Genomic DNA, 71797 nt, shown 5'->3' on the forward strand with positions numbered 1-71797 from the left:
TGGGGGTCTCAGGTGATCTTCAGTGTATGCTGGGATCCGAAGAAGTAGGCTCCAATGCCAGTGAAGGAATTGTGCTGCAAGGTGAGGGCAAGCAGGAGAAGAGCAAGAGCTTCCTTCTTGCCTTGTCCTTATATTGGCTTCCAGAAGAAGGTGAGGCCCAGGTTAAAGGCGTGTCTCAAAATCAAATGTGTGTCTCCCTGCCTCAAAGGTCTGGACTAGAAATGAAACCACCCACTTCAAACCAAGCAAAAATCTCTCTCCCAGGTGTGCCCTCCATTTCTAGATTGTAGTTCATTCCAGATGTAGACAAGTTGACAACCAAGAATAGCCGTCACAGTTGCTCTCCAAAATCTTGCCTCAAAAAGCTGATGCCTAGTGCCATTGATTTAGAGGTAGTAGGACTATTTGGTTTGGGAATCACCTAGTGGGAGGTGACTGGATCAAGACCAGCCTCCTGAAGGGATTGATGATGGTCTCAGGAAGGGATTAGTTCCCATGAAAAAATAAGTTTTAAGAAATTGTGGCCAGGTGGTGGTGGCACACGCCTTTAATCCCAGCACTCCGAAGGCAGAGCCAGGCAGATCTCTTGAGTTCAAGGCCAGCCTGGTCTACATAGCTAGTTCCAGGACAGCCAGAGCTACACGGAGAAACCCTGTCTCAAAAGACCAAAAATTAAAAAAAAATTGTGCATGGCCCTACTGTGGCCAGGGTCTATGTTGATGTCTGAGGCTCCTGTTACTATCAAAGGCTGTGCAAAACACCTGAGGTCTGTGGCCATATTGGTGTCTGAGGGCCACGCTACCACTGGAGCCTGATCTGAGAGGTCTGCATTGCCACCAGGGGCAATGGTGACATCCAGACCCGGCTGCTGTTGGGGACTGTGTCTGGGTCCATAGTCCTAACGAAGCTAGGGTCTGTGCTGGAGTCCGAGTCCTGTATTGCCACCAAAGGTCACCTAGAAGTCCAGGGTCGGAGCTGCAACCTGAGGCCTTGGTGGTGTCCTAGGGCCATGCTGCCACCAGAACCATCCCAGCTTGAGTGGCCAGTGCTTTCTTCCACCCAGAGCCAGGATGTCATTTGGGCCCAAGCCGCTGCCCAGGACAATGTCTGAGCCAGTGGTCAAGCTGCAGCTGTGGTCTGTGTTGATATCTGTGGCCCATGTCACCTCAGGGGGGCATAGGAACCATGCAAGATGAAATCAGAAGGCCATGCTGAGTGGCCCCAGCCTTTGATGGCCCAGGGAAAGCTGGAATGCCCTTTCTGGACACTGAAGCAAGAGAGCTGGCCCCTGTACTCAGGAGAGATGGCCCCATCCCTAACCACAGTCAAGGGTGAATTGACCCTGATGTCATGGATGTATGGGAGCTTGCTCTGCCCCCTCACCTGAGGCAGATGGCCCTGGTGGCCTGGACTGACCAGCTACCACCCAGGCCCACACTAATATCTACCCCATCTAGGACCTGCTGGAGCTTGTGAGGGCACTGGTCCTGTGGAACAAGATGCCCACAGGATCTTTAAGCTGTGGGATATCCCAGGAGTTTGATGGTGAGGATCCAGTGATGAAGGTGTACCAGAAACCAGAGATCTTGAACCAGACCAGGGACTGATTGCAATGAACATTGGCAAGTAAGGCTGATTGGACAAAAGGCTATATACTGTGTGACACACTGAGGCTCCCAAGGCCACCACGGCGAATGAAGAGGTGTTGGAGAGACAGGAATGATGGAGAAGCAAAGAGGTGTTTTTGTTTTGTTTTTATTTTTGTTTTGTTTTGTTCCTGTTTTTGTTTGTTTGCTTGCTTGCTTTGTTTTGGTTTGGTTTAATTTTTTAGATTTTCTTTTGTGTGTGGGGTGCTGCAGGGACAAAGGGAGAATATTGGGGGACTGGGAGGGGAGTGGAATTGGGGTGCATGATGTGAAACTCCCAAAGAATCAAGAAGTTAAATTTTCAAAAAAAGAAAAGAAATTGTGAGAGTGCTTTCCCTTCCCAGATCTCTTGCGTGCAGATTGTATGTTTTCTACGTGTAATGCTATCCATTCTGAGTCCGCAGCAGCATCTATGCTAGCACCAGGCTCTTTTTTGCATTTGTGTATTTCTCCACATCCATACACATATGTAACAATAAGAAAGAGAGCGTAGATTTGAGAGGGACTTGGGAAGAGGCATGGGGGGGGGGTTGGAGGAAGGAGAAGGGGGAGAAATGATGTAATTATATTTTTATTACATTTTCAAAAGAAAGTAAAAGTTGGAGGAAATTCAGGAGCAGGCAGTAGAAGACATGATGTGCTAAAAGATTTTAATGTACGCCTTCTGAGATGAAGGAAAGGAAGCAGATGGACATCATATTACCAGCTTAAGACAAAACAAGAGCAAATACCGAGCTGGAATTGCAACATTTGCCTGTCAGCATTTTCTGGGCAGCTTGTACTAGCCTTCAGGTTATCACCTCCATTCTTCCTGACTTCCAAGGTCTTGGCTTTTGAGAGAGACTCAAAGTTTGGAAATATCTCCCAAACAATCTTCCAAAAAAAAAATGGTAGCGAATTTTGTGAGTAACTATTTCACCATGCTTCCACCAAGCTTGGTAGTGAAACCTCAGATGTAAGGCGCAGGTGATTTCTTGAAGTTTTGATTCCAGAGGGTTTCGAGTCTATAGTGGTAAGGAGCATCGGCTGAGTGCTCACAAAAGGAGGAATTTGGGAATCATGAAGAAATACTGGACCAAAGCAAGACAGAAACTCAGCGGGGCAAACATCAAATCCCGTATCTCTATGTCTGATGTCAGCTCCTTAAGGTCTTTCAATTGTGATGGCTCCACCCTTTGTATGCAGCTGTCCTTGGCAAATATTCCATAGCTCTGGTGCCTCTAACATCTTGTGGTCTCCATCAAAATCAAGCTTCGCTTTCCCAGCTTCTAGCAATGGCCTCTCAGAGCCTTCAGGCCGGGACTGCTTTGCCACATATTACCTAGCCTCAATGGCTCTCCTTAACTGATGAGGAAGATTTCACAACCCCATTGCTCTTGGATCATTCATGATTCTAAAGCCAGAACCATACAGAGAATACTTCTAAGTTTGGCTGCCCACTTAAAAAGGAGTCTGATCCCCTTGAATCAGAGTTCTACCAGCTTTTGTTGGTTATTTATTGTTGCTCTTGTTTGTTTTGTTTTGAGGCAAGATCTCTCTACATAGTCCTGGCTGCCCTGGAATTCACTATGTATACTGTTATGCCCAGATTGTGACCCCCCAAAGAGACCACCGAAGACCTTGGATGTCCAGAATGCAACAGCAAGGTTTATTCTGCAGATACAAGTCTAGACAGGGAACTCATTCCTACACCCAATACAGTGAGGCAGGGAGGAGTACCTCTTTCTTGGGGAAGTTAGTTTTTATAGGCAAAACCCATAAAATTTCTTAGAGGAGAGGGGGTTAGTACGGGTCCTTCCTTGATTGGTCCAGTTTTTCCCGGGCCTAGACTTTATCTTATTCTAGCTTGTCTGTTTGCCTTGTCAGGAGTTTTACAACTTCTCTCCGGGGTCAGGTCATGTTATCTCTGGAGAGGGGCATCTCGTGGTTAATTGGTCACCATCAGACATCCTGACTCTGTTCTTTTGTTCCTGGGGCTGGCGCCATCATTTCTGGGGACTTGAAACTGGCCTGGGTCTATCTATATTGAGATATCTTTGTCTAAGGCCCCCTTTTTGAGACAATAGAGTGAGGGTCTTGTGCCTAGATCACATCCCCAAAGCTGCCACTGGAGACTTTAGGTACAGAATGCAAAAGTAAGGTGTTTTCTAAGTTTACAAGTCTCCAGGGAGGCTCTTCTAAATCTCTCACTCACAGCAGGGAGGTTGGAAGGAGCACTCCCCTTTCTTTGTGAGGCTAATTCTTAAAGGCACAGACCATATAATTTATTTTAACCCGCCTCCCTTTTTAGTCTTTTGGTCTAATATCCTGACTGTTTTCCAAAGTCCCTGTAGCAGATACAGCCGCCTGGGGAAAAGGGGTCAAAGTTCTTATCTACACTTAGGAATCCTGGTTTAAGCTTCTCTTTGTCTGTAGGGGATAGAGTGGGGGGTTTTACTGAGGTATCACATATACCTAGGCTGGCCTTGAACTCACAGAGATATAGCTGCCTCTGCCTCCTAAGTGTTGGGATTAAGGGCATGTGCCACTCTGCCTGGCTCAAAATGTGTAGCTCAGGCTGTCCTGGAACTCTTGATTCTCCTGCCTTCTACCAGTGTACTCCACCAAAACCAGCTTGTTGCTTTTAACAAACAAACAAACAAAAATTCTTAGGCATTTTCCTTTTATAAATTGAGGCTTAGCTGAGATCTTTTCCCAAGGGTACCCTTCTCTTTGTTCCAATGAAGATTTGGCTTTTCTTAATCTCCTTATCTCTTTCAGCACAAGCCTTGCTCCAACATTAAATTTCCTGGTGCTCTTTTTCTCTTCAGACTATACATTTTGCATTTCTAATGTGCCCCACTTGCTCTTTTTCATTGTAGACCTGCATAAGAGGGACTACAAATAACCATGCAACAGAATCAATAGCAGGCTGCCTTTAAATCTCCTCCACTGAGGGGGCTCCGCAGGTATCCAGGTAGGGAAGCAATTATGGAGAGATGAAAAACTCATTAAATTTGAAGGCAGTACAATTTGGAAAAAAGTTTCCTGGTGTAATACAACCTCTGGTGCACGAGGAAGCATAATCACATCGCAACTCAACTCAGGGTACATGACATTTCCTCCAAGAAGATGGATTCTAGAGATAGGCTACCTGTACTAGCTTAAGGGCCTAGGGAAGGCTCTGATCTGGTCTTGGTCATACAGATAGCACAGAGGTCATTTGGACTATTATCCACCTCTTGTTCTGGCTGTGGGAGCTTTGTGGGAGCTTGTAGGAGCTTGTGGGAGCCTCTGGCTATACGGATAATTTAAGGGTCATTTAGACTATTAAGTATCTCTAGTCCTGGTTGTGGGAGCTTGATATGGCTTGGCCCAACAGATAAGGGAGATCACTAGGCTATTAATCACATCCCATTCCAAGCTTTCTGGATGGAAGAAAAGGTTTTTTACATTTTTTTTCCATTGGAAAGACAATCCTGCATGCTTAACATTGCTGGTTTCCCCGGATATCTGTGGGCACAAGGATCTTCGTGCTGTGCTCCCAATATCCCGCCAAAGAAATTAGTCTGTTACTTCTCAATTTAACCTCAGACAAATTATTTTTCTTTCTTTCTTTTTTTGGCATCAGGCTTTTGGACCTCCAAAACCATGAGTAAAACTACCTGGGCTCACAAAGTCAGTCTACCACATGTCTGGCCTCCAGGATGTTGCTCTACTTTTCTGAGCCTCGGTTACTTTATCTCCACAGAGGGATGCTGCAAGGCCCCTTTTGGAAGCCTCCTGACTATTGTACTGTCTAGTCTATGTGAGGGGTTTGGAGCAGTGTCTGACGAAACTAAGTTCTGAAAACTGTTAAGCATTAGTCTTCACCTTCTTTGTGTACTAACATGTGCTGATTATTTTAAACCCTTTTAAAAACTTGGTATTAGTATATTTTAATTGTACAGATAAATTGTAACGTTTTCACGCGTACATAGAAGATGCTTTGGTCATATTCACTCTCTCAACTACTCTATCATCTGCCTGTCCACGTTTATCAGATCAGCTTCCTTTCTGCTCTGTAAGTCCCAATCATTGTACTTTTGTGACTTTTTCCCTAGACTCTACATATGTGAAAGAAAACACATGAAGCTGGTCTCTCTGAGCCTGCTTTACTTAATTCTGCTTACAGCCCAGACTAGCCTGGAACTATATCCTCCTGCCTCTGACTCCAGGGTGTGTGACCAAGTGTGTGTGTGTCACCGTGACCATCTGGCTTATTTCATTTAGCATGATCTCCAGTTCTATCTATTTTCCTGAAAATGACACAATCTTATTATTTATTTATTTATTTATTTATTTATTTATTTATTTATTTATTTATTTTTTCGTTTTTCGAGACAGGGTTTCTCTGTGTAGCTTTGCGCCTTTCCTGGGACTCACTTGGTAGCCCAGGCTGGCCTCGAACTCACAGAGATCCACCTGGCTCTGCCTCCCGAGTGCTGGGATTAAAGGCGTGCGCCACAACCGCCCGGCCACAATCTTATTCTTTATGGCTAAATAACGCCTTTGTTGTTCATGTACTATACATTTTCTTTATTCGCTCATCCACTGATGGGTAGGTACCCAGGCCGGTTCTATAGCTTGGCTTTTGTGAATAGCGCTGTGGTGAGCAGGGCTGGGTGTTCAGGTCTATCTATTGTACGCTCTTCTCAGTTGTTTGGAGAATATACCTAGGAATAGTAGAGCTGGAACATGAGATAGTCCTGCTTTCAGTCTTTGGAGGAAAATCCACACTGGTTTCCACAGCTGCCGTTCTATTTTATATTCCCGGCATCAGTGCATAAGGGTTTTTCCTGCCACATTCATTCTCAGCAGCGTTTGAGCCCGTCTCATTTTCTTGATAATAGCCATTCTGATTCAGGAGGAATGGAATCACAATAGAGTCTTGACTGGCATTTCCCTAATGGCTAAAGACATACAGGGTTCTGGTGTTGTTTGTCTCCATGTTTCGACTCTGTATGACTTCCTACACACGTGTATTAGTGGAAGGAAGCAAACAGCTAAATATAATTTTTAATCTAGTCAGCCGGTCTTTGCTTTTTAATTGGAGAATTTGCTTCATCTCCTTGTTTTCCTAACGATTTTCTTTCCTAGTTCTCATTTGCTGACCTACTTTTGCCATGAAATGTATTACCCTCCTCTGCTTGTGTTTGTCTTCTAGTTCCTCGGGTGCAGGATTCCTTTAAGTGTCTCCTACAGTGCTGATTTAGCGGTCATGAATTCTGTAAGTTGAAGCTTATCTTGGGAAGGTCTAGTGGTTCTTGATTCTGAATGCTAACCTTGCTGGCTATAGTAAACTGATTAGCAGGTATTTTATGTGAGAGTTTGAATTATATTACACATGCTCCCTTGGTCTTTGGTGTTGCTATTGAGACATATGTGGTTGTTTTGTTTTGGGTTTTCAATACAGAGTTTCTCTGTGTAGCCCTGGCTGACCTGGAACTGTAGACCATGTAGACCTCTGTAGACCATGCTGGCCTCGAACTCACAGAGATCTACCTGCCTCTGCCTCCTGACTACTGGGATTGAAAGCATGAACCACCACCACCCTGCATCATGTGTGGTTATTTTAATGAACTGTTCTTTTCACGGTAAGTTGGTAATTCTGAGTTTTTACTGTTCTCTTTACTTCGTTCTTAGCATTTGCACTACGAACATGGATATCATCTCACACTTGTAACCCTTGCACTTGGGAGGCTGAGGCAGGAGGATACATGTGAGTTCCAGACCAGCCTTGGCTATAGAGTGGGATCTTGTTTCAAAAACACACAAAAATAAGCTATAGAATGACATAGGGAAAAGTCTTTTTCATTTTGTTTATTGAATTTTAAAAGCATCTTTTTGTTTTTTTTTTTGTTTTTGTTTTTGTTTCTTTTTTGTTTGTTTGTTTTTTGAGACTGGGTTTCTCTGTGTAGCTTTGGAGCCTTTCCTGGAACTCACTCTGTAGCCCAGACTGTTAAAAGCATCTTGTATTCAGATATCTGTGCCCATGAATTTCCCAACAGAAGTTCTCTGTTATTTAACTGTTTAGGTTTTCTGTGACTTTGATCTATACCCCCAGGACCTTCTATACCTGAACACTTAATTTTGGTCTTTTTTTCTAAGAATAACAACTAATGTTTATTGAACATTTAATATTGAAAGACATTCTTACAAGCACCTTTCCCTATTTTTAAGTATAGTATATTTATTAATTCTTTGAGAATTTCATATAATGTTTGTTGGCCACAGTCATCTTCCACTCCTACCCCAGTGCCTCTCAGGTCCATGCTCAGTTCCTTACCCACTCCCAACTTTGCATCTTTAAAAAAAGAAAGAAAGAAAACCCACCCTGTCTGATCTGTGCTACTAGATACTCCCAGGTTTGGCAACCTTCCACTGGAACATTGGTGACCTACCAGGGTTGTACCCTTAAACTAGCTCCTCTCCCTCTCCTAGAAGGCATCAATTGTGAATAGCTCCTCAGTTATGGGTCGGGGCTCATGAGCCACTCCCTTCCAAGGTTTTGTCTTTAAAAACCCCCGATTCTTTTATTTTTAATTATGGGGACAGAGGTGAAGGGTAATATACCCATGAGTGAAGATACCCACAGAAGCCAAAAGAGGACCTTGGATTCTGTGGCTCTAGAATTACAGGCAGTTGTGGGATGCTCTTTATGAGTGCTGGAAACAAGACTTGGGTCCTCTGCAAGAGCAGTATGTACTCTTAACTACTGAACCCTCTCCCCTGCTCCTTAACTTCGGTCTTTTTAGTCATGGCCAGAACTCTTGAATAGCTTGTCAATGAGAAAGAAATTGTGTGTGTGTGTGTGTGTGTGTGTGTGTATGTGTGTGTGTGTGTGTGTGTGTGTGTGTGTGTGTGTGTGTGTGTTTCAACACAGGGTTTCTCTGTGTAGCCTTGGCTGTTCTGGAACTCCCTCTGTAGACCAGGCTGGCCTCGAACTCACAGAGATCTGCCTGCCTCTGCCTCCCGAGCGCTGGGACTAAAGGCGTGCACCACCACCGCCAGGCTGAGAAAGAAAATCCTGATGAGAAAATACTGTCTCCATTGTAGTGTTTGTGTAACACTGGGTACTCACTGCCCCTGACACTCTTCATTTCTGTCTGTGTCTCCTTGGGCTGTGTACCCCTTGCAGAGAGGAGAGAGCAATTGGCAGGAGGAGTGTGTGGGGATGAAAGCTCATTCAAACGGTTTTGGGTTTCCTGCTTGTTAGTACAAGGCAGCATGGAATCAAAGTTCCCCCGGCTGCAAGTTAACTGCAACCAGATTAGCTCCCTGATGCCACAGAGTTTGTCTGACAGCCGTGCTGCACATCTGGATCTCGGGCATCCCTACCCAAGCCCGCATTGAGGGTGAGGTAACAAAGTGGTCTAGGCATAGACACAGCAGGCCCTGCACTTCCACCACCTGTCACTAGAGACTTCCGAACCCAAGTAATGGCACAGGATTGCACATGCGTATTCAGTCTCCTGCGAGCACCGCTAGTGTGGAGGGAACTGAGTTCCATTCCTGTCTGTGCTTCTGACCCAAACCCCACAGCATATAATTTTCAGGGAACGTGCTTCAGTGGAATACTCTTAGGTCCATATTGAACCACAGCTATATGCAGTTGAGTACAGTCTGGCAAAGCTTGCTGGGAGTCCCACGGACACGAAAAATGCAAGGAATTCATGCTTCCCAACGCAGAGTTTGAGTACAACCTTTCCAGAATGCCCCTCCTCATGGCATCACAGCTCAGAGTTGAGAAGCACAGAGCGCTTCTCAGGCACTGGCCTGCTCTGAAGGTCCAGGGTCAGCCAAGCTCCCACTGCCTCTGTGTTCTACATTCGTATCTGGGTTGGTTTGGCTTTCCACGTCACGCTCTCCCCTTTCTTAGCCCACTCATTTGCCAGACTTCCACACCACTGCGGGCTCCATGGTCTCTCTTGGTCTCTAGTCCTATCACCAGTCTCCAGGTCCCTCCAAATCGGTCCATCCACCACTGATGTTCAGTGCAGTCTCTCAGTCACCTACCTCACTGAGGTTTTCTTTGCCTCTTTTGATGCTGAGCCATGAAGAAACTGAGAAGTTCTGCTTGCATCTAATCCACTGTTTTGGCTCCATCTAAACCCGTTTTAATGAGTATTTACCTGCTGTTTTTGTAACTCTTCCTGTTGGGGTTCTTGTTCTTACTGCTAACACACACCCTTGAGGAGTCTTTCATTAAGATTCAATGGATAGAAAATTCCTAAGCCCTTATATTTATTTGTCAGGTGTTCATTCCAAAGCCATGCATGAACCCTATGTCAACAGAAAGTTTCTCTTGGGGATTGAGTCTTGATGGTGAGTCTGTTTCAAGCCATGGTTTGGACATGAGAATTAACTATTCTGAGTCACAAGTGAGCAAGTCAAGATATCCTGGTTCCCGTTCACGGCAGACATTAAGGTACCTTGGTGCCTCAGAAGTCCATATAAATCACACAGTTCCAGCCCCCCAGGCCCCTCACCTCCCTCCCCCTGCACAGGGTGTCTGTTTGTTGCTGGCTGGCTTTCCTGGCCTCCCGGACCTGCTTTCAGGCCTAGCTTCCAAGGGATGCTTGCTTTCGGCTCCACTCATCACCCTCTATGCCCGCTGTTTTTTCTGTTTCGCCTTTGAGAGCAGCTAGTGTTTCCAAACGATGACATGCATTCTCGCCATGTGTTAGAGGAGAGGGTGGAGGACGGAATGAGCTAGACTGGTCTATGGAGCACATTCAAGCTGACATCCTGGCTCGAAATTATTTCCCATTAATCAACGATGGAAAAGAACACCCCATTTCCTCTTTTTAAAAGCTTACTGCTTCTGTTTGAAAAGAGAATTACAAGTGGCCACTAGACATATGAACACATACTGCCCTTACATGTATTCAAAGGAATCTAAAACGAACGCTTGTAATGAGCCATGTTAATGTATCGAACTGAAAAAGTTCTAAACCTAATGAACGCCTTATAGACAATAGATCAAGTTCTCTGTCCACAGAGACTAAGAGAGAAGACTTCACTTTGGCCGTGAATGGGGAGGAGATTATAGTTTTAGAAAAGTAATGGGTTCGTTTTGATATACTGGTCTTGGAGAGAGAACTACACCCAGCTCAGGCAATGAAAGGCTGTAGCTTCTTAAAAAGCTGTTGTGACCCAGAATGAGGACCCTTTCCTCAAAAAAGACTCATCCCTGGCTGAGCTGAGGAAAGTAACCTGGTATCTAAACAAAGGCCCCAAACCATGCCTACCCTTCCGTCCATATCTAAAAGCGCGTATTTAGAAACAGATCATGAGTATGCCACATGTCAGTCCTCAATGACAGTTGCCATTTCATCGCCTATAAAACTGTATAACAACAAACAAATAAAAAAACGATACCCCTCCCCCAAATGTCAGAAAACAGAAAAACTGTGAACAGCAACCAAGGGGATGACAAAACACCAGGAAATGTAAAATGCCTTTATGTAAGGGGCCGAGACACCTTTGAATGCAGAAAAAAATCAATAATATGGAATGATAAACAGGAAGTGGGAGGGACGAGGAACATTATTTGACACAGTTCAATTTTACATTCTACTCCCCCCACCCCATTCATCCAAGACTCAGCAGCCTTTGTAGTAGGGTATCAGGGACGGGAGACTTTGCTTGCTCTTCATCCTTCTAGCTTTCTCCAGAAGCTCTGTTTATCCTAGAACTGCCTGGTAACTGCCAACTTGCTCTCCCCTGACTCGGTCACCTAGATTAGAAGTTTCTGGAGGTGGTATGGAGAGAAGGTGGCCCATCTCTGCATGGCTCCAGCTGCTCCCCATAGGGAGCTCCTTTTGGAGCAGGCCTGTTCCCCAAAGCCCAGGTTTTCTTATCTGAGTCCTGGACCCCACACAGAATGGACTTCTTGCCTTTGCTATTCCACCATTTTCCAGCCTACCTTTCTATTGCTACACAAGGACAGGGGTCCAGGCAATGTGCTTCTGCATCATGGTCTATTTTAGATCCTGCCTCTTTTATTGGACACAGGACAAGGAGGTGGGACTATGGGTGGTGGGACTACGCTGAGATTCAGAATGCAGAGCATGTGGTAGTGCAATCACCCTGCAAGATCTCCTTGGATGTCAGTTCTCATCACCTGCTTCCTTTTCCTACTAGCAACTAGGCTGCCCCCATGACAATTGGCAAACAGCCTTTACACCACTGAATGCCCACAAGCACGGGAGGGTCACTTAACAAACCAATGCACATTGTGTGTGGTGCACTGGGCTGGACCACTGTGCCAGGGACCAGACGGAAGCAGCTCTGGCGCAGGGCTTTCCAGCCACCACCTATCACCATGGCATGCCAAGTCTGCCTGCATCCTCTGTAGCAGTGGGGGGCCTGCTCTCATTACCATGCCCAGGGTCCTGGCTCTGGGTTGGGTATTTCACTTCTTAGTTTGCTGAACCATGTGACCTGAGAGTGCAACCTAATGAGATGAAAACGAAGCGGGACTCAGATCTGTGCTTATACGGGCAGATGCCACGTGGACTCACACCCAGTGCTGGCATTATGGTCTTCTGACCCCTGGGGACCCTTGGAGACATACACGAAATGAATAGAACCTGAGCCCCTAAACCCGGCCTGTACTCCTCAGCTGGAGCATGCCTTTTTAGTGTGTGGTGGACGTTTCTCCCACGATGCTCCAGTGTCTTCCTGCACAGGCCTCTGGCCTCTTCCAGAGGGACACCAGCCTTGAGCTTATCCTCCACTCTCCTATATTCCTTTCTCACCCTTCCCTCGAGCCTTACCCTCCCCTCTATCTTCTGTCTTCCCTAAATTCTCTTTCTGGGGGTGGGGTTCAAGACAGGATTTCCCTGTGTAGACCTGGAACTCACTCTGTCTTTCAGGTTGGCCTCGAACTCAGAGATCTCCTTGCCTCTCTGCCTTCTGAGTGTCATGATAAAAGGTGTGCCACCACTGGGCGGCTCATCTAGTTGTTGTTTTTTTGTTTGTTTTTTCAAGACAGGGTTTCTCTGTGTAGTTTGGTGCCTGTCCTGGATCTCACTCTGTAGCCCAGGTTGGCCTCGAACTCAGAGATTCATCTGCTCTGCCTCCAGAGTGTTGAGATTTAAGGTGTGTGCCACCACTTCTGTCTAGCTCACCTAGGTTTTTGGTTGCCAACCACCTTCTCACCTCAACCTTATCAGTTCCTTGTTTCTCTGGGGGAGCCCAGGGGAGGGCTACTCTGAGTGGACAGACTTTGGATCCTAAGGCCAAGAGAAAATAGGCAAAACATTGCCTAATGGGTAGTTTACCTTTTCAGGAATCTCTGACCTGCAGAAGACCACAGTTACACTTCCCTTTACCCTTGAAGTTCAACTTCAGTTAAGCATCTTTTGACACCAGTCTTTAGAAGCCAAGAGAAGACCTATGCTTCTTGACCAACTGCAACATTCCGGGCCAGCTCGACTGTTCCCCCTTGGTGCAGGGGGAGCAGAGGGTGGTGGTCCTGTCCAGGACAGTCTAGAAGGAGGCTCTGAAGCTGCACTTTCCCTGCTCAGCTCTGGATGACCCTCTGGGCTTGCTGTCCCATACCCCGCCCGCTTCCCCACCCAGGTACGGTATGGCACCCAAGAAAAACAGGAGGCGTGCAGAAAAACAGGAGGCGTGCAGGCGGTATTTGGTGTACTGAACCCAAGGGTTTTCTTCTCACTTTGGGAGACAACAACAAGTGACAGCATCGGAACTCCATCTCTGACCAGACAACACTGGCAATGCAGAGTTCATCACACAAGGAAAAGCACGCTCATCCAAGTCTCTGAACTGATTGATGCTCCGCTGCCTGCAATGCAGACTGCAAGGAAATAAAGTGCATCACCACCCCATCACACAGCGAGGGCACCAGGGAGGAACAGAAGTAGCCCGCGGAGGGGGGGGGCGCAGAAGCTCAGACTACTCAGGGCCACAATGGGACACGAACACAAAGCTGAGTCCTCCTTCTATCCCCGTCTCCTGACTGACGCCACTGGGCCCAGAATCCAGTCCAATGCCAGTGCCTCTGACTTCACACCACAGTCCATGCCTGAACATGAGCAGGGAGGGGCTTCCCTGGACTGGGAGGTCTAAGAAGGCAGGGCCTCAGACTCCATACCCATTTCTCCAAGTAGTCCATGATCCCTCCTGTACACAGGAAACAGGAGATTCCCAGGAGCTCTTGTCGCTACCCAACAGCTCCATCTCCATCACACATGTTTACACACAGGCGTGCACACATGCATTCAAACATACATATACGGACTACTCAGCAAGACTTGGCAGAAGGAAGCCATCGGGTCCTGGGCTATGGCAAACAGCAGAGAGCATGTGGCAGCCACCTTTCAGCTTGTGTCCTTCAGCTGAGACAGATCTTCATTTGGGTCTCTGTCCCTGGGGCTGGCTGGCATGCTGAAGGTTTCTGCATCAGGAATGGAATGCATGGACCTTGAGACACCAGCATAGAAAAGCTGGGGGAGTGTTGGATAAGTAGTAAAAGTATCCCTTGGGCTGTCCTTGGGCATTTGGAGACTCTAGCCTACGCAGGGCCTCCTGGACAGACTATCCTCAGCCTATCTGGAGGAGATTTTTCCCATGTGATGCTAGGAATGGGGTTGCAAGCCTGGGAACAGAGGAACAGGGCCATACAGACCATGGGTTTCAGCCCGTAGTTCCTCAACCTCTCATGATCCACATTTGCAGTCCACTAGCACACACCTGCTCAGGAGCCCCTTGGTCAAGCACCAGAGAGGTAGGGAGGACTAGACATTTCAGGAAGTTCTCGAACCTTCCTCTCTGTTCATGAACTCTACTACTGGCCTGTCTTTTGGACCACTCCAAGGAAAGGTAGATGCCCAGCTTCCCCACCCCATGGTCTCTCTTTCTCCCTAGGTCCCCTGGCAGCTCTCTACTCCCTCCCAACCCCAAAGAAGACTGCAGAGGAGGTGGGGGAATGGAGGTCCAGGGCAGGCTGAGCTCCCCACTATTCTGTGTATAACAAGGGCAAATCCCACACCTTTCATTGAGCCCCACTGAGTTCATGAGGTGGGAGAAGACATCTCCCTCACAGTGTTGCTAGGAGATATCAGTGCCCAAGGTACACTGGCATCTTTTCTACGGAAGGGCCAGAAGACCCGAGCCACGACACCCCTCTAGGCCTCTACCAGAAGGGCCTTTCCTCTTCCAGGTAGGCTCTTCACTCAGCTGCTCCCCGGGCTGCTACAGGAACAGCAGCAGGCATCTCTATGTAGGGATCCATCTTGAAATGATCTCAGAAGTGGTGAGCCATCACCTAGAAGAGCAAGGCCTGAAATAAAAAAGAGGGAGACTTCAGAGCTGGCCTCCTGTGCACTCTCCTTCTCTACCTTATTCTGACAGCAGCTGCCTGCTCCTGGAGTCCTTCCCCTTCCCCAGATCCTGTGGTACACAGCTGCCAGGCTGCCCATGGCTGGTAGATGGGCTTCTGGGTCTGGAGAGTGTCATCGCAGGGGCTGCAGGGAGCCGGGCAGACAGGGAGGAATAGTTCCTGTTCTTTCCTGTCTGCAGATGCAGAGCCTGAGGATGCCCCCAGACCGGGTTAGGGGAGCAGGAGGGAGGGCAGGAGGAGCAGGCAGAGGCCAGACCCTGCACAATCCCCAACAGTGCAGGAGCAGTTTGGAGGAGGGCTGTGCAGAGCTGCAGAGACTCTCCTTGGGTCTCCATGCAAAGAAGGGGACAGACCTGAGGTTTGGTTCAGAAAAGAACTGTCCTTTTTATCTGACCACCCAACAGGTAAGGATCAAAGGTCCCTCATGGGACCTTCCTGGTGGCTCACTCGCCTAATCCTGTCCCATTCAGGGTTCAGGTTACATCTCAGGAGGCTTTTACAAAAAAAAGGGTCTTGAGACCTGGAAGGTGGGTGGGAGGGGCTTCCTGTCTGTGTGTTGGTGATAAGTTGGCCCTCCAAGATGCCATGGCCGCCCAATACCCAATCATGGCACCACCAGCAGGGAACACGGGAGAGCCTCGCCTACCTTTTCAGTTTCCAAGCTTGGCTAAGCAGCATGTGTGCCATGGTGTATTCCCTCTTCCCACAAACAAGTCATACCCACCAGCCTCCATTCCAACCTGTCTGCACCTACCTTCCCGCACAGGGCCTGGTAAGTCCTGCTGTAGCATCCCCTCTTTCGAGTGTTGCCCCTTTCTGGCCAATGGGAGGCAACAGGTTTGCCAGACTCTGGTGATTCTCTGGATGCAGTGGAAAAGGACTCGGCTGTGAAGGTTTTTTGCGCTATGGGATATGGTACCTTGGGTCCTCCGCGGAGGAGGCCTAAAATGGAGGGGCCCGGGCCGTCCCGCCTGTGCCCCCCGCCGCGGTCTCTGGGCTCTGCGCGGCCCCACGGTCCTTCCCGCGGCCGCCTGGCGCGGGTGGCGCCTTCCGCCCGAGGGGCCGCCGTGGTGCCGGGCGATGGCTCACTCGATCCGCACCTGCAGGCGGACATTGAGCATCACCGAGGCCACCATGTAGAAGTAAGGGAAGTTCACGCGCAGCCGCCAGGCCAGGTCGAAGAAGGTGAGCAGCGTGCGCGTGAGCCCCTTGCAGAAGGCGCTGTAGGAGCCGCGTGTCGCCGCCCAACGCGACAGTCGCATTGCCAGGCCTGATAGGGCCGCAGCCGCCGCTGCAGCAGACAGGGCTGTAGTCACCGCCATCGGCCTGGCTCACTGGCTCACCCGCTGCAAAGCCAGCTAAGTGCGCTGCGCCACGCCGCTCCACGCTGCCCGGCAGCCCCGCCCTCGGGCTCCCGGGTCCCTGCAGCCTCTAGTGCTCCACCCACCACCCCACCACCCCACCGCCTCAGTTGCTCTCCGCCCTCCCGCCAGACCTGCGACTGCTCAGCTCCGCCCCCTCACTACAGGCTCTGGGCAGAAGCCCTACCCACCCCCACCCCCACCCCCGCCCCGAGTTCAGCAGGTATCTTTGTCTCATCCTGAGTCCTGCTGCTGGAGAGTGGCCGCAGTGCTTGGGCCAGGCTTGCTTTGTCTCACTGCCACAGTCCCACGGATGGGAGCCCTCTCTCCACGAAGTCTCGCACCTCTCAAGTGCCTGTCCCACCTGTTCAGCCTGTTAGTCTTCCCAGAGTGCACAAACACTGAGTGGCATGAATGATGTGCTGCTAGGATTCGTTCTTGGGGAATACTCTAGAATGGAGGGGTTTGAAGGCTAGCTCGTGTGGACCACTTTTGCTAATTCTATAGGAAACTATATCCAGAAGTTCTCTCCTATGCACGCTAACACCCTTCTTCCACTGTCTCCCAGGAAGCCAGGCCAAAGGACTCATTGTACTTCTCATTATTTGCATACTGTACTTAACTATCCCACGCAGTGCCATCAAATCAGTGGTGCATGAATTTTGTTCCTTTTCTGTTGTATTTGATGGTCGCCCTTTCATGTTAACATCTAATCTTTATATCAACAGGTTAAATCAAATCCAAACCAAAGCCAGATCATCTCTGGCGATGGAGGGCAGTGTTCAGTCACTATGCAATGGTGAGGGAAAACAGTCAAGATTCCGCATTGCAGCTCAGCTACTGTGATCAGTGGAGTAGGTGCAGTAAGTGCATATTCGTCTTAGGATATTTTCAACTTCAAATTGATTTATCCAGATGTAACCTCAATGTAAATCAAAGATCATCTGTATATATTAATATGGAGTAGAGTGATCCCTCCATCTTCAATTTTTATTTTACAGCACATCTTTAGTTATTCTAGGGGCTGTGCATATCCACATAATTTAGGAATCAAATTGTCAGTACAAAAGGCATTGCTTGAAATTGTGTTAAATAGACCAATTTTGAGGGAGAACTGACACCATTTCTATGCTGGTTGTTTTAAGTCATGAACAAAGTCTGTCTTCGTTCATCAAAATGTTTTTTATTTCTTTTATTGAAATTTGTATGGTTTGGCATTGAGATCCTTTATACATTTTTATAGGTTATCTAAAGAACCATTTTCTTTGAAAGCATTATAAATGATTTTGGACTTCTGATCTCAGCTTCCATACGCTTATTCATTATTAGTATATAGAAATGTATCTTTGTGTGTATGTATATGTGTATGCATGTGTATGTATTCCTGTGTGGATACACATGCATGTGTAGGTGTTCATGCATTTTTGTGTGTAGAGGTGGGAGGACAACCTGAGGAACACATCCACTTTAGTTTTTGGATTGTCTCTTAATGGCTAAGAGCCCTCCAAGTAGACCAGAAGGGCTGATGAGCCCCAGGACTCTGCCTGTCTCTACCTTCCCAAGATCTGGGATTCAAAACATGTGCCACTGCCAGGTATGACCACACATGACTTTGATTTCAAGCACTCAAGAGGCAGAGGCAGACAGACCTCTGCAAGTCTGGGTCTAGCCTGGTCTACATAACAAGTCGCAGGCCAGTCAGGCCTACATGGTAAGACTATGTACGAAAAAAATAAACCCCAACAAACAAACCCAAAATAAGCAAACCAACAGCCTCCCCTGTGCCTCCATACCTGGCTTTTTACATGTGTTCTGGGCATGTAAACTTCGTGCTCTACTTTCTGAGCCATCCTCCTACCCTTGAAATAAAAACTTCTGTACATTCATCTGTGTCCAATGAAGAAGTTAAACTCTTAGCTTGTTTCTAGGGATCTTTTTTGTTAATACCGTGAAACTTTGTAACTAGAATATAATATTGTATACAAATTGGTGCAGTTCTTTATTTGTTCTTTCCAGTCTTTATATCCATTCCTTGTTTGATTGCAATGGATAGGATTCACAGTGCTAGGCTGAATGATAAGTTAGCTACCCTCATGGCTGTGTATTGCCAAATGCATTTTCTAAATCACTGATGCTGATTATCTTTTAAAAGTATTATTATAATGCTGGGCACGGTGGCACACACTTTTAATCCCAGCACTTGGAAGGCAGAGGCAAGCAGATCTCTGGGTTTGAGGCCAGCCTGGTTTACAAAGAGAGTTCCAAGCCCCCAACTGGATCAGGCCCTCTGAATAGGTGAGACAGTTGATTGGCTTGATCTGTTTGGGAGGCATCTAGGCAGTGGTACCAGGTCCTGTGCTCATTGCATGAGTTAGCTATTTGAAACCTGGGATTTATGCAGGGATGCTTGGCTCAATCTGGGAGGAGGGGACTGGACCTGCCTGGACTGAGTCTACCAGGTCGATCTCAGTCGGGGGAGGCTTTGCCCTGGAGGAATGGTGGGAATGGGATGGTGGGCTGGGGGGAAGGGGAGGGGGCAGGAAGGGGGAGAACAAGGGAATCTGTGACTGTTATGTAGAACTGAATGGTATTGCAAAATAAAATAAAAGGAAAACAAAAAAAAAAAACCCAAAAAACCAAAGAGAGTTCCAAGATTGCCAAAGCTGTTGCACAGAGAAATCCTGTCTCAAAAAAATCAAAAAAAGTATTATTATAAACTTTCATATATCTAACTATTTGATTCAGTCTTAATCTGTAGCCATACTTGTCTGGAACTCACTATGTAGCCTAGGCTGGCCTTACTTTTGTGTTAGTAATTATTTTTGTATGAACAATGGCTCTTATGTCAAACAAAAAAATGTATGCATGTACATGCATAATTGCAAGGGCACATACCTGTGTGTGTGTGTGTGTGTGTGTGTGTGTGTGTGTGTGTGTACGCAGATGCATATGCTTGTACATGCAGAGGCCAAAAGTTGTCTGTTTTAGCACTAGAGTTACTTATGGGTGTGGTGGTATTGTGTTCCCCAAAATATTGTGTACCTTAATAAACTTATCTGGGGTCAGAGAACAGAAAAGCCACTAGTTAGGCAGTGATAGCACACACCTTTAATCCTAGCATTCCAGAGACAGAAATCCCTCTGGATCTCTGTGAGTTCAAGGCCACATTGGAAACAGCCAAGCATGGTGACACACACCTTTAATCCCAGAAAGCCAGCCTTTAATCCCAGAGAGTGGTGGTAGAAAGCAGAAAGATATATAAGGCGTGAGGACCAGAAACTAGCAGCATTTGCCTGGTTAAGCATGTGGCTGGTTAAGCTTCAGGCTTTCGAGCAGCGGTTCAGCTGAGATTCATTCTGGATGAGGACACAGAAGCTTCCAGTCTGAGGAAACAGGACCAGCTGAGAAGTTGGCCAGGTGAGGTTAGCTGTGGCTTGTTCTGTCTTTCTGATCTACCAGCATTGACTCCAATAACTGGCCTTGGGTTTGATTTTATTAATAAGAACTTTTAAGATTCCTGCTACATATAGGTGTTTGCTAGATACCTGGCTTATTATGTAGTCTTGGAATCCAAACTCCATTTTTCATTATTGATGTCTTCATGATTGTACATCAAGTGCTCTTAACTGCTAAGCCAGCTCTCCAGTCCCTAGTGAAAGAATTCTTTCAAGTAGTATTTGATTATGAACTTCAACTTAACCCCAACTGTTCACTCATTACAGTTTTAGACTTTTCAGTCTACAACGTTAGATTGGGATACTAGTGCCTAGGCATGAAAATATAAAATGCCAGAATATACATGAATTTGTGTCATGGTTATAGTTTAAAAAAATTCAAACAAGCCATAATTTTTAGAGTAAGTAAGCAGAAAAAGTAGGCATGATAGTGCATGCTTACCATTCCAGAACTTGGGAGGTTGAGGCAGAATGAAGCCCAGCATGGCCTGCATGGTGAGTTCAAATCCAGCCTGGAGCACATACCAAGAACTTGCCTAACTATCTGAGATTTAGCTTACTAATAAAGATAGTTATTAAGTTCTTCAAGGCTAGTTTCTTTTGAGTATTAGAAATCAACTCTTGAGGTATGCTGTTAGTTAACTGAAATAGAAATGTTTTAGGTATATTGTTCTTCCTGATAGATCGGTACCTTTATTACAAAACTTCCTTCCTAGAACCCTACTGAGATAAAGTTTTATACTGGGTGACTGCAAGTTGGGTCAAATACAACCCTCCTTATAAGTGGGGTCTTCCAGGAAGCCACTGAACAGACCAGATAATAATTACCTGAGAGACTTAAGCTTTACATATGTTCCTCGTCCATTTGACAGTTCTGGTGACAGCCAGGCTAATGCTTTCACCTGGAATATGGGCTGTCAGTTCCGCTGACTATGCTGGAAGTAGAGAATGGGAGCTAGAAGTAAGACAAGTATAAATGCCACAAATTCTGCCTGTTGTCTCAGATTCTCCCATTTAGTTCCGGACACACATAAGCATTTGACTTATTTTTATGGCTCACTGATTGCAATGAGTTGCCAGTCATTTTACTGATATTTTGGAGAAGAGAATTATTTGTGGTTTTTTTACTCTGCCATTTTTAACTTGTCAGGTTTTGATGAAAAAAATGAACAATTAAAATAATGCTGTAGTAATTTTAGATATCAATCCCTCCTGGACTCATTGTCCTTGTTGCTTAATTATTTCTAGAGTTAATTGGCTAGGCTTATTTTTATCAACATTGTTTCCCTTGTAATGTGAGGAATTTTGAGCAACAATGAGTAACTACTTTGTTAGAACAATTTAGTAATTATTATATGATATTGGAAATTATATGTATATTATATGTATATTACTATATACGATTGGGTATTGGATATATACGATATTGGAAAAGTAGCATACAAGTGACATTATGCAGACCAAGATTTTATATATATACACATGCATGCAACAACAATGAAAAAGAAGTCATGAATTTGAAAGAGAGCAAGGAGGAGTTAAGGAGGATGCAAGGGAAGAGAGAAGTGATGTAATTATGTTATTTCAAAAAGAAAAGAAAAACATATATATATAGTTCCTGACATTAGTATAGCAGTTCCAGCTTTCTTTTGGGTACTATTTTGCACATTTTAATGAAATTTCTTATTTTATTTTTGAATAGAATGTAATCATTATATATTGTAAGGAATACATGGGATAGTTCAATCTTTTCCCACACTTTTTAAATTTAGTTTTTTGAGAATTTCGTACATGATTACTCACTACTGTATTTGTATTATTTCCATTTCTTTTCCTCCCACAATTCCCTCTCAAGTTCATGATCTTTTCTGTAATTAATATTGGTGTGTGTGTGTGTGTGTGTGTGTGTGTGTGTGTGTGTGTGTGTATTTAAAACCTATTGTTCCAGCTGGGAGCCCCTCAGTCTTTGGTTCATAGTTCATGTGTTTCCATTCATTTGGCTATTTTTTTTTCAATAATTGAGTAAAACTGAAATTTATTATATGCCACAGTCGTCCTACGGACCTCCATGCTATATGTATATATAGCCTCTATGGTTCTATGGGTTGTGGTCTGATTGTTCATTTTATATCTAGAATCCACCAATGAAAAAAAAAATAAATAAAACCTATTGTTTTACACACTATTACTTTCTGAGTTATTTTGTATTTAAATCTCAGGTGTGTCTTTTGTTGACATTATTCAGCTGAATTCCACTAAGGGGAGCTAGAGAGATGGCTCAGCAGTTAAAAGACTGTCTGCTCTTCCAGAGGACACAGGTTCAATTCCCAGCACCCATTTGGCAGCTCACAACTGTCTGTAACTCCAGTTTTATGGCCTCTGTGGCCACTGCACACATGTGGTACAGGCAAAAAACCTACACACACACACACACACACACACACACACACACACACACACACACACACACCATTCTTTAAAAAAATCAATTCAGTCAGTGTTTACATGTTCATTAAATATTTAGCCCATTCAAATTTAGTGCTAGAGTCTGGGGAAAGGCTCAATGGTTAAAAGCCCTTCAAGAGGGCCCAGGTTTGAGTTCCAGTATCCACAGGGTGACTCACAGGTGATCTGGTGCCCTCCTTGGGCAACAGGCATGCACTTGGTACTCAGAATATACACGGGCAAAGTAGTCATTCACATCAAATAAAAAAATAAATTAATGTGACTACTAATAAGATAGGATGTAAAATGTTCATTTTGTTTCCTGTATTTTATGTCTTCTGTGTTTTATATCCTAAATATTTGATTTTCTTTTATTTTAAATGGATGTTTTTCTGGCACACAATTTCACTTTATTTTGTGTGTATGTGTGAGCATGCACATGTGACTACAGAACAAACTTGAATGTTATTCCTCAGGAGACATCCACCTTATTTATTTACGTGTGTGTGTGTGTGTGTGTGTGTGTGTGTGTGTGTGTGTGTGTGTTGTGTGTGTGTGTGTATATATGGGTGAGTGTGCTTGCCTGTATATGTGTATGTGGAGGCCATAGATTGACATGGGCTATCTTCCTCTATTTCCTTCCCTCTAATTTTTTTTTTAGAAAAGGTCTCATGAAATCTAGAGCTCGCTGTTTCTTGGCTAGATCGGCTATGGGCTAAGGGCCCTTCCAGGATCCACTTGTCTCCACCCACCCCGACCCTACCCACCGGTGCCTGGTTACACTTTTGCTACCACATCCAGCATTTTACATGGGTGTTGGGGGATATGAACTCACGTCCTCACGCTTGTACAGCACTTTACTCACTCAGCCATCTCCTCAGCCCACACCTTATGTTCTGGAAACTGAGTCACTTCACTTGTAGAAGCTCACTGAATAGGCTAGGCTGGCTTGCCAGTCAGCACTGGCACCCGAGTCAGGCTTTTTACAGTGGGTTCCAGGGATTCATTGTCTCATGCCTGTGCAGCAAACACTTTAGTAAATGAGCTATTTCCCTGGTCCCATGGTATTTTCTTGTGTTTTTAATTATTTTTTTTAGATAGGGTCTCACTATACAGTGCACACACACATGTGCGCATGCACACACATGCACACACCCCTACCTATTGAGTCCATTTAGTGTTGCTTGTATGTACATGTGTTTAGGGTTGACTACTTTGGGGTTGATCACCTATTAAGAGAGCTCGTCCCTGAAGAAAAGTGTTTATTTCTCCCAGCAGCCATTGATCGCCTGTAGCTCTCATCTAAGAGTAAGACCCTGTAAAGTTCCGGCCATCTGTGTTGCTGTGTCAACTGGTGTCATTATGCAGGTCTTTGTTTAGGCAACCATACTGTTGAGATTCCATACTGGTCCAGCCTCCCTGGCAATTCTGGAAGATGCTAGCAGCAGGTGCCCTGGTCCTCTCTAGCTCTCACAATCTTTCCACCCCCTCTTCTGAGATGTCCCCTGAGCCTTAGGCTTAGTGGTTGCATTGGAGATGTACTAACTGGGTTTGGGCTCCCCATGATTGTCTCTTAGTCTCTGAATTTTGACGGGATGTAGGTTTTTAAAAACTGTAGTTTTAGGTCAGTATCTCAATGTGTACCCTGGTGATTACAATTAATGTCTCAATTTAAAGCAATTTGGTTTAATTTATATTCTAATTTCAGGAGTATAATAAATTTTTTATTTTTTTATTTTTTTATTTTTTTGATTTTTCGAGACAGGGTTTCTCTGTGTAGCTTTGTGCCTTTCCTGGAACTCAATTGGTAGCCCAGGCTGGCCTCGAACTCACAGAGATTCGCCTGCCTCTGCCTCCCGAATGCTGGGATTAAAGGCGTGCGCCACCACCGCCCGGCTAATTTTTTATTATTTTATAGCCCCCTGAGAAACTATATGTGCCTTCTTCATAATGGTGATCTTCAAATAGTAAGATTTGTAACTTGGGATCCAAAAGTGTTTCTAGTGAACGAGCAGGTAAAGCTATACTGTCTCTTATGGCCCCATCTCAGAACTCAGCATCACATCAGTCCATTCCTTTTGTACCAATCTCAAACATACCCAAATTCAAAGGAAAGGGACATAAACCATACGTGTTGATGGAAACACAGCTAATAGTTTTCAGAAATGCTTCATAACTGTCACAACAGGTTAAGAAATCAAGCCTTGGAGCCTTTGCCAAGGTCATTTGTTTGGCAAAAATAGAACTTCTCAGTACTAATCACACCACTTCTTTGTTTGAAAAGTGAAGGAATTGGGATAAGAAGTACAGACTTCCTTTTCTTTTCCCCTGGCACATGCACAAGTGCGTGCGTGCGTGCGTGTGTATGTGTTGTGTGTAGCACCATGTAACTAGCGTCTTAAGATGAGAGACTCCGACTTTCCCGGGATGGGTTGTCTCTGGAGACAGTGCAAGTGTTTCCTTTCACTCCAAATCAAGATGAGGAGGCTTGAGTTCTTCTACTTTTACAGTTATACAGGGAAGAAATCTAATGGGGGAAATATATAACTAAAGAAATATTTAGAATATTTTTTTTTGTTTTTTTGAGATTGGGTTTCTCTGTGTATCCTTGGCTGTCCTGGAACTCACTCTGTAGACCAGGTTAGCCTCGAACTCCGAGATCCACCTGCCTCTGCCTCCCGAGTGCTGGGATTAAAGGGGTGTGCCACCAATGCCTGGCTATAGAATGTATTTTAAAAATAAATGTAAATAGCTTTCTTCTAGGGCCAACAGGTATGTTTTGACTATAAAAAAGAGCTTCAAATCTTGAAGCAATCTCCAGTAACTCATACATTCATATTATTGTATTAGGACATACAGAAGTCATATGGCTCAGGGTTGAGGAGCTGCTTCTCTTTCCAAGGACCCAGGTTTGGTCCCCAGCACCCATACAGCAGTTCACAATCGCCTGTAACACCAGTTCCAGGAGATCCAATGCTCTCTCCTGACATCTACGATTTCATGAACAAACATGGTATACATATACACTTAGGCACGCACATAAAATAAACATTCTTTGAAGAAATGTACTAAATATACATATTTTAAAATATATTGTACTATTGTAATGTCTTAGTATAGTTAGGGAACGTGAATTTAGTTTTGTCTAGATCTTTGAGAAGACCTGCCTAACGATGTAAGCTGGAAAAGACTTGATAAAAGCTAACCTATATTGCTGGGTGGAGAAAGGAATCCAGTCCCTTACGGAAACTGCAGTGGCTAAGTGCCTGAATTGGGGAACTGAGAAAACAGATGATCAAGGCTGAAAGGCCAAGAGTTGAATTCCCTTCCCATCCCATTCCATGTGCTACAGATGACTATGGAAGCATTATTTGTTAGCATTTTAAGTCCAGGCCAGGAGGCAAGCACTGACAGAGGGTAAGGGATGCAGCTTGAGCAGTTTCTGGGAAGAACCCAACACTGCTTTCCTTCAATGCTATGGGGACTGCCGGTGTAAGGGGCAGTGTGTAATGCCTCTCCCCGGGCCACATTACAGTGAGGCAGCAGGGACTGATTTTCCTATTTGTAGTCCTTGGGTGAACAAACCCGGCAAGCAATGAAACAAGCCTGCTGATTAGGAGGATAGGGGTGTGGAAAACCTTAAAGGGACTCCTGTGGGTTCTGTCTGCTCCCAGGAGAGGCAAGGATGGGATCTTGGGGGGTGGGTGGTGGGTGAATGTTCTGAGCCTGCCTAGTTTGTTTGATCTGTGTTTATTCAGACTACAATTTATTCAAATTGTAACATATGATTTCACAGGACATTAAAAAAATTAACCCAAGGAAGGTGGTGTGCAGGGAGACAGAATTGCTCCTGTTCCTTCACAAGAATGATGAAAATGATATTAAGGCAGTGGAAAGGCCAGGACTCTAAGTATTGTGTCCACAAATGAAACCCTTATCTTGTATAGTTTTAGGATGCTTAACAAATTTTACAAATTCAAGTCTTTTAAAAATGAGGTTTAAAAGCAGCAATGGAATGAAACCAGTTTTCAGCTGCTGTACAGCAAAACCCAAACCGAAAATGGTAATACTGTACAGCTCCTGGGCTAAAGGGGGAATTATATTGAAAACTATAACAATTTGATAATCAAGAAAATTATATATAAAAATTATAGAATGTGAGCAAAGCCATACTTAAGAGAAAATCCACAATCTCAAATGTTTTATTATTACATAAAAAGAAAGTACAATATGTTTGATATTTATTAATGCTGATACTGTATAGGACCTGAACAAAATATATTTTATTTAGTCTTCATAGTAATTACGAGGTGAGTCCTGTTTATTACCCTTAATGATAGGAGGTAGGTCCTGTATGTGCCCCAATTAGGCACATGCATGCAATGTACTAACACTATAACCTGTTTCCAAGAAATGCTTCACATGTTTCTGTATCTAATGCCATGAATGGTTATTAATGGTTATTATTGTATACAGGGCACGGAAGTAACAAAGGGTGAATACAGGATGTCTTCCACCCTGTACAAATCTGCTCAGGATAGAGACGAGGGAAGAGACATAATTCATATTATGACTGCCACTAATCTGGCCAGCGAACCACAGCACTAGGGTGCAATCAGAAAAGTGATTCCAACTTGGGATGGGCATAGAGAAGTGTATTGGGGTGATTGTTGCCCCTGCTTAGGGAAGTAGCTCTAAGTTGTTCAAATGATTATTTAATTCAAGAGAATCAAAAAGAGCATATATACATTTCCACTTTATTAAAATAGTGTATAAATACAGAGCAGTTGGGCACATCCATTCTAAGGCACTGTTCTGGTTTGAATGCAATTCCACAAGAGAGAAAGAGAAGCCATTACATTCTGTATTTTTAATCTCTACATTCAGACTCCTCCTATGTTACTGGGGTCTAATTTTAATCCCAGAATTATTAGCAGCATCATACAGGGACCTGGATGCCAAGAATTAAAGACACATCCTGGCTCTGGCACTTTATATGATTTGGCACTTAATTACAAGCTCTCTTGTATTGTTCTCCATTTGTTTCCCAACTCTTGTTTAACTAGAGATATTTGAAACTCTTTATGAGCCTTACACATGAATTATGTTTTGTTACTAGCTTCCATTAAGACTAGAACAGGACAAGTTAGGCACATAATACATACCCGCCAAATACTTCTATGTTACTTCAAAGAACTTGAATGCAATGAAGAGACCCACTTTCCTTAGTTCTACTTTAAAGATGACTGTGTATCTTCACGAAGGGAATATAATTGAATGTCCCATTGCTTGTGTCTAATAACAAGGACTAAGCTCAAGGAGTATTTTCACATATCAACAGCTTTCATTGACTTCCTCCCTTACTATGAGATTGAGTTGTTACTATGAATACATGAGAACATTTATATAAGTAGCAATTCTGTATGTATATGTATGTGTGTGTGTGTGTGTGTGTGTGATTATAAGTAAAATTCAAAAAGGTTAAGAATCACTAGGTAATTCATAACTTATGTGAATTAGTGACCTTCACCTCTTAAAATGATGTGTATGTAAGTATAATTAAAATTCAGAGGCTGCAAATCACTAAGTAACCCACAAATTATGCGAATTAGTGATCTTAATGTCCTTGAATGATGTGTGTATAATACAAAAGATGTATATTTTCAAATCATTTTTTCATAAAATTCTTGAAACTGGAAATAACTAGGTTTAGAGCTACAGGACCACACTGATAGCTAACAGACATACTGGTTTAAGGCAGTGGGTCCCAAGGGATACTTGCAGAGTATCACTGCAAGTTATTACTATGTGGACAAGAAAAAGGTTCTGGGGTCAAGGAAGTTTGGAAAGCACTGCGCTACAAGAGGCGCCTTAGCCTCCTTTCCTAAACTAGGACCTTTCCAAGAGTCTCCTATGCTCATGAGCATAATGAATCTAGGAAGGACACACAGCTAGAAGCAATTCCCAAAATTTTTGCAGAACATCTTGCAGAACAAAGTATACTACGACACATACTTAGAAAACACTGAATTAGAGAATGGATACACTTTCAAAAGCACTGAAATAAACATGAGAGAATACCAATGACTGAAAATCCACGGATACTTGTTCTTCAGTCCATCTAAATAAAGTTAGATTCTACTTGTACAACTTCAACTGCAAGTTATTTCTGCTAGAGCTCGCAGACAGTTAGAAGCATAGTACTCCACTGTAACCACCATCACTCACAGACGGCCAACTAAGCAGGGCAGCGAACGTCACAAAAGTCCAAACACAACATCACAACTCTAAGCATAAAAATGTAAATGGAAACAAGCCTGTTCCTTAGGCCAATGACATCCTCTTTCTCCTAATCCTCCTGAAACGTTTGTATTGTTTGTCAAAATTCACTGCCTCATTTCTTGCCACATGAAGCATGTATATCTAAATGGCTGCTTTCACATAGTCGCCTTTAATAATTATAGGGGAGAACAAGTGTGGTAGTGTAGAGCAGACACTGTTAATGCTCCATTATATTGGTCCTACCTATAAACGACTGCCACCGTTTATATGCTTTGTGCTTATGCTTATCATATGGTTGCCTTGGAACCAATAATTTCCATTGCAATTAAACAACAGAAAAAGACAGAAGGTATTAAATTCAGAAAAACTGTTAAGGATAGGTAGACACTCTAGAACTCCTATACCTTGAAAGATGGTTTTTAAAAATAGCACCCCTCAAAGCTGTACTTGTAAGACAGCCAGCTACTGCAGACTCCCATGTTACCCTGTCATAGGACCTGCTCCCCTTAACAGTTCTTAAAGAAGTCCTCTGAAGTGTGTGACCTGGTGCATGATAAGGCCTGCTCTCTGCCTGAAGCTTTTAGAACAGTGAGTACACTTGTATGGCTTTTCCCCTGTGTGGATTCTTAAATGAATTACAAGGCTTGGTCTCTGTCTAAAGCTTTTCCCACAATAACTACATTTGAAAGGTCTCTCTTCTGTGTGTGTTCTCTGGTGCAAAGTAAGTGCTGTCAGGCGACTGAAACTTTTCCCACAATTATGACATCTATGAGGTTTTTCACCTGTATGGGTTTTCAGATGTCTTTTAAGACTGGATCCATGACAAAAGCTTTTTCCACACTCAAGACATTTATATGTTTCTTCTTCAGAATGGGTTCTCTGGTGCCCAATCAGGTGTGAGCGCCGAGTGAATCGCTTTTTACACACACTACATTCATAGGGCCTCTCTCCTGTGTGGAGTCGCTGATGTCTATAGAGGTCAGAGCTACGCAGGAACCTTTTTCCGCATTCAGGGCATTTGTGAGGCTCCTCTCCTGAATGAATTCTCTGGTGCCCAGTGAGTTGTGACTTCCGAGCAAAACATTTTCCACACTGAGGACAGCGGTGAGGTTTCTCTCCAGGACTCTTTTTCTTTGGAGGCTTCGGGTTGAGAGGTTCTTCCAAGTTGGAGCTCTCAGGTGTTTCTCCTAGAATGGGGTTCTGAGGATCTACAAGTTTTGTTAAATCTGTCTGTAACTCCTCTGGGGGTGGCTCCCACTGATTTTCTAATTGTACATAGTCCTTTTGCAGAATGGGACCATGGAGAGCATTCCCTTCTAAAGTCACAACAAATGGGTACATATTTTCCATTTTTTTCTCTTTTGAAGTATCTTCTTCATTTTCTATTCCCATCTCAAAACCTGAGAAGAAATAGAAACTGAAGGTTTCATTGTGTTCGGCAAAAGGAAAAAGTGAAGGAAAGTCAATAGTGAACGTAGAAATGCCTAGACACACTCCAAGTTCTTTACCCTGATTACTGCTGATTGCCTTCTTCCCGAGACTGTAAAGGAACCATTACTTACCAATCTTGGAATCAAGCAATTGTTTCATTTCTTTGGGATCCTCTAATTCTTTTACCCATGGCTCTTCTCTATGATCCAGGGGGAAGTTCATGTCAAGCTTTGGCAACTGATAACCTGGTCATAGAAGGAAAAAGGGAGAAGCATGACAGCGTGGTTCATCAAAGGTTTTTCTGGAATATAGGCTGAGTGCAAGGATACATGGTGTCTTAATACCCATTTTCTCCCCAATTACTGTTCCTTCATCTGGAGCCACTTATAAGAGTCTTTTTTAAAGATAAGAACAAAATAACAATTGAGAAGGCCATTCTTTTGTGCTTCAGGTGAATGAATCGTGCTCTAAAAGCAATGTATTATGTTAGTTCTGTATTTATTTCGATAATACATTTATTTATGCTAGAGCTAAAATATGGAGTAAATCTTTATAAAATGTTGGTATAGTGAAAACTGGGAATTACTGCATTTGAGTGCTTAAAGAAGAGCAGTCTAAACATACGTGTCAGAGAAGAGCAGTCTAAACATACGTGTCAGAGAAGGGCAGTCTAAACATACATGTCAAAGAACAGTGGTCTAAACACACATGTCAGAGAAGAGTGGTGTAAACTTAGGTGTTAGGAAATTGTTTACTGGATAAGTTCACTTGATACCTTCACAGAAACATTTCCATTTTATTGAACTTAATTGGAAGCAGCAAAAAGTAGTTGTAACGTGTCAGCAGGAGTCTAGAAAGGGCATTTAAAAAACGAATAACCCAAATGAACTGCTAGGTAGTGTTCCTGTCGAACATCTTAAGTACTACTTGCTCTCCCGACACATTCAGCCTTCACCGGCACCCTATTTTTCCTGCCTCTTTTTCTTCCTCCTCACTGCTGACCACATTTACTGCTCTCCAGTAACATCTGCTATGGAAATGATCTAACAATAGTAGGAAACAAGCTAACAAATGGGCTGATGGTTAAGTGTTAGAACTATTAAAATGGCACATACAAGTAAATACTAATCTACAGGAAAGTTTGTATTTTAGATTATGACATGAGAAATGGATAGAAATTCCTTGTTTGTTTTATCAAGAAAAGACCATATGTTTCAATTTCAAGACTAAGAAATGAATGAGAGAACTCAGATGGATTTCTGTGCTGGGTATGATGGTGCATGCTATAATTCTAGGCTGAGATAGAAGAATTGCAAGTTCCAGGCCAACCTTGGCTACAACGTGTGACTCTGCCTCAAAAAGAAGAAAAATATACTTCAAAATTCACTATTTGGTTTTTGTTTGGATTTCAAAGTTGAGATGAGAAGAGGGGACCATATGAGATAGATAAAAATGCTGAGGGTCACAGCTTGAAGGAAAGCTGCTGTGAGAAAATAAAGGGCACAAACTAAAACTTGGAAGAGATCACAAGCTGATATATAAATTACTGATTCAGAGAACACTCCAAGATGGCAGATTATACCCACCTAACAACTGCCCAGTTCTCCTGGGGACAGGATTGAAACAGCCAGAGAGGAGCTAACTAGCCTTGGAGGCAGCTGGTGTTAGCTGTGAAAAGACAGCGAAATGAGAAAACGCAGATCCTTCTGGAGAGCAGAACGGAGGACAAGAAAGAAAGAGCACCCCACACATGGTAATAGCACAGCGGAGAGCGCAGGCGGGGACAAAGGAAGGAGAGACTCAGAGAACGAAATCTCCACCAGCATGCAAAAGTACAGCCTGGACATGCAGCACGGAATTCGCATAGCACCCCGGCACTGGCGGAAGTTTTCCCTACTTCCCACAATATAATGGTGTATATTAAGAAAGCCGTCTTAAGGTCTTATCCTGAACTGCTTCAGGATTCAAAGATACCTACATTTTTGTTTATCTCCAGAAACCCACAGTAAAACCCACAAACTTATCTAGAAAATGTTGGACTAGACAGCCAATCATCCGGCTACTGGAAAAGAGTTAACCAAACCCACTGAAAGCTCTATGCTATGTCCTTTCTCACTACTCGGAAAATATAGCACTGGAAATCTTAACCAGAGTAACAAGGCAAGAGAAAGAAATAAAAGTGAAACAAACAGAAAAGGAAGAAGCCAAATTATCCCTATTTGCAGATACATTCTTATATTTAAGACCCTAAAGATACAAGAATGTAAGACCTGATACAATTTCAGCAAACTGGCAAGATACAAAGCAACAGAGATGATCCAGTAGCTTAAAAAAAAAAAAAAAACAGTACTGACCTTGAGAAGGAAATCAGAAAACCAATGTCATCTAATATACCATCAAAAATGACTAGGAATAGGGGCTGGAGCAATGGCTTAAGCAGTACTTCTCTGCACTTAACATCAGAAGAAGGCATCAGCCGTTTGTAACAGCAGTTCTGGGGGACCTGATGCCTTCTTCTGGCCTCTGCAGGCACTTGTATTCTTGTACCCCAGTGCACACACAACTAAAATAAATTTCTTTTTTGCTTTTTTTTGAGACAGGGTTTCTCTGTGTAGTTTTGTAGACCAGGCTGGCCTTGAACTCTGGCTCTGCCTCCCGAGTGCTGGCATTAAATGCATGTGTGGAGATGGCTTAGCCATTAAAGGCTAGGCTCACAACCAAAATAAAATATTTTTAAGTACCTAGGAATAAACCTAATCAATAAAGCAAAATTCCTCTATAATGAAAAGTACAAAACATGTATGAAAGAAATTGAGGAATATACTAGAAGATTGAGAAAATTCCCATGCTCATAAATTAGCAGAATTAAAATTGTAAAATTGGTACTGTTACCCAAAGTGGTCTGCTGGCTAAGTGCAATCTTCAAAATTCAAATTACATTCTTCACTGAACTGGAAATCAACCCTAAAGTTCATATAGAAGCACAGAAGATAGAAACAGTGAAAGCAATCCTGAATAATAAAAAGAAGAATGCTGGAGCTTTCATAATACCTGCCACCAACAGAACCATAGCGACAAAGCTGCCTAAAATATATCTTGGAGGAAAAAAAATAGTCTCTTCAACAAATGGTACCTGGAAAACAGAATATCCACACATAAATGCTACTTCTTCATTTTGTTAGTTTTTCGAGACAGGGTTTCTCTGTTTAACAGCTCTGGCTGTCCTGGAACTCACTCTGTAGACCAGGCTGGCCTCGAACTCACAAAGATCCACCTACCTCTGCCTCCCAAGTGCTAGGATTAAAGGCATGCACTACCACCACCCAGCTTACACACATAAATAATTAAGACTTTATTCCTATCTCTAATCCTATTAAAATTAATTTAAAGTGGATCAAAGAAGCCAGGCAGTGGTGTCATATGCATTTAATCACAGAGTTCCAGGGTAGCTAGGACTACACAAAGAAACACTGTCTCAACAAAAAGAAAGAAAAGATTGAAGACCTTAATGTTAGATCTGATACTTTTAAACTACTAGAAGAAAACATGGTAAACATGTCCTGGTACAGTTATCAGTAAACCTTTCTGAAAAGAACTCCAATATCTTGGAAAATAATAGTAAGAATTGGCCAGTGGTAACCTATTGATTCCCAGAACCCACATGGCAGCTCACAACTGTCTGTAACTCCAGTTCTAGGAGATCCAACACCCTCACACAGACATATAGGCAGGCAAAACACTAATGCACATAAAATAAAAATAAATAAATAATTAAAAAAGAATCTTCAGATGACAAATTGGCTGTTATTTGTTGGCACATTTCTCTCCCTTGAAAGTAAGGTCTTTCCACAGTTAACCAGCAGAACTGGGCCCCAGGCCAGGAGATGCTGACGCCAGAGGGAGGTCACAAAGCTTGGCATTACAATCTGCTCCGTAAGGCAGAAGCCTGGATCTACTTTGGTTGCTGTTATCAACCTTAGGCAAGAAACATGAGTTCTAGGAACCTTACTATGCTTCCTTTAGACTCCACAGTCTCATGTGGGGTAAGAAAGTGAGTGTGTGAAATGTGGGGGATGACATCTGTGCCACCACAGCATCACCTCCTTGGATGAGCTCTAACAGTCTGGTGAAAAAAACCTTGTGAACAGTAATGGAAACAATTAACAGGGTAGTGAAATAGCTTAGAGAATGTGGAAAAATAAATCTTTGCTATTCATCTGCGAGGGTCACTATCCAGCATATATAGAAAGAACGAGAGAAAGAAAGAAAGAAAGAAAGAAAGAAAGAAAGAAAGAAAGAAAGAAAGAAAGAAAGAAAGAAAGAGCCAAAGAATAAGTAATGCAATCAGTAAATGGACAAGTGAACTGAACAGATATTTTCAAAAGTATGACCAAGCAAGGGTGGTGGCTCATGACTGTAATTGCAGCACCTGGGAGTCTGAGGCAGGAAGACTGCCATCTGTTAGAAGCCAATATGTGCTACATAGTGAGTTCCAGTCAGCCTGGACTACATTCTACATTCCAGTGTGTGCATATTTTCTGGTCAAATGAATAGCTTATATTTTTTAAGGAAATGACATTTTAGATAATATACTGTAATAACTTTAACTCAAATGTGTAGCTGTTATATAACAGTTTCTGCTATAATTGGCCATTTCATTCTGCAGGGAAGCCTTTAAGACAGAAGGCAAACAACTCAAGACAGCTCTAGGAAGTCCCTGAAACTGACCAGATTCACTAGGCGCCTTCTTCCCAGGAGTAAACAAGCCAAGCTACAAAGACGATTCTCAGACAAGCCAAGTTGCAAAGAAGACTTTGAGAGGAGACCAGCTGCCAGGAAGAAGCAGAAGGCAGTAGAGCTGCTTGGAAGAGGTTTAGACCAGCTGAGTCGCCAGGGAAGGAGACTCTCCAACCTGTTGAGCTGCCTGCAGGCTGAGCAGTGAGCTCCAGGTTTCCAGCTGTGTGAGCTGTCACCTGTCCTGGGGTGGACTTTGGTGATGCAGCTTGTCTTTGAGTCTTTTCTGTTCCTGTAAGTAACCCCTATAATAATTATTGGATCAGCAAGTTGCACTTTATGGTATCTGTAGTTTAGTCTGTCATGGGCTCCCTGTCTGAGGTGAGTAGATATGTGTGTAGCACCTCCCCAGGAAAAGTCTTGTCACACAACAAAGTCATTATTGTTATTTCTTTGTTAAATTAATGACTGGGTAATTTTGCTGATTTCTTCCCCCTTGTAAGCTAAGTATTATAAAGCAGTTAATCTGACAGAACTTCTTCATGGTCACGCTAAAATAACAGGTATTTCTGTAGGGCACCAGAGGAAATACTAAAAAAAAAAAAAAAAAAAAAAAAAGACCCATCAATTATAAGTGAACTATTTCGGTAGAGATTCAATTTGATTAGATTAAAGTTAGTAGAGGGGCCAGTCTAAGGGCTCAGCAGGCAAAGACTCCTGCTGCCAAGCTTGCTGACTTAAATTCAATTCCTGGAATACATGTGGTAGGCCCAGGAATTTACACACACACACACACACACACACACACACACACACACACAGAGTAAATGAATGTAATAAAAGTTTAAAGTTAGTAGCAATTTACTAAGACATAAAACTCCAAATTAGTTAGAGATTTAATGATACCAATTTAGTTTGAGATGAAATTGAGTTCTCGTTAGGAGCCAGGGAGGCTGAAATGCAGTGGGGTGACATAGTTAAAGTGTTAGAGAAAAATGGAAACTGTTAACTAAGAATCCTACATTCGAGCTTCAGAGATGGCTCAGAGGTTAAGAGCACTGGCTGCTCTTCCAGAGGACCCAGGTTCAATTCCCAGCACCTACAACTGTCTGTAATCCTAGTTCCAGGGGATCTGACACCCTCACACAGACAGAAACGTAGACAAACTATCAATGCACAGAAAACAGAATTCGTTGCTAGCTGACTTGCCTGAAAACAGTTATGTAATGTTGAAAATAGTAAGTGTAGTCCTGGATCTGAAAGTGAGCGACTCTGAGATAGTAACTTGAAGCTACATGAAAAAATAGCACAAATGAAAGTAGTATATAATTATAAATCAAAAGGTCTGCTTCTTTTGCCTCAAAACATTTAAGAAAACAAGTCCTATGTCATGTAGAAAGGCAATGTATATGTCAATAACAGCACAGATGAGGCAGGTGAGAGAAAAATCTGTACATGGTTAAGACAGGACTAGAGTTGCCTGCTCAAATCTACCTAAAGAAATGAAGAAAACCATAAATGATAAATAATGTTAAAAAACAAAAGCTGTAATGTATTTGCTTTCTTTTATCCTTTTGGTTCTTTTAAAATCCTTAAAACTATGTGTAGTAATAATTATAGCATTGTATTATGGGGCTTCTACCAGGGTTGATATAATAATATGATTATAATACAGAAGTGAAGAATACAGACCTATATAGGGCTAATGTTTCTGTATTTTAATGACATTGTTAATATCACTCTGAACTGATGATATGTTAGAGCATTAATGGTAAACCATAATCATCTACTTAAGAATTAACTTAGAAATTGTGAAAATTCATTAAAGCAAGTAGTAAAATGATACACTATAAATATTCACTTCACAGAAAAGAAAGTAGTGTGTGAGAGAAGAGCAAAAGAGTTCTGAGACATATAGAAGACGAAGTAAATGGCACATGTAATTCTAACCATATCCGAATCAGGCTAAATCTGAGTGGACTAAACAGTTCAATGGGAAGAAAGTAAAGCTCAGACTGGAGTTTTGTGGTCCTATTTGTTTGGTTTTCATTTGTTTTTTGAAAAAGGGTCTCACTATGTAGACCTGGCTGGCCTAGAACTTTCTCTGTAGACCAGGCTGGCCTTTAACTCACAGAGATCTGCCTGCCTCTGCCTCCAAGATGGAAAAGGGTATATTGTATAAATATTATTCATAAGACAGCTAGACAACTCAGATATTAAAACCAAAAGTTGCTATTTATAAAGGGTCTCATTTTATAGTGAGTAAAAGAACAATTTATTAATAAGATATATCCAAAAATATTGCTATTCAAATTAATAAAAACCACTCAAAGTAGGAACAGAAATATTATCTCCTCAACTTGATCTATGCTATCTATGAAAGACCCACAGATAATATCAAAGTAATGATGAAAGAGCAAATAAAATTCTCCTGAGACATGGAACAAGACAAGGGTGTACTTTCACTACCTCTATTTAATACTGCTCTAAAGGGAAACTACACAGTCAAAAGATAACTATTACCGTTCATAGGTGACATAATTTTATATATATATGAAACCCTAAAGAGTCTATCATGATAAACACGGTAAGTATGTTTGTAGGCTACATGGTCAATACACAAAAATCAACAGTATTTTAATATATACTTTCTTTTTTTTGATTTTTCAAGACAGGGTTTCTCTGTGTAGCTTTGCGCCTTTCCTGGGACTCACTTGGTAGCCCAGGCTGGCCTCGAACTCACAGAGATCTGCCTGGCTCTGCCTCCCGAGTGCTGGGATTAAAGGCATACGCCACCACCGCCCGGCAATTAATATATACTTTCAAAGGACAATCCAAAATGTACTGAATAAGATAATTCCATTCATGATAACATTAATAAGACTAAAATAATTTAAAAACAAATTTAATAAGCTCAGTGTAAAATTTATACTTTGAAAACTATAAAACACTGTTGAAAACACCGGAGAAAGTCCAAGTAAACAGAAACACATTTCAGGTTCGGGCATCACAAAATGCAGTATCATTAATATAGCAGTACTCTCCAACCTGTCTTCAGACTTAACACAATCTTCCTTAGTGAGCCAACTGACTCTAAAACTTAGTAAAAACAACAATAATCAACGCAATGTAAATGTGGTCCTTTCTTAAGAATAGATGTCCAACAATATCAGTCCATAAGGACTGATAGGAAAGTCCCAAGGACATTCAATGAAAACGAACAGGCTTTTTACTTTTAGGCTTCCCATGAAAACACATGGTGACATCTAGATAACTACACACAAGTAAATGGTGCCCACCCTCACTACTAAATCATTGCTGAAAATGGATCCAATTTTTAGATGCAAGAAAAAATGGGTAAATGGCTGTTTTAAAATAAGCCCTTGAATTATTTTACAGTCTTCATCAAGCGAGAGTTTCTCTTTCCCCTTTAAGTGTGGGTTGGATCTGTGACTTTGTTCTAATGAGAATATTGCAGAAGTGATAGTGTGTGACTGGGTTACCAACAACGTCGTGGCACATGTATTGCTTTCTTTTCGATCAGCTGCTATGAGAGGAGCCTGCTGCCTGTCCTGAGGACATGCATATGGAGAAGTCCCCTTCCCTTAGCAAGGAAGCGAGGGCTCTGCTAGTTTTCAGAGACTGAGCCAGAAAAAACACTGGAAACTTGCTGGAAATTCCTGGCTCATAGAAATTGTGTGTGTGTGTGTGTGTTTAAAGCACCCCCTCTTTTCACTTTCTCCTTTAAGCTGCTGAACTTCAGAGGTGATTTCTAATTGCGGAATACGGTGCAAAAGAAATGATATAGTGGAGTGTGATATAAAGGATAAAAATTGGAGGTTAAGAAAGGTACTTCAATAGTGTTCTCATCCAGTGTTCAGTGAAGCATTTTACTAAGCTCCACTTAGCAAAGATCGTGTCACAACGGCTGCTCTAGGAGGTGTCATTACTATACTGGCCATTAGATATGACTTATATTAGCATTTACTCTAACAGGAAATTCTGAAGAAGTTCACGTTACAATAACCTTCTCAGCTAGGAGATGGCTCATCAGGTAAGACTGTTTGCCCACAAGTAGGAAGATCTAAGTTTGACACTAGGAGCTCACATGGTAGGAGAAAATTGACTCCCGCAAATTCTCTTCTGATATTCACACATGAATGTACATGAACACATACGCACATACAAAATAAATAAATACAAATTAAAAAATCTTCTCAGGCTAGAGAGATGGCTCAGCGGTTAAGAGCATGCACAGCTCTTGCAGAGGACCTGGGTTCAGTTCCCAGCACCCACCTGAGGGGTCTACAACTATTATAACTACAGCTTCAGGGAAACCAATACTCTCCTTCGGCCTCCATGGGAACTTGCACTCACATGCACATATCCACACACAAACGCAATACACATATTTAAAAAAAAATTAATCCGGGTGGTGGTGGCGGTGGTTACACATGCCTTTAATCCCAACACTTGGGAGTCAGAGGCAGGTGAATCTCTGTGAGTTCGAGGCCAGCCTGGTCTACAGAGTGAGTTCCAGGACAACCAAGGTTACATAGAGAAACCCTGTCTCAAAAAACAAAACAAAATAAAACAAAAGAAAAAAAATCTTCTGATGTTTACAGATGACATGTATTTACATTTTACTTTAAATGTTCATCTCTCTTATCATTTAGCACACCAAAAGGGTGTGTTCTTTGACATCTTGCATGTACTCAAAGTGAAATCTCATTAACCGAGTCAAAAAATCCAGAGCTTAGGCAATTGAAAATGTGTTCTAGTTCTGAGGCACTAAATTGGACTCCACATTTTCTAAGTTCGAATTTATATGACACAGTTTAAGCTTTCAGGCCTAGCATCCCCTTACCCTTTTTCTTTCTGATTGAAGAAAGTCTACAATCTCCCAAAGTTCTAGGGTGTCAGGCATAAAGTTAAGTGAGGGAACTGTTTTTTCATTTTGTTGGTTTTTTGAGACAGGGTTTCTCTGTGTAGTTTTGGTGCTTGTCCTGGATCTCACTCTGTAGACCAGGCTGGCCTCGAACTCACAGAGATCTACCTGGCTCTGCCTCCCGAGTGCTGGCGGGAACTGTTTATTTTTTTTAATATTTAGTTTATGTGTATGTGTGTACACCTGAGTGTATGAATGTGTACCACGTGTGTGCAAGAACCTGTGGAGGCTAGAAGAGGGTGCTGGGTCCCATGGAACTAGAGTTTCACAGAGGTGTGAGCCATTACGTGGGTGCTGGGAATCAAACCTGGGTTTTCTGCAAGAACAGTAAGCGATTAAGCACTCAGCCATCTCTCCAGCCCCAAATGAAGGGATTTTTTTCTTTTTTTCTTTTGGTTTCTTGAGACAGGGTTTCTCTGTGTAACAGTCCTGGCTGCCCTAGACCTCAATTTATAGACCAGGCTGGCCTTGAACTCAGAGTGATCCACCTGCCTCTGCCTCTCAAGTTCTGGGAGTGAAGGCGTGCGCCGCCGCTGCCACCCGGCAATGAGGGAATTCTTAAAGCTTTTGTCTTTGTTAGATCTATTTGCAGTTTCCATTTAAGTTCTTTTCTTAATTTTGCAATTAGCAAATGTGGTAGTAGTTAAATCACTATAATTAAATGATTAATCTGCATATACATATTACATATATCCTCCCAAACTTCAGTTTTTACTGACAGGGGATATGGTCCAGACTTTCAGATAAACTCAATGGATTTCGTGTATGACTTTTACATTTTCCCCCCATTAACCATTATCTTATGATTTTTCACTCAATCTCCAATATGATATCATGCAAAATATTGAGATGCTTTCATTTTTTAAAAAAATAAAATTTTAACTAACTTTTAAATAAATAATGTGACAGTAAGTCTTGCATCATTTTGCATCATTTTAAATAGGATAATTTCTTCCAATTTTTACTTTTTACTTGATTCATTATTATGTCTCTTTTTAAAAATACACTGAATGTCTGAATGTCAATATGCTTTAGAAAGTATGAAAATGAATATGAATAGTAAGATTAATACTACTGCTCTATGATTATGTACCTGCAATATTGAGACAAGAAAGAAATCACATGCAAAAACAGAATGAATATACAGATTTATAATTGAGTAGGATGGCTAAGTTCTAAAATTAATTGTGAACATACATGAAAAAAAATGGAAACTTCTGGGTTTTCTTTACTTTGGTTTTTTTGAGACAGGGTTTCTCTGTGTAACAACCCTGGCTGTCCTGGAACTCACTCTGTAGACCAGGCTGACCTCAAACTCAGGGATCTGCCTGCTTCTGCCTCCTGAGTGCTGGGATTAAAGGTGTACACTGCCACCACCCAGCTAAATTTAAACTTCTTAACAGAATCTGAAATGAAGGCAATATAAACACTATAATATAAATGATAATATTATATAGTACTGCTTCAACCAATATGTTTAACTATGGACTTTAGGGTGTTTTTTTTTTTCTTTCTTACCATCATTTAAAAATATTCTGGCCTGGTGTGGTCATACCTTAAGCTTATCTTGACCTATGAAAAACCAGCCTTCCTCTGAGTTCTCTATGCTAGTGAGTGAGACTGCCATTTATCCAGGTCATGGGCCAGAGACCTAGGCGGCATCGTTCACCTTTCTTGTTCATTACCCAAGAACCAGTCAGTCAGTGACAAGCCCTATGTTTCACATACACTAAATATTTGTGAAATTGCCTTTACCTCTCCATGATTACCACCTTGGCTGGTCTGCTTCTGTCGGCCCCTCCCAGTGCAAATGCAGGTGTTCTTTCTGCCCCGGAGCCTCTGCAGGCGGTGCTTCTTCTACTCTACTTCTCCCCCTCTCCATCTGCACTGCCTGCTCAGCAAGCCCATTCTGGTTCCTTTCCATTGGTGCTTCCCCTAAGCCCCTCCTCCCGGAGTCAGTCCTTAGCTGGTGGTAAGGTGACTCTCCTATGTGCTTCATCATCACCCTATGCCCTCTAGGATTGCTTCCATCACATCATACATGGAATGTGTCCACGGCCCACCAGACTTGGAGCTCCAGGATGGCTAAGGCTGCTTTTCTGCTGTGTGTACCAATGAATCCCCAGTGTCTAGCCTGGGTCTTCACAGGCGCTCCTGATGTTGGCTGAATTAATATGAAACTGTAAAAAGGAATTCTAGGCCTTAGCTTTTGCTAGTTATTCATGCATCAGGTAGTTCTATTTTGTAACTTGGGTTGTTCTCACTGATTTCCACTTTGCTGTTTTCTTTTGTTGTCTCAGTATCATAGTTTTAGTCCAAGTGATATCCACAGTTTAGTCCATGTTCAAGGATTCCAGCCACACTTGAGCCAAATCTTTCATGGGAGTGAGGGAAGAAACGGGGCAGAGAACGTGGACAATGGTGTGAAAGAACTCCAAAGGGACGGGAAACACAGGGCCATGCAGGCTGCACGGCCCGGCTGCCTTTGTCTACTGGACCTGGCTCCTTTAGGACTCACCCTGTTATGCCAGAGCCAGTGGGCTTCAAACATTAGTGTGTATAGCACTTCTCTGGATTAGGCTGATGCAGGAGGTCTAGAAACACTATCCTAGTTTGGGATTTTATGAAATTGACATTTCTTTAGTTTGTTTTTCGAGACAGGGTTTCCCTGTGTAGCCCTGACTGTCCTGGAACTCTCTGTAGACCAGGCTGACCTCAAACTCACGAGATCTGCCTGTCTCTGCCTCCTGAGTGCTGGGAATGAAGGCATGCACCACCACAGCCCGGAGAAATTGACATTTTTTTCGCCTCTTATGAATGACTGCATTCTTTTACGGACCTGAAGAGAGAATGTTGCAAAGTACTCTACTCCAATGGGGCTTTCTAGACTGTAAAAGCAACCGGCCCTTTGGATCTCACCTTGCAGGCTTAAAATTTGGTGGACAACTGTCCTCACCAGAGGATCTGAACTCCCACAAGAGGTTTTCCCAAATAGCACTCTTGGTGAAAAGCCCCTTGGGCAAGGCCATCACTATAGCCAGCTCCCAAGGACATTCTAGCCAATGTGCCTCACTCCCTGGTGTTCCTAGAGAGAGATTCCCTCCTCCTGTTCTCAGCCCTCCACTTCTTTATGTCAGTGGTCCAGGGCCATTGGAGGATTCCTATTTCTAACTCAAACTGAAACCTCCAAGTTCTTCAGCTGTCAAACAGAAACCCAGAACTCAAATAAAAGCCTTGCCTTACCCGGGTCCAGAAAGGACTGACATTCAGCATCAGCACTGTAGTTTAGGTCCTGTGGTCCTGCTTGTGTGATCCAGGCCTCTGGCACTGGGGGCTCCTGGACAGGTTCCATGACTTGGAGTGCAGGTGCCTCCAGGTGCAAGCTGGGTGGCATGGGCACTGTTCCAACTGGTGCCAGTTCTTCCAAGAGCATGTCATCCATATCAATCTGAGAGAGAGGCCAACAACATCACTCCAAAGTCTAGACTCCACTGGAAGTAAAGCCAGTTTACCTCTTTCTAAGTCAGCCATTCCTCACCAACCGTATCATGAGCCACACATGTAGCTTTAAAGTCTCCAGGAGTTCCTGGAGGCAATGCATTAAAAACACCAACCAACCAACCAACCAACCAACCAACTAAACAAACAAAAACAGGAGAGTTGACTGAACGAGGATGTGCTTATTACAACATATACAAAGTACCAGGATTTCAATAGTAATCAACACAAATAATTACTAGTGAGTTATTCCACCTGCTCCTTTCTTCATACAAAGTCTCTGTGGGGAGTGTGCATTTCACACTCACAGCTGATCCAGCTGCACTGTAAGTGCATTTGAGTGATCAAGTGCCAGGAGTGGTTTGCAACTCCTAACATGTGCAACGAATGCCCAGACCTCCCAAAGAAGAAATCTTCTATTTTCACCCAAACCAGGAAGCTGTGGAAAGTAAGGGAAACTACTCCCCACTGCTACCCTAGGGATGCTGGGACCTCAGGGGACTTCCTAAGCAAGGCACGACTTGCAGTGAAGCCAACTGCTCTAGGAACCCCAGTCTCAAGCCGCAGAGCTTTCGAGGGTCAGGTAGAAGCGCCTGCTATTTGCTTCTGAGAAGAGTGCCCTGTGTTCAGCTTGACCTGCGCACTTACACCTTCCCCGAACAGAAGTCACGAGAGGTGGTTCTGAACACAAGGCAATATGCGGGCAGGAGCTGCTACTGGAATTCAATGGGCCAGATATGGGCCCATCACTTACAAGGCAGAGCTCTTCCTACACTCTCCCCAACTTGGGACTCCTTCTTCAAACCTTCATGTAGGTGAAAAGAACCTAGCAAGAACCACATCCTACTGATAAGGTAGAAAGCAAATAACTTTTGTGTATTATTTTTAGCACTTTTGCACAAACCAGAGAAAACCACAGAATTTATTGCCCTTTACCGAGAAATTTTTTGGCCCCTTTGTAAAATCACATCACCAGGGACAACACTACTCATAGCGCTGGAACCTTGGTCAGAATTCCTGACTGTCCCATCACAGTAATTGAAAGCAGAGGTGCTGGCATAGGACCACTTCATGATGTCTTCCCATGCAGTGAAGAACACATACACTGGAGAAATACCTAGTAGTTGACACTAAGCTAGGTTGCCTTTCTTTGCATTCTCTATACTCTACTTGACTCAGTGTCAGCCAGATCATTCTGGAAAGAAACAAACAGTATATAGTTTAGAATGTGTGGCGCACATTTACCCTATCCTCTCCTCCTTCTGTTTTGAAAAGAAATTCATTAACAAAGTAAAAACCACTAGACACTTAGAAGTCACAATCAATCATACCATGGCAGGAGCTGGCTAGCAAGCCATAGAGGAAAGTATTGGTAACTGTAATTGGTGTTTCTAGCTAAGCTAGGCTGTCTGCAAATTTCATTTAATAATAGTAACTGGGGCATTCCCATATGTGTGTCCTAAAGAGGGCATGGGGTCCGATCCAGTGGAGAACCTCACACACATATGCTGATTCCAGCAGAAGAGAACACTGCAAAGTCTCTAGAGAGAAGTCTTGGGGCTGTGGAATCATCAGAGTCAAGATGATGGATACAGACCCGATGGCCTGGGTAGCTCTTTTTGTTTCCTTAAGAACAGAGACTCCACATTTTGTTTCTCACCTGTGGTTCTGGTATCTCAAGCTCTCTCTGTAAGTCTTCAATGAGTGACACAACTCTTTCTCTATTGTCTGGGCAGTGTTCCCGCACCCAGGTCTCTATTTCTGTGGGCAGAATAGTTAGGAATTGCTCTAGCACAAGCAGTTCCAGGATTTGTTCCTTAGAACGCATCTTTGGCTTCAGCCACTGACAGCAAAGCTCCCAGAGTTTGTTGAATGCTTCATGAGGCCCGGCAGCTTCTGTGTACTGGAACTGCCTGAAACGTTGTCGGAAGACTTCACAGTCAGTGTCATACTCCTGCAGCACAGAGCCCTGATTCAAGGAGGCCTGGATTGCACAACCCAGGGCCACAGCCATCACCTCTTCTAGAATGGTACAGTTTATCTGGGGTCTATGTCTCAGATTGCAGGTTTTTCCTCTCTGTAATAATCTGGGGGAGCCACCTACAGCTGAAGACAGGAAAAGATGAAAAGGAGAAAAAGCAATGGTTACAAGATGGTATACTCACCGTCTGTACTTAGCTTTGCTTTCTCCCACAAAGACTTAAAAGAGCACTTCACAGTCTTTCAGGCGGTTTTGCGACTCAGATAAAAGCTGGGGACTCACTTCCCAGAACAACATTTATAGACACAATCAAGTGTACATACATTTCAAACATTTACAAAGATCTCAAGAGCTCACCCACATATCCTCTGGAAATTGAAAATTCAATTTACTTTCTCAGCTATGCCAGGTAAATTTAAGGTGCTCAGTAAATAGCATTACTCAAAGCACCTCTCTAATATCTTACAGTGACAAAGGCAACTCTGCCTTTTTATAAGCTCCCACTGATCTGCTGGTTTTTAATCCTATCCCTAGTCTACTATCAAGTCTTTTTTTTTCCCTATATGGATATTTCAAAAGAAACATAGGAGGGATAATGCAACATTTCCAAAATAACTAAAAGTGTCAAGATATTTTTACTGCAATCGGTGAGGTCATGGGGTTGGTCATATACATGCCTCATCAGGGCTCAGGATCTGCATATGCAGATATACTACGGATCTCCACTCTCTCTGCCTTTGCTGTCGCAGTTCCACATATACCTGTGTTATTTAAGATTTTTAAAGAGATTCAAGAAAAAAATAGTCCTGATTCTCTTCCCATTCAGTCAACTGAACCAAACTGACTCTGTATCACCCGTTACCGTGACAGTAACCTATACTTCTGTGCCAGGATTTAGGCATAATTTGCTGTGTAAATCTCGCACCCAAATGCCCCTGTCTGCAACATGAACATGGTGATAGCATCAACTTCATAAAAATATCCTTCAAGGACCAAATGGCACAGAACGTGAATAGCAGCGTGCCTGGCACAAGGTAAGGATTCATGTGAAATTTATTGCTGGTCAAGACTCCTTCCTAGGAAGCTTCTAGTTTCCTGAGCCCAAGCATGTAACCGTTGCTGGAGAACATCCAAGGATCTGCAGTCTTTTGGCTGTGGACCCTCTGCTAATCTTCTCCAGCCTCACAGCTGGCCAGCCTTCCCCTGGCTGACCCAAAACCATCCACCACGTCTACCAGGGAAGTGGCCCTCTAGGTTTCCTTTCCTGGGCCCTACCTAGTGAAAACTTCATTAAGAAACACTGTTTTTTTTCCCTCTCAAACCTCCCCTCAGTGAATCCACGCTCACAGGCCTACCCATAAAGCGATGTAAGAAAAGAGGGCACTTAGGGAAACAGCAAGCGTGACATGTCCCCCCCAAATCTAAAAGCTGGTTTAAAATCCGATGCCAGTGTTAGGGATGGGGTCCCCCCAAGCTTCTAGATGACGATGTCCGACCACCCAGATGGGCACTCCCAGTCCTGGAGGACTCCCAGCAAGGCCTGGCCGGGTCGTAGGGAGCGGCGGCGGGGTCCCTGAACGAATAGGGGCCCGCCGCTCCTCGTTGCTCCTGGGGCCTGGCGCCCAGGGCACATACGAAATTTGCCAGTTTGTGTGGCCCCAGCCTGCGAAAAGAGCCCCGCTACCCGCGCCCGCGCCCCAGGGACAGCCACGCCCTCTGGCCGCTCCGGGACTCACCGCCTCTGCGCCCACGGCTCTCCCAAGCTCACCGGCAACTGCTCAGGGCGCAGGCGCGGAGCAGCGATGAGTACTACATCTCCCGGCAGGCTCCACGCTGCCCGCTCTTATAGCCCACAAAGATGCTGACGTGGGAATGGCTGGGACTCTCCCAGTCTTCCACCTAGCTTCAAGCTGCTTTGGAAGAGCTCCTATTTCCGGTCTTATAGCTTCTTGGTCCTAGGGGAGTGGGTGGGACGAGCCCCGAGTCTTGAGTTAAGTAAGGACATCTTCCCAACAGCTTTAAAGTAATCAGTGCAGGTGGGGGAACAACTTTGTTTAAAACAGCCTTGACCCGCTCAGAGTCTCAAGCCTCAAGGGGGAGGTTCTTGGGGAAGCATTTTTAAAATTCAGATTTCTGGACCCCACCCGACACCCTGAAGCCCTGGAGAGCTAAAGAGCTTGTAGCTTAAGGATTCGCATTTTAATAAGATTTTCTGGGATGCTGATTCTGATCTGTCTTGTCTGTGTGTCACAGTGGCCTTGCGCATGCTTCTTAGTTTTTTCTTTTGAAGACTAGGAGCTTCCATCTAGCGAAACCCTCCGATTCCTCTCCACCTTCAACAGCCACCAGTGGTCTCTGGAGTTTTAGGATTAGCCCACTGGCACTACTTCAAGTCCTCCAATTGGTCCCCTGCTGTTCCCACCCCTGGAAACAAACTTTTTCAGGGTTGGCCCAATGGCCACTAGATACAATGGTGTTAACTGGAAAACCGTTCTTCTATTGGGACCGCGCTGGGGCTATTAGGTCTGAGGATGCCAGATTTTCAGTGCTAGGGCGTTTTTTTCTGCCTGAGAATCTGTATCTAGACCTGAGTGGGCCCAAAATAGCGAGGCAAAAGCTTCCTGTTCTTGTGCCTCCTTGAGGACCTGTTGGGAAGCGCGACGGACACAGGAGGATTGGGGTTGTTGGCAAGCACTGAAGACAGCTCCACCCCAGCCACAGTTGTTCTCATTAGCCGAGGGCTGGAGCCCCTGACTCCAGAGTCCTGTGAAGCCACCATTAATTACTCTCGTGACAGCAAGGGTAGCTGATCTCGATCAAGGCGGTATGGGAGCCTGATGATTCTTTTGGTCTGAGAGCCAGATGGAAAGGGTGATAGTAAACTGCAATTGTGCGTGGAGGCACAACCTGTCCTGCTGGACCCAGTATACATCCCTAGAGGCTGCCTACCTATGCTTTTGAGAATTGTTTCCAAGAGGCTTTTTATTTTTATTTTTTTCCAAAAAACCCTTAGGCATTTCCTGGAGCACTTACGTGGGTTAATTGTGCATCAAGGAGCAGGGCTTGGGGACATTGATGCCAGAGCGGTTAGTTCCTGACCATCCTGTTCTAGGAAATCCACGCCAAAGTGCCGGTGCTGCACTCAAAGAGCTGTGAAGAAGTTACAACTTTTTTTTTAATGTGTGGTTTGTTTAGAGAGCTCTTGGAAGGCTTGGCGAATAGGTTAAGAGGGAAGATTTCTCTGCTTCGTAGTTGACCCCAAGGTCTGAGACAGTTCTCTTTGTTGTCTCACTTCTGCACTCATGTTTTTTGTTTGTTTGGGTTTTTGTTTCTTCTGGGAATTGAACCTAGGACCTCCTGCATTCTAAGTAAGCACTCTACCACTGAGCTACATTCCCAGCCCTTTTCTTTCTTTAAAAAAAATATTCTTTGAAAATTTCATACCTTTATATACAGTATATTTATATCACATTATCCATTTACCGTTTTTTTTTTCATTTTAAACATATTCTTTGGAAATTTAACTTCATGCACCCCAATCCCGCTCGCCTCCCAGTCCCTCCTTATCTGCCCCTTACCTCTGCAGTATGCCCTCCCAAATTAATTAAAAATACAACAAAATAAACAACAAAAAAACCCGCCTTGCTCCTCCATCTTTCCAGCACCTCTTCATGCATCCTAGTGACATCGGGAGCTGTGGTGTGTCACACAGTAGACCCCTTTTGTCCAATCAGCCCCACCCTCCAGTGATTATTGCAATGAGACATTGGTCCGGTTCAAGGCCTCTGGTACACTATCATCACTGGATTCTCGCCGAAACTCCTCTCTGATATCCTGTTGTTGCCCTGAGTCATGGAGAACCTGCGGTTATCATTCTGCAAGACCAGTCCCTGTTGGAACTCCAGCAGGCCATAGATGGGGCAGTTAGTAGGGTGGGGCAACCCAAGGCCCAGGATGTGGGTCTGGATGGTAGCTGAGATGGTTGGTTTTTGAGACCACCCTGTCGGGCAAGGGAAAGAGCCAGCTCTCCTAGGCCCATGCCATCGTGGATGTGGCCAGCTCTCCCAAGCCTGTGGTAGGGGTGGGGCCATCTCTCCCACAGGGGTAGGGGGAGGCAGTGCCAGCTCTCCTGCTGCAATGTCCAGCGAGGGGCAAGGCCAGCTATCCCGGGGCCAGTAAGGGACAGGGCTGGCTCAGCATTGCCCTTGGATTTCGACATGCATGGTTCCTATGACCCTCTGTGGTAATAAATACAAGCCATGAACATCAGCCCAGACCCTGGCTGCTGTTAGGCTAGGGACCCAGACATGGTCCACGGCAGCAGCCTGGGTCCAGCCCCATGTGGCTGCACAGGCCACTTGGATTGACATGGCCCCCATGGCAGTGAGGTCCTTGAATACCAACATGGCCACAGGTTCCATCTACTATTTTTAATTAACATATACTAATTGTACAAAGTAAAGATTTTCTTATGACCTTTTCATGTATGCATGCCATATACTGTGGTCATAGTCACTCCCATCCCTAATAATCTCCCTTTTACATTCATGTTTGTTTTCTTTTTCCTTAGATACCACATATGAGAATAGCTTATTTTACTTGTTATGATCTCCAGTTCTATCAATTTTCCTGAAAATGTCTGAATTCCATTTTCTATCTTTTTGTTTCTTTTGCTTTTTAGAAGATCTTGTCTTGACCTCCCACATTGTAGAATTACAAGTGTGCACCATCACATCTAGTTAATTTCATTCTTAATGGTTGACTAAAATATCCCTGTATGTATATATCACTTTTTTAAAATCCAGTCATCCATTGTCAATTCAGATTTTCTGGCTTACTCTAAGAAGACCTATCTTTAACTGTGATGCTTTCTAGCTTAGTCTGGAACATTCTTCCCCAAACCCCAAGTCTAGTAAATAAGTGTGGTATTGCTTTTGGCTTCCATAGGAAGGCAGAGTTACTTCAATAAAAATATCAGCTATTATCAGGGACTATGGGGGTCCAGCCCCTCGATAGTCCCCTCCCAGGGTCCGGGAAGAATCTACAACCAGCTGATAATTAATCTTTGATGAGAAGAAATGAATCTATGTACACGAAACTCCTTAATCCATATACTTTATTATTCTGTGACAGCTATAAGCTTATATTCTGCTCTCATATTTAGGTCATCTTTAGCCTGATTTCTCTCTACACTTGTCTGCCATTCCCTCTAGGTTCTGTCTTAATTCCTTCATCTAGCTCTGCCCCTTCTAGGTTCTCATCCACTTTGTTCCTTCCCATATCATCTCCTCTCCCGTCTCCTCTCTCCTCTTCTCGTTCTACTTCATCTTGTTCTTCCCCACCTGGCTCTTTCTCATCTTCCATCTCATTCCTCTAGTACTCTCCTGTAGCCCTTCAATCTAATTCTTCCCCATCTCAGTTTGTTCCTCTCAAGTTCTTACCCATCTAGTTCTTCCATTCTCCTTTCTCTTCTCCTCTGCCTCCTAGAAGTCTCGGTATATAAAGGGAGGGTCCGAGATAAATTGTGTAAAGCTATTACTTAATGTCCACCTCTCCTAGGCGGTGTCTCCTTGTGGAATTTACCGTAAGTCAGGAGACTTGCATGTGGGCTGTTAATCATTGTTAGTCCACCTGGGACTAACAATGGGCGCCCACCTGGGTGGTGTTTCCTGTAGTCCTTGAAAGTGGCCAAGGGAGATAATCTGATTCCAGAGAAAGCCTTTCCTGAGGCTGTTCTCCAAATACCTGGAATGTGTATGTCCAGAGAGTGATCAGTCTACACTGTTAGCCCTTCTTAGGGAAAAGTCAATTGGGAAAACTATGAAGGCACACATGATTTTCATAACAGAAGACAGCTGATATATAACAAGCCAAGTAACACCAAAAACTCCTTGGGATTTGGCTTCCTCTGGAGGAATTCCCTGATCCCTCCAGGTAGTGACTTTGCCATAACCAGCTGAGTTCTTATGATATTCCTGCGGCCCGCAGCAAGCTATGTCCTTAGATCAAAGGTGCTTTCAAATTTTGCCTATTGCCAACTATCTGTGATGTTAGCACAAGGCACCATTTCTCTGAGCCTCACTTTCCTGATAGGTAAAACTATAGTGATGAAATACTCAAAATCTTCTGGGGTTGTTTTGATGGGTAGCAAAGTGTACATTTTGATCACTCTACTGGCACAGTTAATGCTTAAACTATAAGTTACTCAAGTCAGGGTTGGCCAAGAAGAATAAATTATGAACTTGAAAAAAATCATTTACAGTGAGGCTTTGAGGTCATTCTACCTGAAAGGACCAAGCAGACACCATAACAGGCTGCTCAGTCTTCTCTCAGAGATCAGGCCTCAATTTCAGTTTCCTGAGACTTGAGCAAACAGTTTCTGGGAGGGCCATGAACAAAAGACATAGTCCTTGCAGTAGCTCCCTTTCTGCACATACTCTAACTGCTCAAGGTTCAGCCAGTTGTTTACTGTCTGGGACCCCTCACCAACTTAGAGCTGTATGCATGGGGTCACTGTGAAAGCTTGGGCCACTGAGTCAGCCCTCACAGTCAGTACAACATGCTAGGCCAGCCAGCCTCCACAGCAGCTCAAGGACAAAGCCTGGGACTTGTTCAGGCCTGCCCCCAAATGGATAACTGTACCTCCCCCACAACTAACCCTAGCCAATTAAAAGTTACTAACATGATTGCCACTCACATAAACCAATCCTGAGTCTGTTCCTATGTAGTCTGTAGACTCCATGCCCCCCCTTGCTTTAAAAACCCTGCCCCATTGCTACTCGGGGTCTCTCCTGCTCTGCTGTGTCAGACGGACAGAGGATCCCAAGTTAACTCATAACAATACAAAGACTCTTGGCTTTTGCATCAGATTTGGTCTCTTGTTGATCTTTAGGGGACTCTGGGTACAACAGTACCCATGGCACTCCAGTTAGCTTCTCTGGTGGTCAGGAATATACTTGACTCTATTGGAAGAAGGTAGAACCAAGGGGGAAAGATAAATGCTGATGGGGACCCTCTCCCCAAAGCCTCCACTTGTAATCACATATGTATAATTCCATGCATGGCCATGGCATTGAAAAAAACCCTTATGTTTGGACTACTCCTTTCTTTTGTTGTGGCCAGAGAGTCAGATTAATTCTGTTGAAACTTCTCTGTCACTTTCTTGTAAACAGCCCCTTTTTTTTTGTTGGACCCCCATGGTGAAGAGGAGTGAGCTAATGTTGCTGCTGAAAAACAACCAGCTGTGGGCTAGGAACAGAAATGCTTTTGGAATCGCTTTTCTCTTAGGAAGCAGAATGACAGTCATTGTGTTTTCAAATGGAATTGATTGATACTGAGAAAAGCCCCACAATATAAAGTGATTGCTACTTCTTATTCGTTAGGTCCAGTCAGCACGCCATCAGTGTAAGAGGCTACAATGTAATCTAATGGAAGGGAAATGTGATAAAGAATTGTGTGAACCCACCTGCTAAGGCCCAGGAACCATTGCAGAAGCAATGCGCAGATTGTAACAGATGGAGGCTGAGAAGTACTGGAGCAAAACACCATCTTCTGGATGTGGCAGGCTGCTGCCTTCATGAACTCACAGCAGCTATGGTTGTCTGCCGAAGATCTGCACAAGATCAAGCCAGTGATCATTCCAGCATGGAAGGGGAGACCCTACCCCTCCCTAACTGAAGAGCTATAAACAGTTGATGGCTCCTGGAGGAGGAAGAGTCAGTTTTCTTTAAGGGTGTGTGCTGTGGAATAATGCTTTTGTACACTGGTTTAATAACAAGCTGATTGGCCAGTAGCCAGGCAGGAAGCATAGGCAGGGTAAACAGATGAGGAGAATTCTGGGAAGAGGAAGGCTGAGTCAGGAAATGCCAGCCTCCTGTCCAGGGAGCAGCATGTAATGGCATAGAAGTAAAGCCATGGAACATGTGGCAACATATAGATTAACAGAAATGGGCTGAGTTTAAGTGTAAGAGCTAGTCAGTGGTAGGCCTGAGCTAATAGCTGAGCAGTTTTAATTAATATAAGCTTCTGTGTGTTTACTTGGGTCTGAGCAGCTGCGGACTTGGTGGGACACAGGAAAACTTTCAGTTACAAATGGCACCCAATGGCTTGAGTTTCCACCTGAAACCTGAGAATACTTAATAAGCGATTCTAAACTGAGCCAAAAACAGGTTCTTGCTTCATGTCTCATGCAGGGAAGATGCAGCAACATGTAGGCTTGAGCTACACAGTATGGCAGGTTTGTGGCATGTGGGCTTGACCTACGGCATGGCTGTGGATTCCTGCCACAGTACACAGAGGCATCTCCAAGCTGCACAGTGTGGTGCCTGGTGGATTTAGCCTCCCAGAGTTGGTGGTGAACATGGTTCCCAGAGCTGGTGGTAAACATAGTCTTGCCATGTTGAGAAGCTGAGGTGGGCAGGCCAGCAGCCAAAGCTGCCATTTCAGTCCTAGTAATGCTGCAGTTTAAAGTAATAGATTCACAATAAGGCAGAATCAGATGGAACAAGACTTTAAATGGTTTACAGTGTGTATAAAAATGCTCGTAGGCTTAGAAGAGAGAAGAAAATATAGACAGTCATATGAAGAAAAAGAAAGTTTTAAAAAATAGTCATATGAAGAAATAGAAAGTTTTAAAAAAGTCTTTAAAGACACAGTAAAAATAACATAAAAATAAGCCACATAAAGGCGGAAATCACACAAAGAGTCTGGATTATATTGTCTGAGATTTTTAACTGCAGAGAGACATTTAATTGTAAAAGCTGCTGAGTTAAATCAATATGTATATTTTAAAGATACCTTGATTTCAAAATTTATGTCTAAGAATATGTTGCTTTGGAAAAGAGGTTCTGCTTTTGTTTCCACAGTAGATGTGAACCTGTGGATTGCTTCCAGGCTAATATGGATTGACCAGCCAAGACCCCCTGAAAGGTCTCCAATGACACCATGGCCCAGATCATCCAACATCCAAAAACAACTTCAAGGCAACTGACTCAGAGAATACAGCCTCACAGACTACTCCAGTCAAGACTTGACCATAATTCTTAATTTTCTCAGGATCCCCATTAGATTGCCAGTGTCCTCATTTAGCCGGAAGTAGTATGAGTAGCTATGCCCAAATTCCCAAAATATTGTTTATGAATGTTTATTTTTATTTAAATCAGGTTGATTATAAATGCAATCTCTTTCTAAAGAAGAAAAGGGGATAAATAGGATAAAGAATAACAATGTGTTTAAAATGTTTTACAATGCTATGGATATTAGTTTATTGATACAAATTTAAAGTTTTGTTATAGTGTATATATATTTCTACTCTTGTTTAAGGTATTATGTTTATGTAACTCATTTAGATATAATGGATAATTAAGAAATACAGATTAATAATTAGTCTTCTATCATAAACTTATAGTCATGTTAAGTTTTCTAGGTATACATAGATATAATTCAGTTAGGTAGGTAATATTCAAACACTTCAAAGACCTATAGAATATGGCATTTATAATGTTTTAAAAACTTAGACTTTCTGGACAGTGAGACACATCTGCTCCTGGCAGGACCTATTTACTTCAGAGAGGAGGATGGGCATCAAAGACACTCCATATGGAGTTTATCTTCTTCTTGGAAAAATAGCCATTTAGGCAAAAAACTGTTCTTGCCTGGACTGCTTGACAAAATGTTGCATTGACTGGACATGCAGGACCCATAGGAAGGTGACCACTGAACTTTGCAAGATGAGAAGGTCCTTCTGATTCCTGCTTTGCAGAAGAACCTGCCAGACATTCTACAGGACACAGAGAAAAGTGACTGAGAAACTCTAGGCCTGTGGGCTGAAAAATGGATGCCCCAACATTTCAGAAGAACTTTGGGTGACTGTCCAGGTAGCCAGCTGTCTCTGTCATTCTAGATTTTTGGAAGTTGCTTACAATGCTCTTCCTGTTTATTTAGATAATATTGTGTCCTTCTGAGGTCTTTGATGTAGTTGAAGACTAGATAGTTATAATTATGGTTTTCCTTGGTTATGATAAAAGATAAATTAGATATGAAATTTAGATTCACAAGTATAGGATAGAGAGAATATTTCCTTTAATTTTACAAAATACAAATAGACTAGATATTATAAATGTACTTATTTCTTGATAACTGTTTTATTATATGTAATTTTAATAGGTTAAAGTTAAAACCTTCCTTTTGTTTAAACAGAAAAGGGGAAATGCTGTGGAATAATGCTTTTGTGCACTGGTTTAATAACAAGCTGATTGGCCAGTAGCCAGGCAGGAAGTATAGGTGGGAAAAACAGATGAGGAGAATTCTAGGAAGAGAAAGGCTGAGTCAGGAGACACCAGCATGCTGTCCAGAGAGCAGCATATAATGGCACACAGGTAAAGCCATGGAACATGTGGCAACATATAGATTAACAAAATGGCCTTAGTTTAAGTGTAAGAGCTAGTCAGTAGGAAGCCTGAGCTAATGGCCCTGCAGTTTTAATTAATATAAGCTTGTGAGTGATTATTTTATAAGCAGCTGCAGGGTCCGTGGGGCTGGACAGGACCAGAGAAAACTTCAGCTACAGTGTGGCCCCTTGTAGGCCAACTACACTCCAGGGGATGTTCTCACACCCCCGAATATATGGGCATCACAAACTGGATTTAGTGGGTTATTAAATAAAAAGAGGACATTTTTATGTCCACAAAAGTTGTATGGGTAGGAGTGACTCTTAGAGGAGTTACAGAGGGAAATTGGGGATGAATATGATAAAAAGATACCGTATGCATGTATGAAAATTTCAAAGAATTAATAAAATATTTTATTAAAAATGAATTTTGTGAAGAAATTATGACATGGACCAGAAAGTTGAAAAACCTCTGTGATAGGACAGGGACTGTGAGTTGCTAGTCTTGCTATTACAATTACTGAGAGGGCATGTAATGATCACTATCTGCACACCAAGTTCTAGGGGATAACTTAACTTGTTAAAATCAATGAAGCCACTTCTGGAACAGTAGCTACTGTTCTGGATTTGCCACCTGATTAAATTAATAATAATAATCCACTGCTGTCTTCCAAAATCTGTCTTCTGCATAGCCAAAATAGGCAAGGTGAATGGGAAGGTGGTGGGAGTCACTGCCTCTGCATGTTGAAAATCCTCAATGCAGGACCAATCTGTAATTCCTTCAGGAATGAATGGAGCACTGCTGTTGATTCAGTACTGTACTACATGACGGCAGTTCTAATGGTTTCCACACATGTTAATCCACTGCAATAGTGCTCATTCTACAGGTGAAGGTAAGGGTGTAGGAATTCCGACAAGTATTAAGTATGTAATTCCAATTATACATTTGGGAAGTGGGGGAATAGCTGTAGGATGGATTCAGAGACCTATCTGACCCACTGGGAGAATGGACCTGAGCTAAAACTCCATTAATCACATCACCCCTTGTAATCCTCCATGCTAAACCGGTAGAGCATAGTGGTGCTTTAGATCTTCTGTAATCAATGTCGCTGAAATACCTGATTGTTTCGTTTTCCTTATTGCCTATTCATCCAGTAAAAGGCATTAATTCCCTTTGGGGAAACCTGGCAGAACCATTGGCAGAATATGTTTTTGAGACTGTAGCAGGAAGGAAGCCTGTCCTTTCTCAAGGGGACCTGGTCTTCCCTTCCATTCAAGAGACTGTAAGGACGTAACTGGCTCAGATCTGGAAAGTGGCTGAGATTTGGGTGATTGCAGGTAGTCTCCCGTGAGTTTGGAGACCTTGTTTGCTCACATACATCCAGTAAGCAGGCTGCTCACCTGTTTCACTTCAAGGGACATTATGAACAACCGAGTCAATGGCAGCAGTCTCTGAGTGTCCTGACTTGGCTCCTGCCACCCTGGTATTCAGTCACCCCCGTCGCTTTATGTAAACAGGTTCATGGGAAGCAGTTGCCACTGAAAATTTTAATCTGCAGAGAACAATCACAGAGTTCCTAAAGGGTTTTTTGTTTTTTTGTGCACATGCACGCAGGGCGGGGGGGGGGGGGATTCTTTCATATTTTTGTAGTAATCCTCACTTCACCGATGAATGAAATGATGTCATGAGAGGACCAAGCAGACACCATAACAGGCTGCTCAGTCTTCTCTCAGAGATCAGGCCTCCATTTCAGTTTCCTGGGACTGAGCAAGCAGTTTTTGAGAGGGCCATGAACAAAAGACAATCAATCACTGATGCCCCTGTCAGCAGAGAGAGGGAGATAGGACGCACCAAGCCTGGGCCACTGAGCCAGCCCCTACAGTCAGTACGTGCTAGGTCAGCCAGCCTCCACAGCAGCTCAAGGACAAAGCCAGGGACTTGTCCAGGCCTGCCCCCAAATAGATAACTGTAACCCCCAGATAACCCTAGCCAATTAAAAGTTACTAACATGATTGCCACTCGCATAACCCAATCCTGAGTCTGTTCCTATGCAGTCTGTAGACCCCAACCCCCCCTTGCTTTAAAAACCCTGCCCCATTGCTACTCAGGGTCTTTCCTGCTCTGCTGCTGCGTCAGACGGACAGAGAGGCCCATAGTTATTAGTTAAAATATTAAGGCAACTCCACATAGTTAAAAGGGAGGTTTATTTTATGGGGTAACTTACAAGTGAAGGGATAGGTTGTAGGGTCTGGGAAAGGTGTAGCGCAGTCCAGCGGTGTTCTCTGGAGAACTCTGCTTAGTCTAGCTCCAGCGCCCAGGGTCCAGGTACCAAGAGAGCCAGCATATCCGGATCTCAGGTCTTCAGGGTCCTCTCTCAGCCACGCCTTGTAGGAGTGACAGTTACCGAAGCCTCAATGGGGGTTGGAGCTTCCAGATCAAAGTTGGAATGGCTACCCACTACACCTAGTTAACTCAAAACAATAAAAAGTCTCTTTGCTTTTGCATCAGATTTGGTCTCTTGATGGTCTTTGGGGGACTCTGGGTACAACAGTCCTGGCCATTGAACCCAGAGTCTTGCACATGCCAGTCAACAGCTCTACTGAGCTGATGTCTCCAGCTCTTCCTAACACCCTGAGTTCTAGCATTAAATTCAGAATCAACTTGATCCAACCTTATTTTCTTTCCACATTATCTCAATTTTTTTGAACTGTAAAGTTTTGGGTTTTTAAAAATAAATTTTGTAACAACAGTTAGAGTTAAAAAGAGGCTATGAAATTGAATGGAAGCTGGCTGGGCAGTGGTGGTGCACGCCTTCAGTCCCAGCACTCGGGAGGCGGAGCCAGGCAGATCACTGTGAGTTCGAGGCCAGCCTGGGCTACAGAGTGAGATCCAGGACTTGCACCAAAACTACACAGAGAAACCCTGTCTCGAAAAACCAAAAAGAAAAAAAAAAGAAAAATTGAATGGAAGCAAGGATGGGTACAGAGGATGGTTTGGAGGGAGAAAAACGGAGAAAAGAAGAGAAACTATGTAATTATAACCACACTGTTGTTTTAAAGATTTATTTATTTATTTATTTATTTATTTATTTATTTATTTATTTATTTATTATGTATACAGTGTTTTGTCTGCATGTGTCCCTGCAGGCCAGAAGAGGGTGCCAGATCTCATTACAGATGGTTGTGAGCCACCATGTGGTTGCTGGGAATTGAACTCAGGACCTTTGGAAGAGCAGCAAGTGTTCTTAACTGCTGAGCCATCTCTCCAGCCCCACACTGTTGTTTTTAGATTTTTTATGTGTTTAAGTATTTTGCCTGCATGTGTGTCTGTCCACCACATGCACACTTATTGCCCGGGGAGGCCAGAAGAGGGCAGCAAACCCTACAGAACTGGAATTACGGATGGTTATGAGCTATCACGTGAGTTCAGAGAACCAGATCTTCTCGAAGAGCAGCCCATACATTTAATTGCTAAGCCATCTCTCCAGGTCCTATCCCCCACTTTTAACATCGGTTCATACAATGTCTACATTTGTGTTTTTATGAATTGGAAAATAAAATGATCTTTAACTGTAGTGTATTTCCTCCTTATACCTCACCTTTTGAGGCCTGCTAGAATTTAAGACTAGTTTTCAGTCAAGAAATAAAAAAAGGATGTTTATGAGGGAAATCCTGAGGCAAATCATCATTGTCTTGCAAAGCAACTAATAGAAGTCATTAAAGTTTCTTCGGGGTTCATCTCAAACAGGGTTCATCTCAAACAGGTAGAAAGATAATTTTATAGTTTTGTTTTGTTTTTGGAGAAAGGATCTCTACAGAGCCCTGACTGTCCTAGAACTCGCTCTTTAGACTAGGCTGGACTCAAACTCACAAGTTTGGTCTACCTGCCTCTGCCTCCCGAGTGCTGGGATTAAAGGCATGTGCCACCAGGTCCAACTTGAAAGACACTTTTTTAATTGTCCGAGAAGACTCAGCAGAATTTGGAGGTTCAGTATCCTGGGCTTTATGAGGATCTTCCCTTGTGTCCACATGCTAGTGTTACAAAGTAGCTTTTCTCTTCAATGAATGCCCTTAACAAAAGATACCCTCAAGAGTGGTTCCATTCACTTTTCAGCCTGTGGCTACAGGAGATAACGATTTTCTTTGGGCCAGGTGCAGAAGCTTCCTGGTAATTTTTGTGGCATTTGATCTGGGAATCTGAATACCAGAGATTCTCTTTTTTTTCTGTTCCCATTCTCTCTAGCCCTGTTTAGACCAATTAGCTAGCCTTATCATACTTCTTAGTTGAGATAAAATGTTCCCACATGTCCAGTACCTGGTCACCTCAACTCTTATTAAGATTATCCAATACTGAAATTTTCCTTATCTGTGTATCCTAACATACAACAGACAACCAGGGGCCTCTTTCACTCAGAAAATAGAGCCAGTCCATTCAAGTGTAATCAGGTTAAAAGGAAAAATGCAGAGACTCTAATTTTAAGATTCTGTTCCTGTGGAACCACTCTTGGTACTAAAATCTGTATCAGCTAGGGTTGTTCTGAAAAAAACAGGACCATTAGAATACAGGAAACTTTTCACTCACACACACATACACACACACACACACACACACTCATGCATGTATAGCTGTTTAAAAATGAATATATACTAATACGTGACCATACACATATGAACATAGATAAAGATTTATGTATAGAGAGATATTTATTTTAAGGAGTTGCTTTATGTAGATTAGGGGGATGGCAAGCCTGAAAACTATAGGGTAGAATGGCAGGGTGGAAGCTGTCATTTGAGCAAAAATGTTGGCAGCTTGAGGCAGGATTTCTTTTCTCTAGGACAATGTGTTTGTACACTAACTCATTGCATGAGACCCACTCACTCTATGAAGTCCTCTTCACCTCAAAATCAGCTAATTGTGGCTGAATCAACTTACAAAGTACTGTCACACCAATACTTAGATGAGTGTTTGAGCCTAAAATGACTCATAGTAAAACCATCAAAATCGTGGTATATTGAAATTCACAGGTCAGCCAAGACTACATAGCAAGATGTTGTCTCACAAAAGCAAAATGAATTTGCATCTTCAATTTTGTAAGGGATAGTTAAATTATTTTCCAGAAAGAATATATTATTTGACATTAGTCAGTAAGTCCGAAGAACTCAGGTTCTCTGCACTGTTGCCAATATTTGGTGTCGGCACTGTTTCTCATTCGAGCCCTTATCACACTGCACATGTAGTATCTCAACATAGCTCTGATCTGCATGTCTAAGGCAGCGTCTTACTACGCAGCCCTGCGTGCCTTGGACCTTGTCTTGTGACCAGCCTTGTCTTGAATCCACAGAGAGCTGCCTGCTCCAGCTTCCAGTGTGCTGGATCAAAGCTGCGAGCTTAGAGCATCCCATGTGCTCGTTTGCTGGCTGTGCAACCTTCCCATAAAGTACCCATTGATATGGTGTGCTGTTATTCAAGGTCGTTTTTTAAATTGGAGTTTGAAGCATCCTTTATATAGCTTTGCCTTTGTGAGGTTTACAAATAATTTATCACAGTGTGGAGCTTAGTTTTTCTATTATTAGCAGAATCTTTCACAGAGCATACACTTCAGTTTTGTTTCCTCTCTCAGTGTTTGGGGCAGGCAGTGGTCCACAGAGTGTGTTCCAGGACAGCCAGGGCTGTTACACAGAAACCCTGTCTGGAAAACTATCAGTGTTTGTTTAGATGGATCATGCTTCGCCTACCAAACTTTGGCCGAATGAGTAACTCATCAATGGCTTCATCACTTAACAACAATGACTTCCTCTGGTTCGTCATCCCTACAGTACCTTTGGCTCCTCTCCCTGTCTGTGACTGAATGCTTAGGGGCTAAGTTTTAGGCAGGCAACCACATATGTAAGTTCTTAAGTACCACCACTAGGTCATGTCTGTAATCTGGCATTCACAGCCTTACCTCCTACTGTCTGGTGTTTCCATTCCTTTTTTTTTCGAGACAGGGTTTTTCTGTGTAGTTTTGGTGCCTGTCCTGGATCTCACTCTGTAGACCAGGCTGGCTTCAAACTCACAGAGATCCACCTGGCACTGCCTCCCGAATGCTGGGATTAAAGGCGTGTGCCACCACCACCCAGCTGGTGTTTCCAAATCTGCATCCTCTTCTGCAATGTGTCCTGAGCCTTAGAGGAGGTGATACGTGTTTTCTATTTAAGGCTGAGCATTCAACAGTCACTAAATCAAAACACTCAAAAACATCCTCCAATTAGTTCTGTTGTTTTTAGTTTCTTTTATCTTTCCAAACTCTGTTTGATTTTGTTTGATTTCTTAGTTAATCTAAAAAAAATACCCACTCCTGTATGGGCCAATTAAAAAGCAGTTTTTTTTAACTGGAAAACAGGTTAATTAAAAAAATATTGTGTATAATAACTGATGCATATGAGATGTACAAATTGTTACTTTACTATAGAATAAGCAAAACTACTTTGAAGACAAAGTTGTGGGTTTTTTTTTTTTTTTTTCGATACAGGGTTTCTCCATGTTGTTTTGGTGCCTGTCCTGGACCTCACACTGCAGACCAGGCTGGCCTCAAACTCACAGAGATCCGCCTGCTTCTGCCTCCCAAGTGCTAGAACTAAAGGCGTGCGCCACCGCCACCCCCCCCCAACCGAAGACAAAGTTTTGATGCCAGTGGGAAAATGTCTTTTTATTATTTTTCCTGAAGGAACTTTTTGTAGTTTTACATTTTATATTTCTATCTATGGCCCATTTAGTTAATTTTATTGTGTAAGGTATAAGATTTATGTTGGTTTTTATTTTTGTTTATTTTTGCCAATAGATTTCTTGTTGATCCAGCCATGATGGGTTAAAAAGGCCTTTGGGTCTTTTTTGTTTTTAAGTTCAGATATTCATGTGGGGGTCTGTTTCTGGGTTTACTTTTCTGGTATGTTTTCTAAAACATGTGATGACCAAAAGAAGTATTAAAACCACAGCTGGTATCCAGGGCAGTTAGATTGAAAAGCACAGAGCATAATGGATGTAAGTGGCGGTAAAGTTGCACACTTGGTGAGATTAAAATGCTGCTTTAAGTAGTAGCCATGACAACTCATTGTTAGACTTCACCATTGTCTCTCTCTTAGGCAGTGCCATGCTGCCTTAATCTCAGTAGCTACTAAACAGAACTTAGTATGGGCAGATAAAACATTGCTCCCTCTCTAGCCTTCGGCTTCCGGTTTATTGTCTCTTTCCTAGGGCCTGTGCCTTTCCATTTAAATGTTAGAATAAACTTGCTTTGTTGTGGGAGATGATTGACGTGACATTAGATCCACTGTGAATACGGGCAGGCCGATGTGAGTAGGTGGAAAGAACTGCCCCCTGCTACTGGACTAGATACATTTTCTGCTGCTCTTGCCCTTAAACATTAGACTCAAGGTTCTTCCTGCTTTGAACTCTGAAATTAGCACCAGTGACCCTTTGGGGGACTCTGGCAGTTCTTGAACTAGAGACATCATTGTCAGGCTTTCTCATTCTCAGGCCTCATTCCCAAAGTCGCTGATTCTCCAGCTTGTAGCCTTCCATCAGAGACCTTTTCGGTGTGTGTGTGTGTGGTGTGTGTGTGTGTGTGTGTGTGTGTGTGTGTGTGTGTGTGTCATTGGTTTTGTTTCTCTGGTGAACGTTTGTTGTTGTGTTGAAAATAGATTTTCCCTTCTGGTGAATCTTTTTGTTGTTCTTTTATTTTTGTTGTTTTGTTTTTTGAGACAGCAGTTTCTCTGTGTAAGAGTCCTGGAACTCACTCTGTAGACCAGGCTGGCCTTGAACTCACAGAGATCCACCTGGCTCTGCCTCCTGAGTGCTGGGATTAAACCTGTGCACCACCACTGAATGGCTTTTTTCTGTTTTTGGGGGGTTTGTTTTGTATTTTTTTTTTTTTTTTGGTTTTTGACACAAGGTTTCTTTGTGTAGCCCTGGCTGTCCTGAAACTTGCTCTGGAGACCAGGTTGGCCTCGAACTCAGAGATCCCAAAGCACTGGGATTAAAGGTGTGTACCACCACTATCCAGCTAGGTTATTTTGTATGTGATTTTCTGCTTGTACCTTAGACATTTGAGTTATTGTGTAGAAAGACACCAGGTCATAACTATACTTTTATTTTAGGAGGCTTTTTTTATTTTAGGTTGGATGTGCAGGTACTGGCCTACTTTTTGAACTATGAGTTTGATGCCAGGGTAAAGCTCAGCAATTTTGTGGGACTATGCTGTAATGCTTGTTTATCACACGTTTTTTGCTATTGGCGACCATTGAAGAGGTGAAAGATGTATAGGCCTCGCTACCTTACAGCTACAGGGAGCAGAAAGGATTGGGTGACTTTTGTTAAGAACAATGTTTGTAGCTTTGGGAGCTTCTAGAGGTCTTGGTTATGGTGGTGGACATTTTGCAAGCCTGGCCTCTGTAACCTGATTCATTGTGCTGTTCTTCCAAGTGAGATGGTGACGGTGATTGAGGAAGTCAATCTTGGGCCCCAAGCTGAAAATGGTTCTTGGGCCAGGCAGTTCACTGTGGTGAGATCTGCTTTTCCTGTGCTCTCAGTCACAAGGTGTTTCTGTACAGGAAAGGAAGTCTTGGACCTGGAGGAAAGGGTCTTTCCTATGCAGTGGAAGGATATTTTGTTACCGTCTTTATGTAGCTTGTTTAGTCCTGCTGAGTAGAGACTGGGCCCAGGGGAATAATATTATTTCTGCAATCATCTATTTCAGTGGTTTGCAACCTGTGGCTTACAACCCCTTTGGGGGGTGCCTTTCACAGGGGTCACCTAACACCATCAAAAAACACAGACATTTACATTACAATTTATAACAACAGTAGCAAAGTTACAGTTATGAAGCAGTAACAAAAATGTTATGGTTGGGGTCACCACAACATGAGGAAGTGTTTTAAAGGGTCACAGCGTTAGGAAGGTTGAGAACCAGTGCTCTATGGGCTGTCAAGAATTAGGGATGCGATTCTTATTAGGAGTTTTGTCACTTTCTGAACTATCTGCCTGCTGCGATCTTGTCTTTCCTCCTAAGGGAATGATGGGAAACAGTGGGATGGCAGAGGCTACAGGTGACAGGGAAATGTCCACAGACTTCCCCATTGCCTTTCCCTTCCCGAGTGTTGCTCTTACAAAATCCCTTTCTGCCATTTACAAAGGGTTCTTTTTCTCTCACCCACAAGTTTCCTCTGCCTTAATTTGTCTTATCCACACCCCACGTGTGGGCTTGCTACCCTTCTGCCCCAGCAGCATGCTGTAAGTACCCTTGTTTTCCCATTTCATCCCATCCTCCAATTCTTGTAGCTTCTCTTGCAGTTACTTGAGTGCTCAGTGAATGTACCTTTGTCTACCTTTCACAGGGAGTGGACGTCAAGATCCTGGTCACAGAAGATTAGAGGACATATTGATTTTGTTCAGGAACAAAGATTGTGCTGTTTATTGCCAGGATCTTGTACCATACACACTTATTATCCTGAGCTTCTACATGGAGCATCCTTCATTCAATGGCCCCTCTTCACTACAATCAGTTCAGTGTGGCTGCGTGTCAAATAGAAGAGTAGTCTCAGAGAGTCAAACTCCAGCTCCAGCTCCCAGAGCTTAGAGAAGGTAGATGAAACTTAGCACACTTCCTAAGGCAGGAAAAACAGAAATCAATGCACATCCCCCCATTCTCTCACTCCTAAGGAATGTACCTAATCCAAGGCACTTGTTTTTCTGAATTCTTTCATACTTTCTGCTTTTTCTTAGATGAAAACAGTGAACAATTTAAAGATGCTGATCAGCATTCCAGCTTATCTGCCTTCACTTAACTTAAAATATCAGAAAAAAGGGACAGCCCTCTCAGTGATTGCTAAATGTGGAAAGAATTTTGGCATGGTGCTGGACTTATGTTTAACGCTGATTTGTAGAAATATTGCATTTTATTTTCAATCTTTTTAGCATAACATATCAAAAAGAAATGTTGATGCCATTTTTTTCTTGGAACCCAAAATGTGTTGGACAAGTGTAGGATATAATTCTTGATTTCTGTTTCTGACAAAGGAGTACGGTTCCTGAGCTGTGCAGGGAGATACAAGATGATGTAAATGCACTATCAGGCAGGCTATGCACAACCCCATCTCCCGAGTGTGTTGCATGTCAATGCTTCTGCTTTAATTGCAGAGTACACAGTCTATATAGCTATATGAGGTAACCCCAGAAGAGAGGCTTAGAAAGGAGAGCGAGTACTGGGACAGAAAACATGAGAGATCGAGAATCTCAGAGAATTTTTAGTGGCCACACATTTTTAGTGATAACTCTACCTGGGGGACCTGCTATCAGCACCTGGCCAATAGAACTAGACAATTGGAAGTAAGAAATGGTACCCTATTGTTAGGGAAGGATCAGTTTGGAGGTGATGGGTGTCCCGAGTTTCCTTCTTTGTAACATGGATGATTTTCAGCTGAAGATCTCAGAAAGGGATTTCCTGGATGTATCAAGAGGACTGGCCAATGAGACAAAGCCTGGGACTCAGAAGACCTGAGGCTCATAATCCTTTAAGCCAAAACAGCCACCACAGATACCAATATCAGATGTTGGTGTGTGCCATGGCCAAGGATAATCTGCTTTGTCTATCTAAAATTCAGTGGGAAAAGGCAAACATCGGAAGATGTTGTGACAAGGCTGCAGGCATGTTATCAATGCTATACTTATCGGTAGTTAGATAATTTGAGTAGGGGAGGAGGAGGGAAAAGGATGAGAAGAGGAGGGGAGAAGAGGTACTGATTGGGTAGATTAACAATAGGAGACAGAAAGAAGGAAAAGCAAATGACAAGAGGATTTACCAAAAGAAAAAGGATGAAGAAGCCAAGGAAGAAAAAGAAAGGGGGGAAGGAAGGAGTGGGGTAGGGCACACGAAAGACTGGAACAAGCATGTTAAGAGCACTGGAGTGGGGGCTGGGGAGACGGCTCAGCAGGTAAGGGTGCTTGCTCCCAAACCCTATGACCTGAGCTCTAGCTCTAGGACCCGTGTGGAGAAGGAGAGAAATGACTCCTGTGCCTTGTCCTCTGACCTCCACATGTATGCTCTATTCCATACACATGTGTGTATATTCGTGTGTGTGCATGCACATCAAATAAATAAATACACTGTTAAAAATTGAAAAATAATACTGGCTTTGGATCTAAAGATTCTAAACCGTTGAACCAAAGAACAAAATAAATACCAACTGCCCCCAAAGAGATTAAGGTTCAAACCAGAAGAGACTTGATGGAGTCACCTTGAAGAAGCAGCAAGATTTGGCCATTTCCTCCATCTGTTGATATGGGAGCTCGTGTGCACAGTGAGGTCGGTTGTAGAGATACAGAGAAAGTCAAGTTCCTGATCAGCTGAGTTGTCATGTAAGACTCCAAATCTCAGAAGCTGCCAGCATCTACAAAATTTCCAAGCAGTGAAAAAAGTAAAGAAGGTTTAGGAATTGAGGGAACCAGACTAGAGTGTTTAAGGTAGGGAAGCAATTAGCTACACTTGGGGACACAAAGCAGAGGTTCCTGGATGGATGTGACGGCATTGTTCTCCTTGCTGACACTGTCAAGGTCTAAGCTGAACTGGAGAGAGCAGAAATGAGCTGCTAGGTGTCACAGTAACTGCTAAGACAAGTCAAAATCAAAGTAGCAGCTGGCCCTTTCACCACTGGAGTAGCAATAGACTAAGCTGAAGCCAATGCCAGCTCCCTCCTGTTCCATAGTCTTCCTGGGAGCAGCTCTGGAGCAAGAATCATTGGACAGCAGGGATATGAAGACTAGCCTCACTGACAAGGAAGCCCTCCACAAAAGGCTCACCAAGTTTGGTGGACCCAAGAATTAAAAAAAAAAAAAAGAAAAAAAAAAAGGAAAAGCCTAGGAATAGCATTTAAAAGTGAAAAATAAAAAGGCATCTTCAAAACCTTTCTCTCATAGAAGGAGGACTAAGTGGGAATACCTGGTGGAAACCTTGGCTGAAGGTTCCCAATACAAAGGTTTGGAATGGACAAGAGCCCCGAACCTAGATACAGGTAAGAGAGTGTCTGGCCGGAGAAGCTCCTGAGCTCTTGGCTGAAACTCTTTGGAGACTGCAATGCACTGGTTGTGTACCAAGCTTCAGCAGGGGAGCAGCTTCCCCACCCTCATGTGAGTTTTTGACAGAAGCCTAAGCCCTCAATTCCCACTTAGAAATTTCATTCCGTTTTTCTTCCAACCAATTTCCGCATGTACTATGACACTGTCAGTCTTTTTGAGCTGTTAGACCAAAATCTCTTCGCGGGTGATTTCCAAACCACAGCTATGGCTCACAGTTCTGGTGGCTGGGAAGTTCAAGATTAAGGTGTTGGCAGACTTGACCCTTGGTCAGGACTCACTCTTTGCTTCATAGACTGCTTCCTTGCTATGCCTTTATGTAGTGGGAAAGTGGGCAGGGGGATTCACTTGAGTGTGTTTGTAATGCTAGTAATCTTATCCATGAGGATTGCATCCTCAGTACCTGATCACTCCTGCAAACCTCCATTTCTTTCTTTCTTTCTTTCTTTCTTTCTTTCTTTCTTTCTTTCTTTCTTTCTTTCTTTCTTTCTTTCTTTCTTTCTTTCTTTCTTTCTTTCTTTCTTTCTTTCTTTTTTTGACAGGGTTTTCTGTGTAACTGCTCTGGCTGTCCTGGAACTCTCTCTGTAGACCAGGCTGGCCTTGAACTCACAGAGATCCTCCTGTCTCTGCCTCCTGATTAAAGGCATGCACCACTACCACCACTGGGCTCCATTTCTTGATCCTAGATTCTAACATACATATTTTGGGAGAATATAGACTATAGCAACTATGCTAGTCAAATGCTTTCTTTTCAGAATAAATAAAACACCAATGTATTTAAGAATGCAAACACATGAGAAAACAAAACTAAGCACATTAGTGATTAGGATAAGATTCAAAGCTACACAGAGAAACCTTGTCTTGAAAAACCAAAAAAAAAAAAAAAAAAAGATTCAGGATGCTGGTAACGGTTGAAGGGAAGGAAAATTTGATCAAGAGGAATCAGGAGTGGAGTGTCAAGGTGGCTGTTAAGTTGTATTTCTTTGGGGGGGTTACTTCCAGGTTTTATTTGTGATAGTTCATTAAACTATGCAACTATGCAAGTACTATTTTACAAACATATGTATATATATATATATATATATATATATATATATATATATATATATACACACATACATGACAGTGATATATGTGTGTATAAACGTTCCTGAGGATTTAAAAGTTGAAGTGCAGATCAAGCAGGCCACAGACTTGTCCCTTGACCTTTCCTCTTCTTTCCCATACCCAGAAAAGAACCAAGCTAGCCTCTCAAGTAAACAGCTTTATCATTTCCTTAGAACTGCCTGAGAATGTCAATTCTGGGATGCAGCTCTGGAGTAAGAAGGGAGCCTGGAGGATAACTTGGCTGAGAGGCAGTGGCTGAGTCAGAGGATGGCCTCAGGAAGTTATTTGGCAAAGCCTGGTGGTTGAGCCGGAGTAAACAGGAGAAAAGTGCATCCTCCCGGATGGCACACTGAACAGGGAAAGGGAAGCTCAAATGTTGTGTGTCTAGTACTTGAGTAGTTCTAAACCTTTACAGACATAATGAGATCCTGTAAGAATCTAGTCTTAGCTGGGTGGTGGTGGCACATGCCTTTAATCCCAGCACCTGGGAGGTAGAGGCAGACAGATTTCTGTGAGTTTGAGGCCAGCCTAGTCTACAGAGCGAGTCTGAGTTCGAGGATGGCCGGGGCTACACAGAGAAATCCTGTCTTGGAAAACAAAGGACCAAAAAATAAAATAAAAGAATCTAGTCTTGCCTACCTCTCCGACGTCTTGCCCTCTAACTCCCCCTGTCCATTATTACTACTCCACCTATTTTGTTCTCTGAGTCCTCCAGCGCCATACAATTCTAAATTGCCTCTTTTCTAAGCTGGGAACTAAAAAATAAGGATCATTGCAGACACTGGGGTGAAAGAACTTGTTGACTTGGTAGGGTAAAAAGAAAAAGCCAGAGGAAAAGATTTGGAAGATACTGATGCTCTCAAGAAGGTCAAAATTATCACAGAGAATAGGGAAGGTCAAAAGTCATTCTCCCTGAGCCTCCAACCATCTCTGGGCTATGCCTTTGCTCCTAGCTATTGTTCTGGAATACATATGAAACTAAGGGGAAGGTAATTCCGGCCATAGGTCCCCTATTGTTAAGATGCCAGCGCATATGCACATGCCTAAGTACACAAAATCCAGGGGTAAGATGTGCATGCATAAGATGCACAGCTCCATTATTTCATGGCTGGGGCACTGATCAGCATCAGCCAGAACACAGGGTTTTCCACACATCAGCCTCTTCCTTCCCTTTCATCCAAGCTGACCCTCACTTGGAGCAGAAAAAAGGAAGACTAGAGCATTTATTGACAGGAAGGGGCAAGACGAACGGTCCCCACTTTGTTTCATTTATTTTTTTTCCTGTTCTCTCTGTTCCAGGAAGGAGCCTTTGAGAGTGATGGTCACACCCTTTATGTTTTTCGTTGGTTTTCCAGGCACTGGGAAGAAGACACTAGTCAGTCCCCACAGAAAGGGAAACTCAGTAGAGGAGGCCTGAGAGCCTCTGGCAAAACTAAATGAAAGCCAAAAGAAAAGAGGCATTCTGAAGTAGGTGCATATGGATGTGGTTGATCTTGTTTTATTCAAGAAAATTTTTTATTAATTTTACATACCAATCACAGATCCCCCTCTCATCCCTCCTCCCGCTCCCCCCAGCCTTCCTCCTCCACACCCCCATCCCCTCCTCCGAAAGGGTAAGGCCTCCCATGGGGAGTCAGCGAAGTCTTACAGCTGAAGTAGAAGTTGAAAATAAGCGAGGATGAAGTTGCTCTCTTTCTCACTCCAACTCTATCCAACTTTCCTCTCCAGCTTGGCCTTGGCAAATGACACCGTAGGTTGCTTGGAGTCGACGATAGGAATCCCACTATCAGATTCCCTAAAATCTATAGTTTTCCACTCCTTCCTACTCCAAAATATGGTTTGGATGGTCTGGTGGTCACAGTTCTCAATGTAACATACTCAGGGTTCCACTGAACTGGAATCTGACATTGACACATTGTTTCCCGTTCAGTGTCAGCTGTTTGAGGAGTAAAACCTATGTATGTGAAGGGCTGTCTGCATTGTCAAGGAAGAACTTGAGTTTTCTGCTTCACATGTATAAAATAAAAAGAAGACTTTTCTGGAAATAATGAGATTCAGTGGAATGCTTTCTAACACTCCTGTATCCATTTTGAATGCTTAATGGGAAACAGATGGAACTCCACTATTATATCAGTTCCAAACACTGATGTCGTTTAGGGATGAGAGAGTCATCTCACCAGATGATGAGCTACTATTTGGGATTTTGCCAGAATTAATTATGCAGGAAGGCGGGTTTCCCTGTTACATTTCATGATATCGTATATGAAGACTTGTCATTAACCTTAAAGTTAGAATTTCAATTTCTGTTCCAGGTAGAATTGTGGTAAAACTAACCTCATCCCACGATAGCTGATAGGATTTCACGTGTTACTTCGTGTTAGGCAAAGGGTTCCTTTAACCTAGTCAAAGAAACTGGGGCTGGGTGTGGGGAAACTGGCAGAGCGTACTGGTTACTCTATTTGTACAATGCAATACGTCCAACTCTCTTCTCCTCCTTGTGCCCCCTGCTCTGGTTCTGAGGAAGCTGACCCAAAAGCTATATTCTGCCTTTCATCCTCCATGAAGAAGGCCTTCAGTTCTCCAGCTCCTCCACACATCTCTGGTGGGGGGAGTGGTTAGAGTTCCTACCTTTGTGTTCCATCACCCTCATGGGAGGACAGAAGTGAGGTGTGAAACTCTTGCCACTAACTAGACTGAGGACTCGGCCGAGTCAGAGACTAGGTAGTTCCACTTGAACTCCCTGATGCCCTGGTGTGGTTTCTTTGGCATATCCAGGTTCTGCTCCGTAAACTGTAGTTACCGTCAGCACCCTCTTCTGTTCCGATCCTCCCTTGGATCACTGGGAGATTACAGGGAATGTTATCCGTGGCCCTCCCTGTAAAATTCTCTCTGGCCTTGGATGGCCCTGGGATGAGGCTGGTTCTCTGGTGTCCACTCCTCTGATTTGTTGTCCTCCTCATCCCTCTCCTGTTGTTTCCTTAGCCTCAGCTCTTTCTCTTCTCCTCACAGTCATGGTTTTAATG

General features: G+C 43.3%; 2 protein-coding genes across 4 annotated transcripts; both read right to left on the minus strand.

Moving 5' to 3' along the window:
- Nucleotides 1-13319: 13319 nt before the first annotated feature.
- On the minus strand, nucleotides 13320-16474 carry LOC102927065 (small integral membrane protein 10-like protein 2A). Its single transcript, XM_042269241.2, has 2 exons — nucleotides 15794-16474; nucleotides 13320-14979 (listed from the first exon to the last, which is right to left on the minus strand). Exon 1 carries the CDS (start codon nucleotides 16359-16361, stop codon nucleotides 16125-16127), a length of 237 nt encoding a protein of 78 aa, XP_042125175.1. The 5' UTR covers nucleotides 16362-16474; the 3' UTR covers nucleotides 13320-14979; nucleotides 15794-16124.
- A 10565-nt stretch (nucleotides 16475-27039) lies between these two features.
- Znf449 (zinc finger protein 449) lies at nucleotides 27040-50654 on the minus strand. Of its 3 annotated transcripts, none has more exons than XM_076562738.1 (5): nucleotides 50616-50654; nucleotides 44854-45299; nucleotides 42939-43143; nucleotides 30145-30258; nucleotides 27040-29982 (listed from the first exon to the last, which is right to left on the minus strand). In XM_076562738.1, the coding sequence occupies exons 1-5, from the start codon at nucleotides 50617-50619 to the stop codon at nucleotides 29099-29101; spliced, it is 1653 nt and encodes a 550-aa protein (XP_076418853.1). In that variant the 5' UTR covers nucleotides 50620-50654; the 3' UTR covers nucleotides 27040-29098. The 3 variants fall into 3 exon arrangements, with proteins under 3 accessions (XP_076418853.1, XP_006992050.1, XP_076418854.1); XM_006991988.4 differs by lacking the exon at nucleotides 50616-50654 and adding an exon at nucleotides 46911-46996; XM_076562739.1 differs by lacking the exons at nucleotides 44854-45299; nucleotides 50616-50654 and adding an exon at nucleotides 46911-46944.
- Nucleotides 50655-71797: the final 21143 nt, after the last annotated feature.

This window comes from Peromyscus maniculatus, chromosome X (assembly GCF_049852395.1).
Source record: "Peromyscus maniculatus bairdii isolate BWxNUB_F1_BW_parent chromosome X, HU_Pman_BW_mat_3.1, whole genome shotgun sequence".
NCBI lineage: Eukaryota > Metazoa > Chordata > Mammalia > Rodentia > Cricetidae > Peromyscus > Peromyscus maniculatus.

Bases quoted from the DNA above. Each gene is read 5' to 3' on its own strand.
- LOC102927065 (XM_042269241.2), bottom strand. From the start codon at position 16,361: ATGGCGGTGACTACAGCCCTGTCTGCTGCAGCGGCGGCTGCGGCCCTA.
- Znf449 (XM_076562738.1), bottom strand. The intron at 30,259-42,938 runs GTAAGGCAAGGC...TTCTATGACCAG, and splicing joins TCAGTCCTTTCTGGACCCGG to GTTATCAGTTGCCAAAGCTT. The intron at 29,983-30,144 runs GTAAGTAATGGT...ATTTCTTCTCAG, and splicing joins ATTGCTTGATTCCAAGATTG to GTTTTGAGATGGGAATAGAA.